This window comes from Mobula birostris, chromosome 5 (genome assembly GCF_030028105.1).
Source record: "Mobula birostris isolate sMobBir1 chromosome 5, sMobBir1.hap1, whole genome shotgun sequence".
In the NCBI taxonomy this organism is placed as follows: Eukaryota; Metazoa; Chordata; class Chondrichthyes; order Myliobatiformes; family Myliobatidae; genus Mobula; species Mobula birostris.
The window spans coordinates 165,316,549-165,388,637 of NC_092374.1; positions in this window are offsets into that span (position 1 = coordinate 165,316,549).

Below are 72,089 nucleotides of genomic sequence, written 5' to 3' on the forward strand. Positions count from 1 at the left end.
CACCCATTCGTTAAGGCAAATATCTAATCAGCCAAGCACATGGCAGCAACTCAATGCATAAAGATATACTGACATGGTCAAGAGGTTCAGTTGTCATTTAGGCCAAACATCAGGATGGTGAAGATATGTGATCTAAGCGACTATGACCGTGTAATGATTGTTGCTCCAGATGGGGTGGTTTGAATATTGCAGAAACTGCTGATCTCCTGGGATTTTCACACACAACAGTCTCTATGATTTACAGAGAATGGTGCAAGAAATAATAAAAGGTCAGTGGTAGTTCTGTAAACAAAAATGCCGTGATACTAAGAGAGGTCAGAGGCGAATAGCCAGACTGATTCAAGCAGACAGAAAGGTGGCAGTAGCTCAGATAACCACACATTACAACAGTAGTGTGCTGAGGAGCATCTCGGAATGCACAACACTTCAAACCTTGAAGTGGGTGGGCTTCAGCAGCAGAAGACTACAAACGGAGAGTCAGTGACTGCTTTATTAGGTACACAAGGTACTTACTTAATGGGCCACTGAGTATTTATAGCAGAATAAAGACCTGTATGGGATTTTCCTGCCCACTTACTTAAATAGGAAATATTGTAGGGTTTCTTACACAAACTTTCCTGTCACACTTTCCTCGGAGACAATAGATTCATGTTATAACTAGATAATATTCCTCATCCAAAGCAATTCAGAATGAAACATAAAAATATAAGTCTAAGTGCCAATAGGTATTTTATTGGAGTACATATCAACCTTTGAATGTTCACTTGCAGTGTTTTACACTTTTCCATTTAAAGAATAATCAGATCGAATTAATAAATAAGGTAAATGAATTTTAAATCATAATGGAGTTTATTCAACAAACTGCTGTTTGACAGACGATATAATTGAAAAACATGCTGATGTTTAAAACAAAGTCTTAATAATAATAGTCTTCAGACCCAGGAAGCACAAACTAAAGCCTTTAATTTTAACTAAATCTGTGTCTTATAACTTTATTTTCCAATCGTAACTTGTAATTACAATTACTTCTGGCATCTTTAACATATCAGAATAAAACTTGTTAAAGGTTACAATGAAAATTCCCCCTTGAAATCAAATGTGTTTTTGTGTAATCTGAAGTAGTCTTCTGTCTCTTTCCTGTGTTCCAAGGTCACCCTGCGCTTGGGTGGAGAGACTGCTTGTACCAGGGGAGTACACTCACTGATGAAGGTGACAGTGGCTTTATTGATTTACCACACTTCAACTGAATTGACTTTGACATGGCAAACCTGGTTTAAAAGCCCTGTGTTTATTCTGTGTACAAAGAACTTTAATTTAACCACAGCAGCAAACAAATTACTGCAAAACATTTTCCCCATTCATTGTATTTACTAATGTCAGAACACATCCAAAAAGTCTTGAGAAGAATAAGATGCCATTTGGCAGCTTTTTGAATTGCGGAGATGACACGAGGTTCTGCACAGAAAGCTCCGCGCCAGTTGAACCTTCCTTTTGCTATAGGTCAGGTAAATTCAGTTGGAGGTCACAGGTGAATCAGAGATGCAAACGTTGGAGTGATGAATGGCTCTGCTTGCTGTGAATGCTAAAGCACTGAGTAATCCACAAGCAGCTCGAGCAGACTTGACCACATTTACAAAATTACTTAATTGATTGGGATCTAAATCCACAGTATAATTTGACACATCCGAAGTGATGCTAGACCCAGACGTTATGAGAGCAGTCATTCAAACAAAAATATAATTGATTAATCCATCACAATCAACTAAAGTTCATTTAATGGGAAAATAATTATTATGTGAGGCTAGTGCTTCCATCAGCTGTATTGCACAGTGTCAAGCCTGTAGACTATTCTGTAGTTGAGTAACGTGTGGATCAGTCTGCGGCAATGAAATTGTACACACTTTCCTTCAGTCCGTCTGTCTCCACACTAAAGTGTGTCTTTCTGATAATGTTTCTCTAAAACAGTGGCTTGAAAATGATTTATCAGCAGTCAGTTTTATCTTTGCTTTCACTTATAAATGTTAGACAAAACAGAACGCATGGACATTAGTGATTGCCTTGACTTTTCACCTAGAGAGAGGAGAGAGTCTGAACCTGTCCACCACTTACCTCACTGCCCACCCCACCCTCCACACACACACACACACACACACACACACACACACACACACACACACACACACCACAGTCAGACAGACACTGGATAGGCACACATAGACACAGACGGTCACAAACATGTATGTACACACACATACACAACAATAAAATGTCTATTGTACAAAACACAGCAGACAGTGGGATTAAAACAGGTATTGTTGTAAATAGATGGTCTGGCAGTATCTGTGGTGAAAGAAAGGGAGTTAAAATTTCAAGTCAAATAACAAGAATTAGAATCATAGAGCCTTAGAACATAGAAACAGGGTCTTAGGTTCATTGAGTCCATGGTAGCTATCTAGAATCCACTTAGATTAATTCCATATTATATCCCATTTGCTTCTCCTCACATTCTCATCAGTAGAGCCAATTTAAAATGGCCAGGAAATCTACCAACCTATATGCCTTTGGGACATTGGAGAGAGCTGGTAGATACTCATGTGGTCAAAAGGAAAACGTGGAGCGTGCAAGGACCAGATTGAGCCTGGGTCACTGGAGCTATGTGGCAGTTGCACTACTGGCCACTCTACAACCCACAACTGAAAGGCTGTGCTGGTATTTAGCCGGGATCCCCCTGCAGCGATCCTGCCTGAATTGCTGGGCAATTCCAGTTACTGCCATCGTTTCACAAATAGCCACAGAGGCTGTGGATCCACTGGGAAACTGCAGTGTGAGACAAATCAATGAAGAGGTGAGAAGCATAACAGAACTGATATGTCTTGCTGGAGTTGAGGGAAAAGGTTAATTATAACCTGATTAAATAGGTAGCATGGTAGCATAGAGGTTAGCACAACGCTTTACTGTACAGGCAACCCAGGCTCAGTTCCTGCTGCTGTCTGCATGGAGTTTGTACGTTCTCCCCGGGTGCTCCGGTTCCATCCCACAGTCCATCAGTTGGTAAGTTAGCCATTGTAAATTGTTCTGTAATTATGCTAGTATTAAATGCGGGATTACTGAGCGGCATGGAAAGGTTGGAAGAGCCTCCTCTGCACTGAGTCACAAATAAAATAATATAAAGAAAGGACATAGAACACAGAACAATAAAGCACAGTAAAGGCCCTTTAGCCCACAATATTGTGCCAACTTACTAACCTACTGAAGATCAATCTACCACATAGCCCTCCATTTTTCCTTTATACTTTCACCTATCTAAGGGTCTCTTAAAATGTCCCTCATATATCTACCTCCACAACTAGCCTTGGCAACCACCACTCTCTGTGTAAAAAGAAAAAAAAACTATCTCTGACATCCTGCACATACTTTTTTCCCAATCACCTTAAAATTATTCCTTCAAGTAGACATTTCTGCTTTGTCTGCCGATGTCCCCTATTATCTTATATACCTCTGGCTCAAAGGGCTTCTTTGACTTGACGTTTGAAAGGTTGAAGAGAGAACTGCTGGAGTACAATGCTAGAAGTTAACTCAAAACGAATAGCACAAGTGGAATATACCAGGGTGATGCACTATCCCACTGCTGTTCTGCATGGGCTTGAACCCCCTCAGCAGATCATCTCAAAGAGTGGATATGGGTGCAGGTTCAAGAGTGGAGTGACCAGCAGGCACTTCCTCTACATGGACGATATCAAGCTGTATGCCAGAAATGAAAGAGACATCGACTCACTAATCAACCTGACAAGGGTGTGCTGCAGAACATTGGGATGTCATTTGAACTGGGAAAGTGCAGCCAGATGGTAGTAAAAAGAAGCAAACTACATCAAGACAGAAGGAGTCAAGTTACCTGAAATCCACATACCAGATGTACAGGATAGCTGCAAATACCTGGGGACCCTACAATCACATGGAAGCCATGATGAGGGCACAAGAAAGACTGCAATATTCAAGTACCTCCAAAGGGTGAGGCAGGTCCTAAAAAGCCAGTTGAATGGGAAGAACAAGACCAGAGCCATCAAGACGTTCACCTACCAGTCATCAGATACCTAGCCACAATAGTGTGCTGGCCAAGGAACAAACTGGAAGCTGCTGACAAGACCCAGAAACTATTAACAATACAAAGAGGATTCCATCCAAAGTCCAATGTTGAGTGACTGCGCTCCCACTGGAATAAAGGAGGATGAAGACTTGGAAATGTCAAGGCCACAGACCTGAAAGAAATGCGAAACATCTTTGAGTATATCAGGAAGATGATGCCTAAGGATGACTTGCTAGGATAATACCTCAGACAGCAGGCAGGGGACAAGGAAATGGAAGTGGGTGAAGCAGAGCCAGTGCATGAGAGGCCAAGGCAGGGCAAGCCACTGCATGAGATGTACCATTGCCAGATATCAGAGGTGACTGACATAAGAAAGTCCTACCAATGGGTGGAAATGGCAGGGCTGAGTGACAGCACAGAAGCGCTGCTCATGGCTGCACAAGAACGGGCGCTGAGCACAAGAGCAATAGAAGCAGGGGTCTATCACACCAGATAAGACCCAAGATGCAGAGTGTGCAAGGAATCTGCTGAAACCTTCCAGCACATAGTAGCAGGGTGCAAGACAGAATACACTGAACAGCACAACCAAGTTGCAGAAATTGTGTCAGGAACATCTGCACTGAGTACGGATTTGACATTCCCAAATTCAAATGGGAAACACCCGAGAAGGTAATGGAGAATGACAGAGCTAGGATTTTGTGGGTCTTCCAAATATAGACTGGTAAGCAGGTACTGGCCATCCAACCAGACATAGTAATACTGGACAAGGAAAGAAGAAAGCAATAGTAATAGATGTGGCAATCCCGAATGACGGTAACATCAGGAAGAAAGAAGATGAGAAGCTGGAGAAATAACAAGCCTTGAAAAAGCAGCTCAAGAGGACATGGAAGGTTAAAATCAGAGTAATCCTGGTGGTGATAGGAGCACTTGGACCTGTGACACCCGGACTGGGAGAATGGTTTAAACAAATCCCGGGAACAACAACTGAAGACTTTAGTCCAGAAGAGCGCACTACTAGGAACAGCAGGGATACTGTGCTGAACGTTCAAGTTCCCAAGCTTCTGGTGGTGGACCTGAGACTGAGGGAGTAATGCACATACATGCCACCCATAAGGGGTGAGAAAAAATAGTTGAATTAAATAAGAAGTGCAAAAACAGAAGTAAAAAAGTAGTGAGGCAGTGTTCATGGGTTCAATGTCCATTCAGAGGGGATGGCAGAGGGGTTAAGAAGCAGTTCCTGAATTGTTAAATGTGTGCCTTCATGCTTCTGTACCGCCTTCCTGATGGTAACAATGAGAAGAGGACATGTCCTGGGTGGTGGGGGTCCTTAATGATGGACGCCTCTATTCTGAGGCAATTAACACACCAACCTGCACAACTTTGGGATGTGGGAAGAAACTGGATGAAACCCAGACAGTCACACATTCAATATGCAAAGTCCACACACACAGCACTGAAGAGTTGGGATTGAACCCGAGTCTCTGCAGCTGTAAGGCTCCAATATGACCACTGTTGCACCAGCTCCCATTAACCATCAATTCATCGTTACTACTTATTTTAATTTACATCGCACAAGTTTTTTTAAGTCTTCAAATTTATAAAATAACTTTACCAAATGAGGAACATAAACATTTTATCATTAGTAATAATATTAGCTGCCAATTAGGCTTGATGTGCATATGTAAATTGGATTAATCAGATGGGATTTTCCAGAATTCAGAAATTTGCAAGCCTTATCTATTTGAGCATGAGGGATATAATTATTATCCTATTAGAGATAATTTCTCAATTAGTTATGCTAATTACCTTTCATTTCGAAGCACATTTTTTCTCCTGTTAGAAAACTTCTGTATTTAAAAAATATTAGTCCTGTTTCAGAAATTTTAAATTGATGCCTCCTCTAATACTTTTAAAGTTAATTATCTGAAGCCAAATACAAGCTGTTTTACTTATGAATTAGAAGTGAGTTAATTATAACATCTGCCTTCCTTATTTGTCCCATGTAAAGTGAAGGTAGAGATTTTTAGTTAACTGATATGTAAAATCACTGTACTACTAAAGGATGGGGACAATATTACCTACTGTGCCACATACACCTCATCTGTAGTACAGCACAATTCTGATCAAAATTATAATATAGAGCATACACATACTGGGACGAGCAAAGTCAAAAATTGGTGAAAAGGTTTTACCTCTCAAGTGTCCAGGAAGACACTGGTAAATATGTAATATACTAATGGCTGCCCAGACAGTGGTTCCATTGATTTCAACACTCAACCACCTCCTAGTACAGTAAGTTCCTTTTGCTCTGCGTCAATGCTCGAGAAAGAACTAATTACACTTGTGCTGCCCCAGGTTGTAATCCCACCATTAGAATTTGAATTGGCTGACCTTAATTCTTGTGCATTGCTTCTTATGGAGCTTCCCAGGGTAGAGGCACCAACGATACATCCCATAAGACCATAAGACGTAGGAGCAGAATTAGACCACTCAATCCATCAAGTCTGCGCCTTCATGGCTGATTTCAAAAGATTCAAGATTCAAGATTCAAAAAACTTTATTGTCATTCTAACATACATCAGCTCTGCAGGGCAGAATGAGACAGCGTTCCTCAGGGGCAGTGCAATCATAACATAACAAACACAACACTAAATAATAAACATAACAATAAATAGTAAAACACATATTATCCCTCTTAACCCCATTCTCCTCCCTTCTCCCTGTAAACTTTGACACCCTGACTAACCAAAAACCTATCAAACTCTGCTTTAAATATCCTGTGGCATTCTGGGGACGTGGTCAACAGCCCGTTCCCGCATTCCTCGTGCCAGCACTATTTATTGTTCTTATTATAAAATGTGTTTATGGAATTATAGTGGGATGTTCAAGTTCATTTATTGTTACACTTTAGCTTGGATTATACAGTTATTTGCATGTGTGTCTGTGCGTCATCCTGACTGCAACCGGGGTGTGTGATAATCACCTCCCCAGTCTGTATGTGACTCAGTGGGTTCTCTCCTTGGGTCATAGCGCCCAGTCTGTTTTTGTGCTTGTTGCAGTAAAGAAGATAGTTGAGATGAATGAGCTTTTCTCGTCTGTCATCATGGACCGAATGCTCGCCACATTGGCACCAGGAGTGGGATCGGAAATTGACGGCAAAATTGAAGAGCTATGCTGTTGGATGGAGTGCCTTAAGACCTGGGGAATAAGTTGAGGGACTGAGTGGTATGCCTCCCCTGCACCCTTGGGCTGGCCTCCTGAAGACGAGATGCTGACCCAGAGGAAGAAGCTGACAACCGAGCAATGTGCCTGCTGGGGAATCCCGATGGAGGCTCTGTACCCAGGCCCCCCAACTCGGGGGACACAGCAGAAAGCATCATCTGCCCCCCTTGTGGCTCATGCTGGGGAACCCAAGATGCCCTAGCCCTGGGAAGACAGGTAACATGCCAGGGACCACCAACACTGCCGGAGAAAGAGGAGGACCAATGGGTCCAAGCAATTAATGCCACAAGGTCCACCCTGAAGCTCCCCAGATACAATGGGACTGGCTGCCTGAAGCCTTACCTGCCGTAAGTCAGACTTGCTACATGGCACAATGAGTGGAGCCCCACTAAAACGGCAGTGCATCTTGCCCTGGCAGAAGGATGGGGGTGCCTTGCGGACCCTCCCTGACCTAACTCCAGCTGCACAGCATAACTGCAGGGCCCTTGTATTGATGATGGAAAAGCATTTTCAGCAGAGGTCATCAGAGGAAGCAATGAGGGAAGAACTGGGCAGCAGGCAGTGCCAAGTGGGAGAAACCCTTGGGGTGTTTGCAGCAGATCTCCACCACAGTGCTTGGCATGGCTACCCCCAGTTCCCTCCCATGGCCCTGTAAGAGCTTATCCTCCACACCTTTGTTACGATACTGATGCCCGAGTGCCTGCAACAGTATTTTTAGATTAGATTATGAGAACACTCTGTCCTCTTTTATTGTCATTTAGAAATTCATACATGCATTAAGAAATGATACAATGTTTCTCTGGAGTGATATCACAGAAAACAGGACAAACCAAAGGCTAACACTAACAGAACCACATAATTATAAGATATAGTTACAGCAGTACAAAGCAATACCATAATTTGATGAAGAACAAACTATGGGCACGGTAAAAAAATGACTCAAAAGTCCCCAAGTCGATCGACTCCCGAGTCCCCGATAGCAGGCGGCAAAAGGGAGAAACTCCCTGCCATAAACCTCCAGGCACCGTCAAGATGCCTTGGAAGCAGCCGACCACAGCCGAAAACTTCGAGCCTCCGACCAGCCCTCTGATACAGCCTCGCGAGCGCCATCCTGTGCCGAGCGCCTTTGACCTAGCCCCGGCCGCTGAGACAAGCAAAGCCGAGGATTTCGGGGCCTTCTGCTCCGGAGATTCCGGTTACCACACAGTTGCATTTTCGTCTGACATCACCATTATCTCTGGCTGAGGTGCTGGGCAGAGGCGGAGGGGGCTGAAGCAATTTTAGCCCCCCGAGGCATTCCAGTGTCACCCAAGACCTCTAGCAGTGTTGCCTCCCTGGGTGGGCCATTTGGATGAGGAGCAAGGCTTATACGTGGACTGCGCGGTGGAGAGCATCAGATGCTGTGCATTGGTGGACACAGGTACAATCATCACCATCATCTGTCCAGTGTCGTCCTAACACAGACCTGCCCTTCTCCATCTGGGTGGACAATGATGGGTGTGCAGCTGACTATAGTCACTGATGATGAGAGGGAAGAGGCGGCTGCGTTTTGTAGTGGGGAAGAACACAGCGGAGCACGAGGTATGGCTAGCTGACATCCAGGACTCCTGCATCATTGGTCAGGAACTGTTGTCCCGCTGGAGGACCTGAGTGGATCTGCCAGGGGCAACACTCTATCTCGGCACTGAAGCTGTGGCTCTCCGGCAGGGCAGATTCAGGAAGCGGACCAGGCGGGTGTAAGGACAACCACCACCGGTTACCCAAGTACAGCTCACCGTGCCTCTGTCATCAGCAACTGCATCGGTCAGCACCAAGACGTTGGCAGCACTACTGCGGCAATCTCCAGCGAGACTGTCCAGGCCGTGCAAGCAACGTGGCAGCAGAGCAGCGAGGGTTTGGAGCAGGTTCAGTGGCGGTGGCTGAAAGACCTCCTGGACCAGCATGGGGCTTGTTCAGCACCACATTAACACTAGGAATGCCCAGTCATTCCGCTTGCAGCCCCACCACCTGGCCCCTGCCAAACGCTAAGCAGTAGAGCAAAGGATCAAAGATATGGCAGCGGTTGGCATCGTCAAGCCTGACAGCCCATGGGTATCCCCGGCGGTGTTGGTCAGAAAGAAAGACAAGTAGTAACGGTTCTTCATCAGTATAACCGATAGCCACTTCGAATGAACATCCACAGCAATTTGAAACAAGAACTCCATGAATAGCCCAGCAATGGCATTAAATATTTACTCTTTGGCATGAAGGTGACGCTCATTCCCATGGCTTTAATGGGGATTATGGGTGTGCCTTTGAACTTTTTGGCATCCTGAACAGCTCTTGGACAAGTTTCAATCTGTTTATCTACTACCGGCTTTCACCCGTAGCTCCGGGCTTGACTGCACCCAGGTGTCCTTCATGCAGATTTTCTAACAATCAGGTACGCAGTTTAGAGGGAGCCACAACACGAGATCCACATGGCAGCATTTTTTGACATATTGACAGTTGTTCTCACCTTACTGAGAACTCTGGAAACATATGCTTACCATGAGCTGGCCATCCTTGCATGGTGATTTCAAGGACTTTTGTCAGATCAATCCTTGCTTCTCTTATTATTTCTAAATTTGCTACCGGCAACTGGTCCACCACTGCGCTATGCAACACTTCTGCTGGGTCACAGTATGAAGACTTTTCTTCTTCAGTTGCCAACAGTGGAAGACATGACAAGCCGTCAGTGTTGCTGTGTTGTTTGGTACCCTTGAGCTCTATCTCATAAGAGTGGGCTCCTAGGAATATTGCCCAACCTTGCGTCTGGGTAGCCATCATCACTGGAATTCCCTTCCTGGGATTGAGAATGGACACAAGGGGCTGGTGATCTGTCACCAGCATAAACTTTTGTCCATAGAGGTAGTGGTGGAACATCATTATTCCCCATTCTAGACTAAGGCCCTCTTAGTTGATCTGTGTGTAGTTAAGCTCTGCACTTGTCAGTGATCTTGAAGCAAACACAATCGGGCATTCAGATCCATCTTTCATAGTGTGTGACAAAATGGCTCCAATGCCAAAAAGGGATGAATCATATGCCTGTCTGATGGGTAGGGATGGTTCATAATGGTGACCAGTTCATCAGATGTTATTAGTCTATGTTTCCTTGAATGCTTTTACACATCTTTCTGACCATTCCCTCTTTGCTCCTGTCTGTAACAATGCATTCAATGGATGCAGCGCTGCAGTAATGTTTGGGAGAAACTGGCAGTGGTAGTTTACATGGCCCAAGTAAGACCTGAGTTGTGACACATTTTCTGGTTTGGATGCCTGTCGCATTTCTTCAATCTTTTCTTGTGGCTTATGTAAGCCATGCTTGGCAGTGGCATGTCCACAATATGAGATTTCATTCATGAAAATCTCACACTTCCTTCCCTTTGTGCACAAACCATACTCACTCAGCCTGGTAAGCACTTTACCAAAGTTCTGCAGGTTCTCTTCATCACTTTTTGCCATCATGATCATATCTTCAAGGTATCATTGTGTTCCTGGGATATCTAGGAGCACTTGGTCCATTGTTCTTTGCCAAATTGCTGGAGCTGATGCGATGCCAAAGTCGAGATGATTACGTTGAAACAGACCCTTGTGAAAGTTGATTCTGAGGAACTTCCTGCTTGATTCCTCAACCTCCATTTGCAGATAGCTTGTGACAAGGAAACCTTTGAAAACCTCTCCACACCCGCCAAAGTTACAAAAATGTCTTCCTCTCTCCATGGCAAGTGATACTGCACAGTATGCTGCACTGGGCTGGTGCTCACTTTCAAATCCCCACACATGTGAATGGTTATGGCCTTTCCTTTCCTGATCACTGAGACAATGGGCATGGCTCAATCACACCACTCAACCTTGGAGATAATTCCAGATGCCTCCAGTTTCTGAAGTTCAGCATCCACTTTAGGATGTAGTGTGTAATGCACTGGATGTGCTTTATAGAATCTTGGTGTTGCTGCTTCATTCAATTCCATTCTGGCCTTCACGCCTTTGAGTTTACCAATCCCCTTCTCAAACACCTTCTCATTAGCACTGGGCAGCTATGCCAGTCTCTGGTTAGCGCTACCACTTGGGCTACCATTGCCTATTGATGCCACATGGAGAGCTTTGATTGAGTGCCAGCCTAGTTGGATTTTTCTCAACCATTCACATCCAAAAATTGCTGGCCCTCCATTTTTCAACACATAAAGCTCTTACAGCTGTGTTTGGCCTCCATATGTCACCTTCTCTTTTAGGTTGCCTTTGGGGGAAACCTTTTCACTGTGTTGATGTTTAGCATCACTGAGGTCTTCTCTAACGGTATCTTAGACAACAGTCTGTTGTAGTCAGCCTCTGGAAATATAGACAAAGCTGACACTGTATCCAACTCCATTTTCAGTTTTACACCAGATACACCTTTTGTGATCCATATTACCAGACACATCTATTGTGATCCATATTATATTGTGAACTGTTTCAGTTGTACCATGCAGTTCTAGGCATTACTGTTCACCTTTGTCAGACTCTATGTTGTCTGATTCTGTTTTACATTCAGTAACTTTATGCATTTGCTTAGCTTTGTGCTTGGGACTTTTCACTCAATTGTGCTTTTTGTCTGCCTTGCACATTCTCTCTATGTGACCTTGTCTGTAACACTTTCTTCACACTTTTTCTTTGAACCAACAGTAATTTGCATCATGGGAAAATTTGCCACATCAATAACTTGTTGACATTTTGTACCATTCAAGGACATTTTGTGCACTTCACATTCTAACCTCCTTTACTGTAGTTCTGCTGCATTCTTTCCTGTAGTCTGTAATGACATTGCAATGGACAATGCCTGTTCTAAGAGACAGCACCCTCTTCTGAGTGCTTTGACTATGCATGCCACATACAAGTTTGTCCTTTACTGCGTAAGGAAGTCCATCTTTAAAGTTACAGTTCTGCAATGTATTCAGAAAAGTTTTCATCGTTTGACTGGTTCCTTTTGTAAAATCTAAATTGCTCAGGTATTACCGGCAGCTTAGGGCTCAAGTGATTTAGTAAAACCTTAAGAATTCAATCAAATGTCTTGCTTGCTGGCTTTGCAAGGGTTATTAAGTTGTGTAAGAGACTGAATGTTCTTGGGCCCATCAAGTCTAACGAGATGGTGGAACTGTATTGTAATGTGAACAACCGTCTCGTTATACGACTCCCAGCTAGTGATATCAAGTTCATCAACTTTCCCGAATGACGCCATCACGACATTATTTTCGCTTACAATTCAGAGCATAACTATGCACTGTACTCACGCGTTTGTTAGCGTCTGTGATGGACTTCTCATGCTGTTTAACTCTCCCTGTTTCATCCTGTAACTGTTGAAGTAGTTGGTGATATTCTCTGACATTCAGGTTCGTACTCATTGCCAATTTGTTGTGTCTGCGCACAGCTACATATCAATGAAATAAAAGCACGCATGCAGGAGATGGCTTTAACTGGTATACTTGCATTGCAACAAGAGAGTGAACAATGCGTATGCATAGACAACAGCATATGCACAGACAACAGATCAATACGTAGTGCTGAGGCGGGTGGAGGTAATTACTCTAAAAGCTGTAGATCCATACATTTCAGACATGAGTATGGGTCTACTGCCCCTCCTGAAAGAAGGGGCTATCCCCAAAGCTGGGAAGCCACTGGAAGGAGCAAGGAGAGATGGCCAACCGCATCTCCGATGTGGTATACCATGTGCAGTTACCTGAGCTGTAGAAGGCAGTTGTGCTGTATTGTGATTGGCCAGCACCGTATTGGCCCATGGCCACCACCAACCTCCCGAAGCTGAAGGAAGGAAGTGACAGTCTGGTTGCCTTGCCTCTTGCCTCAGCAAACAGTGCCTTCCCTGTGGGGGCTTCAGACTTCCCCCAGCACCCCAGAAGGCAGCATCAACCACTACCGGGACTCTTGGACTTTGTTGTGGACTCTGGGTTTGCTGGGGACAGCTGCACCCTCAGGTGGGTGTACTGTGACTCTCCAGGAGTGTGGTCCACAGCTTGTCCCAGCATTCCAAGTGGCCAGCACTATTTATGATTCTTCTTTTAAAATACGTTGTGGGATTATGGTGGGGTGTTCACGACCCTCTGGCTAAAGAAATTCTTCTTTATCTTTGTTCTAAATAGACGTCCCTCTGATCTGAGTCTGTGCTCTCTGGTCTGAGACTCAACCACTATAGGAAACATCCTCTCCTCATCCACTCTGTCTACACTTTTCAATATTCAATAGGTTTCAATGAGATCTCCCTCATTCTTCTAAACTCCTATGAGTGCAGGCCCAGACCCATTATATGCTGTTCATGTGTTAACTCTCATTCCCAGAAGCATTCACGTGAACCTCCTCTTGACCCTCTCCATTTCCATCTTTTCTTAGATAAAGGGCATAAAACTGCTCACAATACTCAAGTACGATCTGACCAATGGCTTATAAAGCATCAGCATCATATCCGTGCTCTTATATCCTGGATCTCTTGAAGCAAATGTTAAAATTGCATTTGTCTTCCTGACTACCTACTCAATATGCATATTAACCTTTAGGGAATCTTAAACAAGGACTTTCAAGTCCCTTTTCAAATCTGATTTTTAAATTTTCTCCCTGTTTAGAAAATAGTCTATGTCTTTATTTCATCTAACAAAGTACATGACCATACACTTCCTAACACTTTGTCCATAATACCAATTGCAAAATTCAAAGTAAAATTTATTATCACAGTATGTACATGTCACCATATACAACTATGAAATTCTTTAGCAAATCTACAGAACAGTAACTGTAAACTGTAAACATCAGGAATTGTAAACTGTAAACAAACTGTGCAATTGCAGATGTATATAAATAGCAACAAATAATGAGCATGAAATAACAATATAACAGAATCCTTAAATTAATATAGTTATCCCCTTTTGCTCAAGAGCCTGATGATTGAGGGGTAGCAACTGTTCTTGAACCTAGAGGTGTGAGTCCTGAGGCACTTGTACCTTGTACCTGATGGTAGCAGTGAGAAAAGAACATGGCCAGGGCAGTGAGAACCTTTGATGATAGAGGCTGCTTTCTATGGCAATGTTTCATGCAGATGTGCTCAATGGTTGGGAAGATTTTACCTGTGATTTACTGGGCCTTATCCATGACCTTCTATAGAATTTTCCATTCCAAGGTGTACTAACCCTGCTTCTAATTGTTGCAAATAAGGTCAGGGACCAATGTAGCAAGAAGCAGGCTCCCTTCAACCCAACTTATTCATGGCAACCAAGTTGCTGAACTGATCTAGTACCATCCCCCTGGTGTCTGTAAGGAGTTTGTACATTCTCCCCGTGTCCGTATGGGTTTCCTCTGGGGGCTCCAGTTTCCTCCCACGATCCAAAATATGTAACTTAATTGATCATTGTAAATTGTCTCATGATTAGTTCAGGCTAGGATTAAAGCAGGGGATTGCAGGGCAGTACAGCTCAAAGGGCTGAAAAGGCTATTCCAGGCTCTATCTCAATAAATAAATAGATGTCTGCATTTGTCCATATCCTTTTCAACCTTTCTTATTCATGTACCTGTCTAAATGCCTTTAAATATTTTAATTGCACTTTTATCTATCACTTGATATTCAACCATTCTCAGCTAACTCTTTAAGCACACTTTTTATTGTTATCACTGCAACATCTTATGACTGCTGTCAGCCGACAGTGTATACTGTTATGTATTTAATATTTCAGTAATATTGTAAATATATTGTTTAATTAGGCATTCTTTATTGTTTACACAATACATTGCAGGTTATCTGTAAAACTACATAAATGACAGATGTCATCACACCAACAAGTGATATGCACACGCCTCGCTTAAAATAACAAACAAACTAGACTCACATCTCTTGTTTTCCTTTCAGCAGTTACAATTACAAAATATAACAGTGGTAATGAGGAAGTTTTAAACAAACCCGACATGATTATCTACCTGCTGAAGCACAGTGAGATGTTCAAGTTTAAAAAAAGCACAGTAAAATGTTTGAGTGAAAAAAGCAGTGCAGCACATGCTTGTTTAGAAATTGAGGCGGGAACTGTTGAGTCAAGAAAGGCAGAAAATGGAAGAATTCACAGGTTCATAAATAATGAGCACAAGGTGATAATAATAACAAAAGGCAGAAATGGCTGTCTACATCAGGAAAAAATGGACTCTTTTAATTACACGACAAAATAACTGGAATATCTAAACTGGGCTAATTTAGCAATATTTTAAAGCAAATGGACTAGCCAATGCAGTACAAGTACCAGCTTTGCAGAGTGGATTGGGTGGAAAAGTTGGATTAGCCAACTAAACCAGCTGAAATGAACTTTGCTGATATCGTGAAAGTCACATTGGAACATTTAGAATCAAAGTCGTTGTTGATTGCAGAACGCTTTATATTCTGTGAGTGGAATCAAAAGGAAGAAAAGTCCATTTCTGCATACATGGCTGACTTCAAGAGATTGTTTAAGCATTGTTAGGTCAATGATGGGATCAATGACACACTGAAAGATTGTTTAGTTTGTGGAATCTTACAAGAAAATATTCAAAAATAGCTCCTAACTGAAGAATAACTTACATTTGAAAGAGTTGAAATAGCTTTATCAATGGAAACACAGATAGAGACTCAATGGAGTTGCAGACAGGACTGAAAGTGGGTGTGAACAAAATTACGATATCTAAACAGAAACCAGTCAGGTGAAACCAATTATGTTACCATCATGGCAGGGGCTCACATACGGCAGACAATTGAAGATTTAAAGGTGAAACTTATCGAAAATGCAAAAAAATGGGACACACAAGAGCATGATAGGCAGACAAAAATAAATGATCTTCACAGGGAAAAGGAAAAGTTTTAAAAAATCAAGTTGCAGTTTCAAAACGAGCATTAATCTACACACTGTTAATAAAAAATCTGATAATGATAATAGTGACATAGGACTTGAGGTTTACAATACAAAATCCAATGACAGACAAGCAGTATGGCTTACACCAGAAGTGAATGGCAAATTCGTTAAGATAGAATTGGACACAGATTTGGCTGTTTCAGTCATTCTACAAAATGAACATGAGCAGCATTCCAAAGATACTGAAATGAAGACTGCAAATATCTTAATGGCAAACTTATATTGAAAAAAAAGTAACTCCCGTGGGAATGAGATTTTTTTAACACTGAGATACAACAACCAACAAGCCACATTAGGCTTGTATGTAGTAAAAACAGGAGGGTCAGCATTGTGGGGATATGATTGGCTGAGCCAACTACAACTTAATTGGAGATCCATCCACCAACTGAATATCACATCCCCTACAAGTGAGTCAACTGAGGTGAATTAAGAAAGGTGTTGGTGTCACAGAAGTGGTCAAGGATGACTTTGGAAAAGTTCAAACACATCAAAGGTAAAATAGTGTTAAATGAAAAAGCCACATACAAGCTTTGCAAAACCTGTCAAGTTCCTTATACCATCCCTGATAATGTAGCCAGTGAACTAGATCCCATGGAGGTTGAAGGAATTCTTTTTAAGGTTGAATGGAGCCTATGGGCAACAATTGGGTTCCAAAACCCAAGAATAATGAGCTTGTCAGGCTCTGTGGTGATTTTAAGGTTACCATCAACCCAGTACTGAAAATAGATCAATACCCTCTTCCCAGGACATCTTTCAAACCTTTATGGATGAAAACACTTCAGCAAAGTGGACTTAGCTGAGGCTGACCTGCAGATAGAGATGGAAGAAGAGTCCAATGTGTTTCTCACCATAAACAATCACAAAAGGCTTTATCACTATAATAGGCTTATTTTTGGAGTAGCATCTCCACCTGCATTCTAAACTATGGACCATGTATTGCAAGGTGTCCAGACACTCACTGTTACTTGGATGACATCAAAGAATGACAAGGAAATTCTCCAAAATCTCTAACCAGTGAAAAAGATTAGAAGATTATGGGCTCAGAGAATGATATAACAAGTCTGAATTCTTGAAACCAAACATCACTTCTTGTAGTCACATCACCAAAGCACAAGGGTTATACAAGTGTGCTGAGAAAGTTCAGGCAGTGTTGGATGCCCCAAGGCCAAAGGATATGTCACACTGTACCTCTTCCTAGAGTTGCTGCCTGGCCTGCTGCGTTCACCAGCAACTTTGATGTGTGTTGCTTGAATTTCCAGCATCTGCAGAATTCCTGTTGTTTGCATTGTCACAGTTGGGGTCCTTTTTAGGACTGGTCAATTACTATGACAGGTTCCTGCCAAAGCTGACCACTGTGCTCCACCCCTTAAACTTATTACTACAGATCAGGAAGAAATGACAATGGACAAAGCAGTGTGAGGTGGCTTAACAAAAGGTAAAGAAAATGGTGACGCTAGACACTCTACTCACACATTATAATTCACATCATTCAGTGAAGTTTGCCATGCATTGTTCGGGATGCCAACACATCCCGAAGAAAGGTATCCAGAGTCAACTCCAGAGCTGTTAGTACCGTTAGAGTGAGTTTTTTGGGTAGACGATTTGTTTACACTTAAATGATTTTGGCCACAGTACTTTGACAAAGTACTGTGGATTGAGTCCACAACAATGCGTTTCCTAAAAAGGGGTGAATACCATAAGAGACCATACGAAAAAGCAGCAGGAGTTGGCTGTTCGGCCCATCGAATCTGCTCCACCATTTTATCATGAGCTGATCCATTCTCCCATTCAGTCCCACTCCCCTGCCACCATAACCTTTGATGCCCTGGCTACTCAGATACCTATCAATCTCTGCCTTAAATACACCGAATGACTTGGTCTCCACTGCTGCCCATGGCAACAAATTCCATAGATTCACCACCCTCCGGCTAAAAAAATTTTTTCGCCTTTCTGTTCTGAATGGGTGCCCTTCAATCCTTAAGTCATGCCCTCTCGTACTAGACTCCCCCATCATGGGAAACAACTGTGCCACATCCACTCTGTCCATGCCTTTCAACATTCAAAATGTTTCTATAAGGTCTCCCCTCATTCTTCTAAACTCCAAGGAATACAGTCCAAGAGCAGACAAACATTCCTCATATGTTAACCTTCTCATTCCCGGAATCATTATAGTGAATCTTCTCTGTACCCTCTCCAACGTCAGCACATCCTTTCTTAAATAAGGAGACCAAAACTGCCCACAGTACTCCAAGTGAGGTCTCACCAGCGCCTTATAGAGCCTCAACATCACATACTCTATTCCTCTAGAAATGAATGCCAACATTGCATTTGCTGTCTTCACTACCGACTCAACCTGAAGGTTAACCTTAAGGGTATCCTGTATGAGGACTCCCAAGTCCCGTTGCATCTCAGAACTTTGAATTCTTTCCCCATTTAAATAATAGTCTGCCCGTTTATTACTTCTGCCAAATATGCTTCTGGCGCCGTAGTTTGACCAGATGCTATAGTTTCGAAGATAGTATTATCTATACTTTATGAATATTAATTGTCTTCTATGTTAGTACTTAAAATGCCAAATAAATGTATTGTGGATTTAACTTGCATTCCAGACATGTTGGCGTTGGAAGGAAAAGGATGAATTCAGAAGGTGTGATGTTTGTAGGTAGCTTCAAAAGGAAACATTGTCTATAACTTTTTAAGTAGCGATTGCCTTTGTGTTTAGCATATAAATATCGAGCCCACATTGGACTAGCAGACCTTTCTACTGAAAGCGTCTCCGTCCGTAGATGCCTTCTGTACCTTGTTGTGTCGAATAAAGAAGAGGCTTTGTAGCTACCAGTGACTCTGTCTCTCCAGTGATTTCATCCACACTACAACAGTACCACTTCCTGCAGTCTCAGAGTTAACACCTACAATGGAGGAGATTATTTCACAGCCACAAATCTCACCTGCCATGCAGAGTGAACCCCCTTACCAGGAAAGCTGTTGTTCCACAGAGTAAGAAAGCCTCCACAGTGATTGAATCTTAAGGCCTGAATAGGACAATTTAAAAGTTACCATGCTGTGGATGTCTGTATGGCAGTTGTAGCATATAGTATAGTATACTCTACATATAAGCATATGTATAGTAGTTGAAATGTATTCTATATTGAGTTGGAACTAAGCAGGGAGGAGTGATGTGTATTTAATATTTCAGTATATTTTGAGCAACATTGTGAATATATTGTTTGATTAAGCATTCTTTATTGTTTACATAATGCTTTGCAGGTTAGATGTAAAAGTATGTAAATTGCATTCACCACGTGATACACGTGCACCTTGCTTAAAGTAAAAACGAACTGAGACTTGCATCTATTGGTTTCCTTGTTTTCTTTTCAATTAGTTCTAATGTATTGAAGTTAGAAAAAAACATAGATCCTGTTGTTGGGTGCTGTATGTATTAAATTTGCACGTTCCCCTTGTGACTGCATGGCTCGCCCCTGGTAGCTTTAGTTTCCTCCCACATCCAAAGATGTGTGGGTTGGGAGGTCAATTGTCCAATGTAAATGACTTCTAGTGTGTAGGTTAGCAGCAGAATTGTGAGAAGTTAATGGGAAATGTGGGAAGAACAACAAATATTTCAGTACTAAAAGACTTTATGACTCTGTGACTCATGTCTTTGAGTGGCTGCAGTGCCAGAAACCCAGCATTGGGCTTTCTTTCCTTGAAAAGAATGACATAATTATATAATATTTTCCACAACCTCAGGAACCCACTTTGCTTTGCAGCCATCAGTTATGTCTTGGAGGAACAAAAGAATGCATTCCATGTGTTTGCAAGATCCCATTAAAAAAACAAAGGTGAAAATAACCAAATTAGCCATTTCAGTGATGCTTAAAGAGTTAATGTTGCTCCAAACTCTGGGAATATGGTCAAATGTAAAGGAAGATGTTCAGTAAATTCGCAAATAACCTCAAACACATTTTGAAGTGTGCTGTTGTTTTAACTTGAATCATTTTTTTCAAGAATTAATTTATTCAATGTCACTGTTGCCAGCAAGAACAGCATTAATAGTAGGTGGTGGTGAGCCACTTCTTAAATCACTATAGTTTCTTTTTAAGATTAGCTTTATTTGTCACATACACATTGAAATATTCAGTGAAATGTGTTGCTTGTGTCAATGACCAACACAGTCTGAGATGTGCTGGAGGCAGCTCCCAAATGTCAGCATGCTTCCAGTGCCAACATATCATTCCCACAACGTACTAAGTCTAACCTACACTCAGTGGCCACATTATTAGGTACCTCCTGTACCTAATAAAGTGGCCACTCAGTACACGTTTGTGGTCTTCTGCTGCTGTTTGTGTTTTGCATTCAAAGATGCTTTTTCATTCAGTGTTACTGTAGCCTCCATTCCAACTTTAACCAGCCTGGCCATTCTCCTCTGACCTCTCTTATTAACAAGGCGTTTTCACCCAAAAGCTACCACTCACTGGATTTTTTTTTTTGTCTTTCGCACCATTCTCTATAAATTCTAAGGACTAATGTGTATGAAAATCCCGGAGATCAGCAGTTTCTGAGATACTCAAACTACCTTGTCTGGCATCAACAATTATTCCATGGTCAAAGTCACTTAGCTCACATTTCTTCACCATTCTGATGTTTGTTCTGAACTACATCTGAACCTCTTGACCATGTCTATATGCTTTTATGTGTCTTTGCAATGTTGGAGGAAACCCAGGTGTTCACAGGGAGAACATAGCGAGTTCTTGCAGACAGCGATGGGAATTGAGTCCTAATTGTTGGTGCTGTAAAACTTTATGCTAACCTCTATACTATCATGCCGTCCAGATCTCCGGTTGGTTAGAATTCCAACTGCTACATTCAACTTTGCCCACAAAATGCTGGAGAAACTCAGCAGGTCAGGCAGCATCTATGGAGTGAAGTAATCAGTCAACATTTCAGGCCAAAACTCTTCATCTGGAGGTCGTAGCTCAAAATTTCGACAGTTTATTACCATTCATTTCCAGCATCTACATGATCTCTTGAGTCTTACATGTTGTGCATGCAGATTTTTAAATCTAATGCCAGTTCTTGATCATTATGGCAGCAATTGATTAAATTGGTAATCAGTTAATGATTGTTAAATATAGCAAGATATAGTGAAAAACCTTGTTTTGCATGCCATTCATACAGGTCATTTCAAAATGTTAAGTACATTGAGGTAGTACAAGGGAAAAGCAATATCAGAGTGCAGAATATATTGTTAAACAGGAAGTTCAGGGAGACAGCAGGTGCAAAGCAGTTTGTGAGGACTCCAGGAGGTCAGAAGATTGTCAGACCTCTAATGATATTTAAAGAAACATTGTTAATAATTCTCAGCATCTTAGAGTTTAGATTTTGAAAAGTAGAACAAATATAATAGATGTAATGAATAGCCCTGCAGCTTGTGTCAACATGCTCCAGTGTCATCAATTTGTATTTTAAAGACATTTCTATCACATTCTTTTGCCATGACAACTGGTAGAACCCATCAATCTTACTTACTTTTTCCCAATTGAAGAAGCATGTGACCCAAAGCTCCAAACACCGCAGCCAGGGAAAACATCTCTCTGTTTGCTCTGGTAAAAAAGTTTTACTGCACTAGTAATAAATTAAATTATTTCATATAACTTTGCAACAGCTGTTTTAATCAAACACCTAACTTATCTGAACACCAGCAATGTTATCACTCCCAAATAGGATCTTTTATGGATATTATATGTTATAATAATAAAATGAAAGAATGTGCAAAGCTTCATTAATTCAGGACTTCCCAGAGCACTTTATTGCAAATTAAACACTATGGAATAAGTCATCAAACTGCGTATTGCAATCTCACACAAAGAGTAAGATGATAATGCTTGTTTAATTTTTTAACTGTCTATCATGGGAAGAGGTTTGACTAGGGCCAGGGACCCTGCTCTTCAAAGAGTTTGATGGTTTACATCCATGTGGGAGAGGTTATGGTGTTATAACTGGAGACATGTAGGAGTGGGGAAGGAGAGTGACATGTATACAATCACTTCCACCAGTGCAGGACTCCATCTGTGCAGCAGCGGAAGTGAATTGTGGTCTGGATTTTGGATTCAAGTTAACGGAATCATAGTCACATCGAACCTGTGTGAGGATGCTCACATAAAGGACAGTGACGTCAACCCTGAAGTTGAATTTATTGTTATATTTATTATTTATTGAGATACAGTGTGGAGTAGGCCTCTCCTGTCCTTCAAGCCGTGCTGGCCAGCAATCTGCTATTTAATCCTAGCCTAATCTTGGGACCATTTACAATGACCAAATAACCTACTAACCAGTACATCATTGGACTGTCGGTGGAAACCAGAGGAAGCCCACGATGTCATGGGGAGAATGTACAAAATCCTTACAGGCAGCAACGGGAGTTGAACTCAGGTCACCTGCACTGTAAAGCATGTGCTAACCATTTATGCTTACACGTACTCGCAAGCATAAATGTGATGAAAAGCTTAAAGCAGCATCATGAGCATTACATAGACAACATTCAGAAGGAAAACATAAAACTAATATAAATTACACACAATTTTTACAAAAAAAACACAATTTAAATGATAAAAAAAGTCCTTTGTACTGCAAAGTATGCTTTGTCTTACCATGCTCAGGTAGTGATTTACGGTTGTACAGGTTGGTTTAAGAGCTGAACCATTTGAAGGTAATTGGAATGAGAATCAGGTTTATCATTACTGAATTACATGACATGAAATTTGTTGTATTCTAGCAGCAGTACAGTGGAAGACATAAAATTACCATAAATTACAAAATAAATAAATACTGCCAAAGAAAGGAATAATGGGATACATTGTACATTGGACCATTTCGAAATCTAAAGGCAGAGGGGAAGGAACTGTTTCTGAATCATTGAATTCCAGCTTCTGTACCTCCTCCCCAATGTTATCAACAAGAAGAGGGCACGTTCCGAATGTCTTAGCGATGGATGCTGTCTTCCTGAGGCATTGCCTCTTGAAGAAGTCCTCGATGGTTGGGTGGGTTGTGTCTATGATGGAGCTGGCTGAGTTCACAGCCTCTTGTGATCCTGTGAATTGGACCTTCAATACAAATTGGTGACGGAAACAGTCTGAATGTTCTCTACTGTACACCTGTGCAAATTTGCAGGTGTCTTTTGTGACATACAAAATATCCTGCAACTGCTTACAAAGTAAAGCCACTTGCTTGCCTTCTTGATGATTGCATCAATGTGTTGGGCCCAGCAGCGATCCCCTGATATATTAATGCCTAGGAACTTGAAGCCGCTCATCTTTTCCACCCACCACCCTTTAATGAGGACTGGCGAGTGTGTTCTCCTGACTTCGATTTCCTGAAATCCACAGTTAATTCCTAGGTCTTGCTGAAGTTGAGTGCTTGGTCGTAGCTCACCGGAAGACAAAAGAGGGCTAAGTAAAGTTCTATGAGAACAGTAAGATCAGCCCCCCCATTGTACTGATGAAGCTTTGTACCTTTACTTTAATACATCTTCTCTGCTCTTTAATTAGCTCCCAGCTGCCAGATATATCTCAGATTGATTTTTCTTTTATTTTATGGATTGCACACACAGATTGTAAAATGACTGCAGCAAATGCAATTTATCTCCTGATTACCCTGAACTATAATTTATCATTTAATATTCTCTAGTACTGAAGCCAGTTGGCAGTTTTCTTCCTAAACACACATCAAGGTGAAATTTGACCACATTCAGAGAAGTATGCCAGCCAGATTTACAAAGAAAAAAAAATACTGAATTATTAATAATTCTCTTTCTCAACCTCATGGTTCCTAGTTCTGATCTCTCTGCTGTAATCAGAATCATCTTCACAGTTATCTTCCCCTTTGAAATCTTCATCAAGGTAGAAATATGCCTCATGCCATCACTTAATGGTCTCAAAGATTTCTAGCTTACTCTTACTTCCCAGCTTGGTGTAACGTCTTGTTTTTAGTGTGTTTTTTCTAAATCTCCAATATAGCATCTTGCAATGTTCTTTATCTGTTTTACTAATGGGGAGTCCAAAAGTGTGCACATTGATCCAAATGTGACTTAATCATGCCTGAAACAGACTTGGCATAAAAGACATTTTTTTATTTATTTTAATTAATTTATTATCTGCATCATTATTACCTGCATCATTGCATCCAATGGCTCTGATCTCCTCAATTCTTTACATCAACAGGACATGTAGTTCCATTTACTGAAGTATTTTGGAGCTGGCAACTGCTGAGCAGTGAGTGGAATCAAGAAGGACAGGTTTTTAATCCTCTATTTCCTAAGAGTGAGCAATTTATTCTTTCAAATCACATACATAGTACATGAAAGTAGTTTAAAAGGAGAAAAACACACAAAATGCAGAATATATTGTTGCAGTTGCAGAGAAAGTGCAGAACTGGTAGACAAATAAAGCGTAAAGTCAAGTGAAGATACAAACCACTATATTAAACAGTATTTATTTACCATATGGGAATTCTACAAGTGAAAAAGGATCTAATCTAGTGCTTTCACAGTGTATATAAAGAATAAACTCTTCTCAGGCTTCCAGGCAAGTATAGGTATCGACTGTAACCAATGTTTTGATGACAAACTTTGCCATCCTCCTCAGGGGTGATGCCCTGGCATGTCTAGTCCAGTAGTATTTACATCCCTATAGTCTGTCCCTCCTGATTGGTTAGTTCTTATCCAATCAGGTTTCCACTCTCGCACCTTGTTTATAATTGAATTCCAGTTCTACCTTGAGTGAGATCTTTGTCTTTGTTAAAATTCTTTTCCTGTAGTTTTATTTCAATGGCTTCCTTTTCCAGGCAGTTCCCAAAGCATTCTACAAGTATTTATTTATGAGTACCACATTTCCAGTTTAGTGACAACCACAAAATTGTACTTCTATTTTCTGTAGCAAATCAGCAATGATCAAGAATGTTGGAAAATCAGGACTCCAAACTCACCGCAAGTCTTATAGTCTAGCAGGCAGTAAGGACAGCTGTCCTCCCAAATGCTACTGAGTCATGGATTACCAACAACAGGCAACTCCAAACACTAGCGGCTGTTTTCTTGTAGATCTTGAACTTTCATGGTTGGTCCAGTTGAATTGCTGGTAGATAACGGAGGACTGTGTTATCTACATTTTGGCCTATGGTTGATTTGGCTATGATGAGGTCAAAGTGATTGGTCCTAGTGAAGCTCCAGTGGTGTGGCCTAGTTTTCCATGGGCTCTTCATAAAAATAGAAATATCCATCATGCCATCACTTAGCTATCTTAAAGATTTCTAGCTTACTCTTACTTCCCAGCTTTGGTGTAATAGCTTGGTTTCAGTGTTGTTTTCAGTTCCTGTGCCAAATTTGAATTGGTGAAGGGTATAAGTTACCCGTACTGAGTGCATCCCAAGGATTAACAAGCAATGAGTGTGGCTTATTAATTATTTTCTTTCAGTTTAATCATTTTAATTATTTCCATATATGTTAATAAATTTTTAAAAAGTTCTACTTTACCTATTTGCTCAGAAGGCTAAGGATATCTGGTATATCCCCAATGACTCCCACCAAGTTTTTACCGATGCACCATAGAAGGCATTCTGCCCAAATGCATCACAGGTTTACATGGCCACTGATCTGTCCAGGATCACAGGCTAATGTAAGGAGTGCAGACACAGCCAAACCATCACATAAACTAGCTTCCCCCTCCATTGACTCCATCAACTCTACCTCCTGCCTGGGGGAAGCAACCAATACAGTCAATGACATCTCCCAACCCCGATCATTTTCTCTTCTCTCCTTTCTCATTTGGCATAAAATACAAAAGCTTCTGAAAAATACTATTAGACTTATGGACATCCTCTATCTCACTGCTATAATATACTTGAATGGACCTCTTATATGTAAAGGTGAACTCTAGATTGCTCAGCAACTTCACCATGTCCCTTAGACTTTATTTGTTCACATGCACTGCACTTTCCCTGTGTCTTTACAATTATGCTCTACAGTCAGTTTTTGTTTTCTTTTCCCCAATTTGTACTACTTTGATGGAATGATCTGTCTGAATGGCATGATAAACAAGACTTTTACTGCATGAGACAATAATAAATCTATTACTAATATTGAGCGACATATGGTTTTCTTCATTATGACAGAGAATTAACAACTTTTGATTGCTCAACTGCTCCAGTTTAGCCTTTTGTCTGAGACAGAAGGTGTATTTCAAAACCACTCATGTCTGCTGATGTATGGAACTTGGCACCAAACTTGAGAGCGTGGTGGAACAATAAAACTCAAGCTCCACATCCAAAACATATGAATATGGGAAGATGGAACACAAATGCCACGCAGAAGGCCAAACCCTAAAACAAAAGAGATTCTGCAGATGTTGGAAATCCAGAGCAACACACGCACACATTGCAGGAAGAACTCAGCAGGCCAGGTAGATTCCATGGAGGAAAATAAGCAGTCGACATTTCAGACCGAGAGGCCAAACCCAACCCATTACCAGAGAATCCTCAGAAGATGAAGCAGTGATGAAAAAAAAAGAAATAATGGTCAGGGAAAATCAGAAACCTGCAGATGCTGCAAAACAGAAATGAAACTGAAAATGCTTGAAATACTCTGCAGTTCAGGCTGTGGAAAGCGAAAATAAGTTAAGACTTCAGAACTTCAGAAAAACCTTGTTCTCAAGTCTTAACTTACTTTCTCTTTCCACAGCCTGAAGGGGAAGGGGAAATAACTTAATGTTTAGGTCAAAATCTTAATGGAGGGTCTTTGTTCTTAAGCAACAGCCTAATTTTATTAACATGGATGCTGCCTGACATACAGAGTGATTCATAGTTACTGCTTCACGTGGTTGACCTATCATCAGGAAAGGAAGATGTCAGAGATGTAATCGTTTTTATAAGCACAGAGTAGAACAAGGAAAGAGGAGCAAAGACTAAAAGAAGTCTATAGGGGTAGAGGGGTTGGGGACTTAGATTCAATGATTAGCACAAGGAATTTTTAGAATAAGTATGGAAGCGTAAGGTTGAGCTGGGGTGGGGATGTGATTGGGAAGTATAAGCAGCTACAAATAAATCACTGCTAGTATCTAACCTTTAAAGACTCCTCTATATTTTATGGTAGATTGCAAGTTGCCACAACTCACTCAGCTTCTACGAGACCAGCCTAAACAACATCCTGAAGTCAATGCAACTCAAACGTAGGAGCAAAGAGGTTTACAAACATGTTGGCTTCTAGTAAAATTGTATTAACATGCTAATTTTTTCTCACCTTCATTTATCAAGTTCTTGCTTGCAAGTGAATCAGAAAAAAAGAGTATTGATCGTGTGGTACGTTATTTATAGTTGCACTGTATTGGCTTAAAGATAATAAGTGAACTCTGAACTCTTGCAATGAAAAATTGTTTAAGCTAAAATGTCCATACAAAGCAGTTCTGCTTACTGAATGTCATTTTTCATTGTCCTGCATGTTAGTTATTGGCTATCTATGTCAACAAGTGGAACCTAATTCTGTTCCATGAATTCCCATTCATTCTCCATTAGTAGGAGCTCGCACCTAATAATACTCGTGTTTAAAATCCAAATTTAAAAACCTGTAAACTTATGCAAATTCATTGATTATGTGGAGGATGTGTGACAATGAAATCATATATATGTTTTTCAATTAGGGTAATAAGATTCTTGGAGCAAAATATTTAATTATATATATTTATGCTTATTAAGGTAAAGGTTGTCAGTAGTAGAGAAGAACATATTTTTGCCTGTCCTTGATAGTTGAAGGCAGAAGTTAAGAGCTTCAAGAACAGCTATTTCTCCTTCAACCATTTGGTTTTTGAACCAACTAGCTAAACCCTAATCATAGCAGGTTCACAAGATTATGATCACTTTGATCGCTTCACACTGAAATGAACTTATTTTTTATTCTAATTGTCTTCTTTCCTCTAAAATGTGTATAATTTATGTTTAGTTTTGTTCTTGTGCATGCTGCTTATCTGATGCTATGTTACCGTGACACTAATACAAGTAAGGTTTGTGGTGCACCTGCACATTGTATTTGTGCATAATGACTTCAGGAGAAATGTGTCTCCTCTCCACCCACTCATAATCAACATCTCTATAGCTAGCACCGTTTCAACTTTCAGGTTCCTGGGCGTTGTTATTTTGCCAAACCTCATGTGGGAGAATGATATCTCCTTCATTAACAAAAGGCTCAGCAGTGGATGTACTTTAGAATAAGAGTCAGATTCAGATTTAATGTCACTGGCATATGTAGTGAAATCTGTTGTCTTGATGCAGCAATGCTGGGTGCAAGGTTGTTTTTCTGACACCCCTCAACCAGCTGATCTATCTCACTTCTGTATGTGTCCTTGTCACCATCTGAAATTCTGCAAACAATAGGCATCCCGCCGTCGATTGCTGGCGAAGAGGAGAATTTATTTCCAATCCGCACAGACTGTGGTATCTCCATGAGGAAGTCAAGAATCCAGTTGTAAAAGGGAGGTACAGAGGCGCAGGTTCTGGAGGTTGTTAGTTAAAACTAGGGGTATGATTGTGTTGAATGCTGAACTGTCATTAATAACCAGCTGCTTGACATGGTGTGATAAACCATATATATGTTGTAACTGGGTTACCTGTCTGGACACGCCCCTCTGCTGACTGCCCCTGTCGCTCCTCCCACAGACCCCTGACTAAAGGTGATTTCGCCTTGCTCCTCCTCCTCAGTCCAGGGGCAGGCACTCAGCATGCTGTTAGTCACATTTTATTGCAAATAAAAACCTTTCAGTATTTACCCTACTTCCAGTCTTTTGGGGTAATTGAAGGTGCATCAATTTTATTCGCAGTAATTTTAAAGCATGGAACGTGCTTTGAGACCCGACAAGTTAGACCTCAACCTGCAAACACCTGAAGCTGGAAACGCTTTCGAACTCTGGCTGGCTTGCTTCGAATCATACCTAGAGGAGATTAAAGCGACTGACCCCACAGCGAAGCACTGAGTTCTACTCTCCAGGGTCAGTCCACGGGTCTACTCAATGATCAGAGACCAGCTGAGCTACGACGGCGTGAAGAGTGCACTCAAAGGACAATACCTGTGGCCAGTGAACACCATCTATGCGCGGCACCGATTAGCGACACAGCACCAGCAGTCTGGGGAATCGAATGCCGAGTTTGTCCGGACACTATAGACGCTTGTGCGGGCCTGCGATTGCCAGGGGCTGACGGCAGGACAGCATGCAGAGCTCCTAGTGACAGACACCTTTGTCACGGGGACCAGGTCAGTGTATGTGCACCAGCGGCTGTTGGAAAAAGCCGATCTTACCTTAAGTTCGGTGATCGAGCTGGCCGACATGCTGGAGGCCGCTCTGCACAACTCTGAGGCTCTCCAGGCACGCGATCCCCCGATGGCCTCGTGGGCACCGCAGACCCCGCAACCCGCCGGCGAATCGACCACAGATGCTGCCAGTCGCGAGTCCGCGAAGTGCTACTTCTGCGGACTAGAGGAGCACCCCCGGAAATGCTGCCCAGCCCGAGAAGCTACCTGCTCCGGCTGCGGAAAGAAGGGCCACTTCGTCAAGGTCTATAAGTTCAAACCATGAGCAGGATTGAGCAGCGCCACGTGGGAGACATGGGGGGTCACCATCTTGCCTGCCACCATCTTCCCTGCACGCCACCACCACGTGCGAGACATGGGGGTCGCCATCTTGCCTGCCACCATCTTCCCGGCACGCCGCAACCACGTGCGAGACATGGGGGTGGCTATCTCGGTCGGCGCCACCTCCCACCGCTTACGACCGACGGGTGCTCACGGGGCACCCCACCGCGCCGGACCAAGACAGCGACCCCACCCTGGCTTCCGTGACCCTCGACCAAAGCACTCCCCACCAGCTCGCAAGGTCAATGATGGACATCCTGGTGGAGGGGCGCAGGACAAGCTGCCTGTTTGGCACAGGCATCACGGAGAGTTTTATCCACCCGGCCACGGTGCAGCATTGTGGACTCATGATACGGCCGATAAGTCAGAGGGTCACCATGGCCTCCGGGTCGCATACAACAGACATCGGGGGGGTTGTGTAGCGACGCTAGTGGTGCAGGGCACAGGATATCGAGACTTTACATTACTGGTCTTGCCTCAACTGTGTGCCCCTGTGCTGTTGGGGTTGGACTTCCAGAGCCACCTGAAAAGCGTGACAATGAAGTATGATGGGCCCCTCCCGCCAACTACTGTCGTAAATCCCCAGTTTTGTAGGAATACATCACATACCCCGCTACTGACCACACACACACATAGACCCGCACATCCCACCCTACACCATGCCAACTGCCACACTACCGACACCATTTATCCACCCTCAAGATCCCTCCCCCACCACTGTTCGCCAACCTGACCCCCGAATGTAAACCTGTGGCAACTAAAAGCAGGAGGTACAGCGCGGGGGACAGAGCTTCCATTAAGTCGGAGGTGCAGCGGCTGCTCAGGGAGGGGTTCATTGAGGCAAGCACAAGTCCTTGGAGGGCGCAGGTGGTCATTGTTCAGAATGGGGAGAAAAATAGGATGGTCGTGGACTATAGCCAATAGGTTCACACAGCTCGACGCGTACCTTTTACCCCGCATCACGGATATGGACAATCAGATAGCACAGTACAAGGTGTACTCGACCATAGACCTAAAATCCACTTACCATCAGCCCCCCACCCGCCGGGAGGACCGCCCTTACACCGTCTTCGAGGCGGACGGCAGGCTTTATCACTTCCTGCGCGTCCCCTTCGGTGTCACGAATGATGTATCTGTCTTCCAGAGGGCAAGGGACCGGATGGTGGACCAGTGCCAACTGAAGGCCACGTTCCCATATCTGGATAACATCACCATCAGGATCACGAAAACAACCTCCAAAGATTTCTCCAAGTGGCCAAAGCTTTCAATCTCACCTATAACAAGGACAAGTGTGTATTTGGGACCACCCGACTTGCTATCCTAGGGTGTGTCGTGGAGAATGGAGTCATTGGCCCTGACCGCGACCATATGTGCCCCCTGTTGGAACTCCCTCTTCCCAACAACCTCAGAGCCCTCAAAAGGTGCCTGGGCTTCTTTTCATATTACGCCCAATGGGTCTCTAACTATGCAGACAAGGCCCGCCCCCGGTCAAGTCCACCACATTCCCCCTCTCAGCCGAGGCCTCCCGCGGCCTTCAGCCGCATAAAAGGGGACATTGCCAAAGCAGCAATACGTGCGGTGGATGAGACCATTCCTTCCAAGTAGAGAGTGAAGCCTCCGACTTTGCACTGGCTGCTACCCTCAACCAGGCGGGAAGACCAGTGGCTTTCTTCAAGGTCCTGAAATTCGGCACTCTGTGGTGGAGAAAGAGGCCCAGGCCATAGTGGAAGCTATTAGGCACTGGACACACTATCTCGCCGGCAAAACGTTCACCCTGCTAACTGACCGGTGCTCAGTCGCATTCACGTTTAGTAACCAACAGCGGGGCAAAATCAAAAATGATAAAATTTTGAGGTGGAGAATCGAACTCTCCACCTACAACTATGACATCATGTACAGGCCTGGGAAGCTCAACGAGCCCTCCGATGCCCTATCCCGGTGAACATGCACTAGTGCGCAAATCGACTGGCTATACACCCTACCTGTAGATCTTTGCCACCCGGTGGTCACCCGGCTTTTCCACTTCATGAAATCCTGGAACCTGCCTTACTCCCTTGAGGAGATCAGGACGATGACCAGGGACTGCCAAGTCTGCGCAGAGTGCAAACCGCACTTCTACTGACCCGAAAAGGCACAACTAATCAAGGCCAGCCGCCCCTTTGAGCGACTGAGTGTTGACTTTAAGGGCCCCCTTCCCTCCACCGACCGCAATGCGTACTTTCTTAACGTTATCGACAAGTACTTGCGGTTCCCATTTGCCATCCCCTGCCCCGACACCACTACCACGTCACTTATAAAAGCCCTGCGCAAGCTCTTCACTCTGTTCAGATACCCATGCTATATCCACAGTGGCAGAGGGTCCTCGTTTATGAGTGACAAACTGCGCCAATATCTACTGGCTAGGGGAATTGCAACCAGTAGGACCATGAGCTATAATCCCCGGGGGATTGGACAGGTAGAGAAGGAGAATGGCACAGTGTGGAAAGCCACACTCTTAGCCCTCAGGTCAAAGGGACTGCCGGTCTCCCGCTGGCAGGAAGTCCTTCCCGAGGAACTCCACTCCATCCACTCCCTGTTATGCACAGCCACCAACACCACCCCTCATGAGCGGCTCTTTTCTTTTCCCAGAAAGTCGACCACTGGGACCACCCTACCATCTTGGCTGACATCCCCGGGGCCAGTGCTGCTCCGGAAACATGCGAGGAGCAATAAATACTCCCCGATGGTCGAGAGGGTTCACTTACTTCATGCGAACCCCCAATATGCCTATGTGGTTTTACCTGATGGGCGGGAGGACACAGTCTCCATCCGCGACCTGGCACCCGCAGGAGCACCGGGCCCCTACCCTGAACACTCTGTGGTGACTATTGACCCCGTACCCACAGATATATATACCCACCTGATACCACACACTCCAAGTCCTACTCAGACGCCACACGACACTCCCATACCGGGCGCGACGCACACGCATGAGGGATTACCGACACCTAACGTGCTGGCACCTCAAGTCAGGCCGGAGCCAGCACAATCGCCATCGCCGATGCAACTATCGTAACTGGGTTACCTGTCTGGACACGCCCCTCTGCCGAATACCCCTGTGGCTCCTCCCACAGACCCCTAAATAAAGGTGATTTCACCTTGCTCTTCCTCCTCACCAGGGGCAGACATTCAGCATGCCGGAAGTCACATTTTACTGTGAATAAAAGCCTTTCAGTATTTACCCTACTTCAGTCTTTTGCAGTAATTGAAGGTGCATCATACGGGTATTGCTATTGTCCAGGTAACCCAAGGCCGAGAGGCGAGCCAGTGAGGTTGCATCCGCTGAAGATCGACTGTGGCGATAGGCAAATAATAGTGGGTCAATGTGCCGGTATAGGCAAGAGTTGATTCTAGCCATGACCAACCTCTAAAAGCACTTCATCACCGTAGATGTGAATGCAACTGGGTGACAGTTGCTGAGGCAGCTCCCCCTGCTCTTCTAGGGTACTGGTATGATTGTCACCTGTTTTGAAGCAGGCGGGAACCTCACACTGCAGCAGTGGAGATTGGAGATGCCGACTGCCTCATCCTCAGCCCTATCCCATTCCCACCCGAGTTAGTTTAAACCCTCCCCAACAGCTCTGGGTAACCTGCCCACAAGGATATTTGTTCCCTTGGGTTCAGTTGTAACCTGTCCCTTTTGTACATGTCATACCTTTGCCAGAAGAGATCACAATGATCCAAAAATTTGAAAACCTGACCCTCGCACCAATTTCTTAGCCATGCATTCATCTGCCAAATCATTCTATTGTTATCCTCACCAATACTTGGCACAGGCAGCAATCCAGAGACTACTACCCTGGAGGTCCTGCTTTTCAGCTTTCTGCCTAACTTCCTGTATTCTCTCATCAGGACTATCTCTCTTTTCCTTTGTACCATTATGCACCTAAACATCCGGCTGTTCACTCTTCCCCTTTAGAATACTCTGGATCCGATCCGAAAAATCCCTGAACCTGGTGCCTGGGAGGCAACGTACCATCCTGATGTCTCTTTCTCATCTATAGAATCTACTGTCTGCTCCTCTAATTATGGAATTCCCTATCACGATCGTACTCCTCTTCTACGTCCTTCCCTTCTGAGCCACAGAAGCAGATTCAATGCCAGAATCCTGGGCACGGCTGCGTCCCCCCTCAGCAATACTTAAAATTGTATACTTATTATTGAGGGGAATGGCCATAGGGTTACTGCGCACTAGCTATCTATTCCTTTTCTCTCTCCTGACAGTTACCCAGGTACCCTCCACCTGTAACTTAGGGGTGACTACCTCCTTCTGTCTTCTGTTTATTAGCTCTTCATTTTCCTGTATGAGCCAAGGGTCATCCAGCTGCAGCCTGACACATTTCATGCAGATGTAGTCATCAGGGAAACTGAAGGATTCCCATATTTCCTACATCTTACACGAGGGACATATCACTACCTCCTGATCCATTCTCAGTGCACTAGTTATGTAGTAAGAGAAAAGAAAAACTTAACGAGAAATGACCTGACTTACTTACTTAGAACCTCTGCTGGTGCCTGTCCAAGCCTGTTCTCACCTAAGCCTGTTGAGCCAAAGCTGGACCATTCTAACAATGCCCCACTCCAACAATGGCTGCTCTGCTTACACCTTCATCCCTTTTATTGGCCCCAAGCTAATTTCAGCCCATTAACAAGAAGTTCAAAGCTCCTCAGCACTTTTTAAACCTCACACTGTGTCAGCAATGAATGACCTCAAGCACTGATTCAGCCCGCTGACAAGTTGAAAGTCCTGAGCATTTTTTAAAACCATACACTACATCACCAATTACGAACTCTCGCACTGATTTCAGCCTGTTGACGAGATATCATTTTTACATAAATGTTTATTCTTAATGATTATTGAACATTGTTGCTTTTTGTTGCATTTTGCTTTTTGATTAACAGACCACAGCACATTCCTAATACACGTAAATGTATATAGTGAATGAAGCCTATCCTTAATCATTTGACTTTGAAGTACTGATAGATTCATTCATTCAGTCCTCTCCACCTCCCAGTTTTGTGCAGTAGTGGGGCAGTTCAAGCCTAGCAAAGGTTAATTAAGGGGATTCCTGTCATAGATGTAGGGAAGACCATACAACTTTACCAAGCTGGGCTCCATGTGGAATCAGAATATATTCACAAAAATCTCTGCAATCTGTTGTCTGGCAATTGCAAGACTTTTGCATATAAACAGAAATGTTAAAATTCCTGTCAGTTACACAGGTAAGTGCTAATACTTTCAGACAAGAATTAGGGCAATTGTCTCCTTATGAAGGCTGAAAATGGTATTGCCTTGATGTGGTTCTCTGAGAATACAAATCTCACAAAGCACGTCTAATGCAGTTGTAACCCTCAGGCTTGCCCAGCTCGTGTTCGTCTAGGGGAAACAGCCTTCGGCCCAGCCAAACTGGGTAATCGTGTTTGTGTGGATGCTGTGTAATGTACCCCCAGTCACAAACCCATAATGCAAAATATCAGACCATATGCAATTAAATGATTGAACTTTATGAATCTTAATCGAAATATAGGGTTAGTAATGAAAATAAAAAAGGGCCCAACTCAAGTCAAAGTCACGTTGGAGCTCACTCAGTAGTCACACTTCCACCATCGGTCTCCTTTGTGTGTCGCCAACCTTTGGACCCTCAGATTCCAGTCCACTCTGTCCGATGGCCTACCAACTCTCACCACACGCATCTTCCCTCTTCCTCTCTCTTCAAAAAAAGACCGTAAAAACAACATCCTTCCAAATACACAAGACAAAACAACAATCTCCGATTGAATATAGAACATAGAACATAGAATAGTACAGCACAGTACAGGCCCTTGAGCCCACAATGTTGTGCCGACCCTCAAACCCTGCCTCCCATAGAAGCTCCCACCTTAGATTCCTCCATATACCTGTCTAGTAGTCTCTTAAACTTCACTAGTGTATCTGCCTCCACCACTGACTCAGGTAGTCCATTCCACGCACCAACCACTCTCTGAGTGAAAAACCTTCCTCTAATATCCCCCTTGAACTTCCCACCCCTTACCTTAAAGCCATGTCCTTTTGTATTGAGCAGTGGTGCCCTGGGGAAGAGGCGCTGGCTATCCACTCTATCTATTCCTCTTATTATCTTGTACACCTCTATCATGTCTCCTCTCATCCTCCTTCTCTCCAAAGAGAGAAGCCCTAGCTCCCTTAATCTCTGATCATAATGCATACTTTCTAAACCAGGCAGCATCCTGGTAAATCTCCTCTGTACCCTTTCTAATGCTTCCACATCCTTCATATAGTGAGGTGACCAGAACTGGACACAATACTCCAAGTGTGGCCTAACCAGAGTTTTATAGAGCTGCATCATTACATCGCGACTCTTAAACTCTATCCCTCGACTTATGAAAGCTAACACCCTATAAGCTTTCTTAACTACCCTATCCACCTGTGAGGCAACTTTCAGGGAACTGTGGACATGTACCCCGAGATCCTTCTTGGCTAACATGCATACTCTTCTTCTTTCTTCTTTGGTTGTCCATCAAAATCTGATCATGATGTCCACTCCTTTAATGGTGAGATCTTTGATGACTATACAGTCCTATCCTGGACCCACAATCTCTATTGCGGGTGGGGCATGTATATGTAGTACTGGTGGCAACCATGGCTGCATTTCTCCTGGCTCTCTTCTGCTGTTTTCTGGTTGTTCTTTCCACCTCCAGAATACAAACCATGTCCCTCCACAGCTGTCGCCAAGTGGTACGGTCAGCAGCAACCTCCTCCAGGTCCTCGGGTCTGATCTTGCACTTCCTTAAAGCATTCTTCATCTGGTCCTTTTAGCGCTTCTTCGGCTTTCAAGCTAAGCGTCGACCATGATGTAGCTGGCCGTATAACAATCTGCGGGGCAGCCGACATGGGGGCATACTACGCTATCTCCAGCCATAACCCAAACATTGCTGCTACAGAGAAACTGTTACCACAGCAGTGAACATTACAAAGAAGCTATTACATTAGCCTTAGCAGTGAAACATTACAAAGAAGCCATTACATTCTCCCCCCACTAAATTTAGTCATGTCGTCATGATGTTCAGATAATTCGCCAACCCGTCCTGCAAAACACAAAGCCCGATCCAGGTGCAAAAGGCAGTGACATAGCTCCACAAAACCGTAGAGATCACGCCCTGTTCCCCAGACGCTACATAGGCCAACCTATCTGGTGGTCTCCTAATTCTCTGAGACCTCCGTACCTCCTCAACTAATTCTTCAGGCTCAGACACTACTGGGGATACTTTGGGTCTACTTGGCGCGTCCTCCCTCGATCTATCACTCATGCCCCCCTGCAACTCGGAGTCCTCTGTCCCGTGTCCAGGCCCCGCTTCCTCTCCTTCAGGGTCCCACTGTAACTCAGGCTGCCCACAGATAGCACCGCAACCCCGCCCCCCCCCGACTTCACCTGACTGTGTGGGAGAAGGGCCAGGAGTCTCGTCCTCAATCAACGCGGAGTTAGCGAAAGGCAGCATGAACCACACATCCAGATCATCATCCTCCGAATCAGTATCCCTCTCATGGGTGGGGCCTGGCCCAACCTCTCCCGCTGTGGACCCTGCAGTCGCCCAGCATTTTCACAGAATCCTCTTAGTAGGTGTAGGCTCCAAGTCAGGTTCTGCAACTCTTGTCCCAGGGGCAACAGGTAGTTCCGATGGAGAATCTTGACAGGCTCATTCCCCTCTTCTGGTTTACCCGGAAAACTAGTAGGTTTGGCATCTGACTCTCTACCATATAGGAAGTGGCTGCCAGCAGCCAGTCAACTTGTGCTTTCCAGGTAGCCCCAAATTCCTTCTGAGGACTCCAGCGAAAGAGTGGAGCTTTGAGGCTTTGGCTCGAGAGGCTTCGGCGTGCAGAGGCTGAGGACGAGCTTGCTCCCAGTGAGGTAAAGCTGGGTAAGTTCCTTTAATTAATTTAATTAACTTAGGAGTTAGTAATGGAAGCAGTAGGTAGGGCAGTTCAGTGTTCCGATTGTAAGATGTGGGAAGTCAGGGACAGCACAGTTGTCTCTGATGACTACACCTGCAGCTCCTGTTAAACCAAGTTAGGGAACTGGAGCTGGAACTGGATGAACTTCAGATCATTTGGGAGGCAGAGGCAGTAATAGATCGGAGTTTCAGGGAGACAGTCACCCCTAAAAGTCAGGAGATAGGTAACTGGGTGACTGTCAGGAGAGGGAAGGGGAATAGACAAGAAGATCATGGCACCCCTGTGGCTGTTTCCATCAACAATAAGTTTACTGCTTTGGATACTGTTGGTTGGGACGACCTACCAAGGACAAGTTGTAGTTGTCGCGACTCTGGCACCAAGACTGGACACTCAGCTCAGAAAGGAAGGAGGGAATGGAGGAGAACAGTAGTGATAGGGGATTCGATAGTTAGGGGGACAGATAAGAGGTTCTGTGGGAGAGATCGAGAATCCCGAATGGTCTGTTGCCTCCTTGGTGCCAGGATCCGCAATATCGCGGATCGAGCTCCCGGTATTCTCAGGATTAGATTATTAGATTAGATTATGAGGACACGCAGTCCTCTTTTATTGTCATTTAGTAATGCATGCATTAAGAAATGATACAATGTTTTTCCAGAATGATATCACAGAAACACATGACAAACCGACTGAAAAACTGACAAAAACCACATAATTATAACATATAGTTACAACAGTGCAAAGCAATACCGTAATTTGATAAGAACAGACCATGGGCACGGTAAAAAAATCTCAAAGTCTCTCGAAGGTCCCATCACCTCACGCAGACGGTGAACCTCCAGCGCTGGAAACTTGCCGATACAACAACCTGGAAGCATCCGACCACGGTCCGACTCCGAGTCCGTCCGAAAACTCCGAGCTTCCAGCCAGCTCTCCAACACGGAGCACAGAGCACCATCTCTGCCGAGCGCTTCAACCCCAGCCCCAGCAACAGGCAATAGGCAAAGCTGAGGATTTGGGGCCTTCCACTCCGGAGATTCTTGATCGCACAGTAGCAGCGGCAGCGAAGCGGGCATTTCAGAAGTTTCTCCAGGTGTTCCTCTGTGCTTATCATGGCTGTCTCCATCAAATCAGGATTGTGCATGGCCCCATGTTAACATATATGATATCACTAGGAACAGCTGCGCGCGCTGTGTTGCGCCGCCATCTTCTCCTCCTGCCTCCAAGAGGGTGAGCAGCCAGATGTTGTGGTCCACATAGATAGGAGTAGGGATGAGGTCCTGAAGAAGGGATATAGGAAAGAAGTTAAAAAGCAGGACCTCGAGGGTGTTAATCACAGGATTGATGCCTGTGCCACGAGATAGGGGTAGGAACTGGAAGTTATGGCAGATGAATGTGTGGCTGAAGAGTGGGGGCAGGGGTTCAGATTTCTGGATCATTGGGATCTCTTCTGGGGAAGATCTGACCTGGACAAAGAGGACGGTCTGCACCTGAACTGGAAAGGGACCAATATCCTGGCGGGCAGGTTTGCTAGAGCTGTTGGGGAGGGTTTAAACTAGTTTGGCAGGGGGGTGGGAATCAGAATGTGAGAGCAGAGATTAGGGTGGAAGGACAAGGGCATGATGCTATGTGTTCTGAGTTGGTGACGAAGGACAGGCAGGGGACAAAACATAAATGTAGCCAGTTAGAGGGGTTGAAATGTGTCTATTTCAACGCTAGGAGTATTAGGAATAAAGGGGATGGACTTAGAGCATGGATCACTACATGGAATTACAAAGTTCTGGCCATTACTGAAACTTGGCTGGAGGAAGGGCAGGATTGGCTGATGCAGGTACTGGAGTTTAGGTGTTTTAAAAGGAATGAGATGGGAGGTAGAAAAGGCGGGGAGAGTAGCATTACTGGTCAGGGATAGTATCACGGCTGTAGAAAAGGAGGACGCTGCAGAGGGACTGTCCACTGAGTCGGTGTGGGTGGAAATCAGAAATAGGAAGGGATCAGTCACTGTGCTGGGGGTAGCCTATAGGCCCCCAAGTAGCCCTTGGGACACCAAGGAGCAGATAAGCAGGCAGATTTTTAGTATGGTGCAGGAAATACAGGGTTGTTGTTATAGGTGATTTCAACTTCCCTCATTATTGACTGGCACCTCCTGACTGCAAGGGGGATAGATGGGGCTGAATTTGTCAGGTGTGTTCAAGAAGGATTCCTGACACAGTATGTGGACTGGCCGACGAGAAGAGAGGCCATACTGGATCTAGTTCTGGGTAATGAACCTGGTCAGGTGGCAGACCTCTTGGTGGGGAGCATTTTGGTGAGAGTGACCACAACTCCCTTAGCTTCAGCATAGCTATGGAAAAGGATAAAAGCAAACAAAATGGGGAAGTGCTTAACTGGGGAAGGGCTAACTATGAAGGGATGAGGCAGGAACTAGCGAGAGTAAATTGGAAACAGATGTTCAAGGGTGAAAGCACAGCAGTAATGTGGAGGAAGCTTAGGGACCACTTGTGCTGGGTTCAGGAGAGGTTGGTTCCACTGAGACAAGGAAAAAATGGTAGGAAAAGGGAACCGTGGCTGACGAAACACGAGGCAACTCATCAAGAGGAAGAAGGAAGCATATGTTAGATATAAGAAGCAGGAAGCAGGAGAGGCTCATGAGAAATATAGGGTTGCCAGGATGGAGCTTAAGAAAGGACTTAGGAGAGCTCAAAGGGGGCATGAGAAGGTCTTGGCATGTAGGATTAAGGAGAACCCCAAGGTGTTCTATGCGTATGTGAAGAACAGAAGGATGACAAGAATGAAGGTGGGGCCGCTAAAGGATAAAGAAGGCAATATGTGCCTAGAGGCGGAGGAGGTTGGGGAGGTCCTAAAAGAATACTTTGCTTCAGTATTCACAAGCGAAAAGGACCTTGATCAGGGTGAGGTCGAAATAGAACAGGCCTGTGTGCTGAATAATGTGGAGATTAAGGAAGAAGTGTTGGATCTTCTTAAAAACATCAAGATTGATAAGTCCCCCGGGCCTGACGTGATATACCCCAGGGTGCTGTGGGAAGTGAGAGAAGAGATCGCTGAAGCAGTAGCTATGAACTTTGAATCCTGTTTGGCTGCAGGGGAGGTGCCGGAGGATTGGAGAATGGCAAATGTAGTTCCCTTATTTAAAAAAGGTAATAGGGAGAATCCTGGGAACTATAGACTGGTGAGTCTTACGTCGGTGGTCTGCAAACTATTAGAAAGGATTCTTAAGGATAGGATCTACAAGCATTTGGAGAGGTACAGTCTACTCAAGGATAGTCAACATGGCTTTGTGAAGGGAAGGTCATGCCTCACGAGCCTAATTGAGTTTTCTGAAGAGGTAACAAAAGAAATTGATGAGGGTAGGGCAGTAGATGTGGTCTACATGGATTTTAGCAAGGCATTTGACAAGGTCCCCCACGGAGAGACTCATCCAGAAAGTCATGAGGCATGGGGTCAGTGGAACCTTGGCTGTTTGGATAAAAAGGAAGAAAGCAGAGGGTAGTAGTGGAAGGAAAGTATTCTGCCTGGAGGTCGGTGATTAGTGGAGTGCCACAAGGATCTGTCCTGGGACCCCTGCTCTTTGTGATTTTTATAAATGACCTGAATGAAGAGGCAGAAGGATGGGTGAGTAAGCTTGTGGATGACACGAAGATTGGAGGAGTTGTGGATGGAGCTGTAGGTTGTCGAAGGTTACAAGAGGATATAGACAGGATGCAGAGTTGGGTAGAAAAGTGGCAGATGGAGTTCAATCCGGATAAGTGTGAGGTGATGCATTTTGGAAGGACAAACCAGAAGGCTGAGTACAGGGTTAATGGTCAGTTACTTAAGAGTGTGGATGAATAGAGGGATCTTGGGGTTCAAATCCATACATCCCTCAAGGTTGCAACACAGGTTGATAGGATAGTTAAGAAGGCCTATGGGATGCTAAGCTTCATTAATAGGGGGATTGAGTTCAAGAGTAGAGAGGCCATGTTGCAACTCTACAAATTTCTGGTAAGAACACACGTAGAGTATTGTGTTCAGTTCTGGTCACCTCATTATAGGAAGGATGTGGTAGCTATGGAGAGATTGCAGAGGAGATATACCAGGATGTTGCCTGGATTGGGAAATAAGTCTTATGAGGCAAGGTTAGCAGAGCTGGGACCTTTCTCTTTGGAGCGTAGAAGGATGAGAGGGGACTTGATAGAAGTCTACAAGATTATGAGAGGCATAGATAGGGTGGATAGCCAGTACCTGTTTCCCAGGACATGAATAGCAAACACCAGAGGGCATATGTACAAAGTTAAGGGAGGGAAGTTTAGGGAAGACATCAGGGTTTTTTTACACAGAGGGTTATGGGTGCCTGGAACGTCTTGCCAGGGATGGTGGTGGAGCATAAAACATTAGGTGTATTTAAGAGCCTCTTGGAAAGGCACATGGATGAAAGAAAAATAGAGGGTCACGGGGTAGTGTGGGTTTAGTATGTTTTTTTAAGGAATATATGGGTCAGCATAACATTGAGGGCTGAAGGGCCTGCACTGTGCTGTAGTATCCTGGTGTCTAGTGACTCGGTCTCCCAGCAGGAGTTCGGAGAACCTCACTTTCTGATCATACCTCCTCTTATTTCCTTGATTCTGCTTGGCGGCCGCGATCCCAGCCAATTCGTAAGCCCTTTTCAGCTCTTTCTTCATATTAGATGCATACTTCAGATAAGGCTTTGGTGGTAAGTCACCCTCGTCAGTCCCAAAACAAAGGTCAATTGGCAACCTAGCCTCGCGCCCAAACAGCAGATAATATGGTGAGTATCCAGTAGCTTCATTTCGTGTACAACTGCAACAGTGAACCAGATGCCAAATATGTTGATTCCAGCTGCTTTTCTTGCTGATTTTCAGGGTCCTGAGCATGTCTAGCAAGGTCCGATTAAACCTCTCAGGCTGAGCACCGCCCTGCAGGTGATTAGGGTGTGGTCCTCGACTTCTCAACCCCAAGCATGCCCAGTTATTCATAGATGAACCTGCTCTCGAAGACCTGTCTCTGGTCACTCTGTATCTGCCTGGGAAGGCCATAATAAACAAAATACTTCTCCCATAACACTTTTGTCACCGTAGTCACCCTCTGGTCCTTGGTACAAAAAGCCAGAGCATATCTGGTGTAGTGGTCAGTGATGACTAAGATATTTGCCGTGTTGCTGGCATCAGGTTCTATGGACAGGAAATCCATACACACCAGGTCCAGGGGCCCTGCACTCTGCAAGTGGGACAAAGGAGCTGCCCACGTAGGCAGTGTCCTCTGCCGTATGCAGCGAATGCACGACTTGCAGTATTCTTCAACCTCCGACTTCATTCGGGGCCAGCAAAACCTGTCTTTGAGCAATCCATAGGTCTTTTCCATCCCCAAATGTCCAGAATTATCATGAAGTGACTTCAACACAATCCTCCTATACTTCTCGGGCAGAACCAGCTGGCAATGCCAAGGTCGGTCCGGGGGTGACGTGACCTGGTATAAGATCTGGTTCTTCAACTCCAACCAAGGCCATTCTTTCTGTAATGGAGGCACCGAAGTGTGTTTCATCTTCTCCGCCTGAGCCATGTCTCCCTTTTCGACCGCGGACCAAATAGTGCCAGTGCCAGGATCATCTCGCTGAGCAGCTGCCACTTCCCCAGAACTCAATTCCGACAGCTGGTTTGTCTTCAGAGCAGTCAGGTTACAGTAAATTTGTGTTATGGCATCATCAGAAGCTCCCAATTGATCCACCACTCGATCCTGCCTCTCCTTTTCCTCTGCCTTCACGGTGATGGCAAACTGACACATGACCTTCACCCCAGGGGCAGGAACACTCACCCACTGCTCGTCCATGTCCAGTCCCTCATGCACCCATCGGGTCCAAGCATCCGCATCAATGTTCCGGTTCCCCGGCCGGTACTTCAGGCTGAAATCATAGGCAGACAACGCTGCCAACCACCGATGGCCTGTGGCATCCAGTTTCGCCGAGGTCAGGATATAAGTTAGGGGGTTGTTGTTCATCCTCACCTCAAACTTGGCCCGTAGAGATAGCCACTCAGCTTATCCACCACCACTCATTTCAATGCCAGGAATTCCAACTTGTGCGTGGGATAGATTCTCTCGGAGGGCAACAAACTCCAGCTGACAAACACCACAGGCCTCAACCCGGTGCCCTGATCCTGATACAGGACGCCCCCAGACCCTCTCGGCTGGCATATGTGCAGTACATACATCAATCGGGGGGTCCGCAAAATCCAGCACCGGCGCCTGGGTCAGCAGCTCCTTCAGCAACTGAAAAGCCTCCTCACATTTTACATCCCACCTCTGTGCAAAAGGCTCCGATGGGTTTAAACATTCTCTACACTCCTGTCCTTTTTTCCCCCTCCCTTTATTCCCCAAGGGAGGGTAAACACACAGAAGCTGATTCAAGGGGTGACTAGCTTTGGCGTAGCCCTTCACGAATTTCCAATAATAACCACAGAACCCAAGGAACGAGCGCAGAGCACTCACAGTTTGGGGCCTTGGCCAAGTGGTCACCATTTCTAACTTAGGCGGGTCAGTAGCTACTCCATACCATCAGATTATGTGTCCGACACAGCTAATAGATGTTTTGCAAAGCTGGCGCTTGTCCAGAGAGAGAAAGTTTTAACCCTTCAGCTTTCTGGTGGCCGAGCATCTTCAATATCCTTGCTTCATGTTCTTCCAAGGTGGATCCAAATACTATGAGGTCATCCAAATACATCAACACCTCAGGCAAATTCATATTCCCTACCATCTTCTCCATGACCCGCTGGAAGTTTGCAGGAGCTCCCGAAATGCCCTGGGGTGTCCTTTTGGACTGGTAGAATCCCAGGGGACATATAAATGCCGTCTTCTCTTTGTCGGCCTCACTCATAGGGATCTGGTAGTATCCACTCCTCAAGTTCAGCACACTGAACCACTTTGCACCACTCAGACAGGCCAGCGCATCTTCGACCTTTTAGCTGTCTCTCTAGCCGAGAAACGTACGCGGAAAGCTTCTCCCCCTTCTCCTGATGCATGTTTTGACCCCCCCCCCCCCATGAGCTCCAGTGGGCTCACTGTCGTACCAAAAGCGCTCTCTAATGCATCTAGATACTCAGCAAGGGGAGCAAAGGGTTGGTTAACTGTCATGCCTTTTACTACATCAGCCGCCAACCCCTTCAAACTTTCAACCAATCTCTGTTGTTTGGCACCGCCACTCATCTAACAACTGAGAGGTCTTCTCCACCCACATCTTATACTCCTCCTCCCCCTCGGGGGTGGGCGTTATTCCTGAGAAAATTTTTAGCTTCCGGCGGGGACTTGCTGCCTGTGCACTAGGCCACTTATTCACTAGGGAGGTAAGAGCTGATGCCAACTCAACCCTCACTCTTCACAGCTGGACGGTGACCAATTAAACTTCCTAAATCTGATCACTCTTTCCCCTCACTGCTCAGAAACGATAGAACCCTGTCTCTGAAATCTCCACACGCAACTGCAGGTAACTCAGCTTGTGACCCAGCCCGCTGGGCTCCCTTCTCCTCCTCCCTGACAGTATGGACAGGCCATGGCCCTGCCTCACCTGGGGCACCGATAGATGTTGGCAGTCCCACCGCCGTTACGTCAGCGCTAGTCTGAACTAAGACAAGATCTGAACCCGCCATTTTATCAAACCTTCACACTACAATTTCAACTGTGAAAACAACTTTAACCATACTCAAAAATTGAATTAACAATTCATCCGAGGTATGAATATCCACCCCACTCAACATGCACACATTAATTACCAGCAATCCCACAGAGGCACACCACCGCTCTACCCCAGCAGAATCCATACCAGCACAGATTTAATCAGGGTGATCACACAGCATCCAACGGAATCAATCCAGGACATAGCCCTCACAATCGTAACCCTCAGGCTCACCCAACTCGTGTTCGTCTCGGGGAAACAGCCTCCGGCTCCTTCAAACTGGGCTAATCACATTTGTGTGGATGCTGTGTAATGCACCCCAGTCACAAAGTCACAACGCAAAATGTCAGACAGTATACCATAATGATAATTAAATGATTGAACTTTATGAATCTTAATCTGAATATAGGGTTAGTAATGAAAATAAGAAAGGGCCCAAGACAAGTCAAAGTCACGTTGGAGCTCACTCAGTAGTCATTCTTCCACCATCGGTCTCCTCCGAACGTTGCCGACCTTCGGACCCTCAGATCCCAGTCCACTCCGTCCGGTGGTCTACCATCTCTCTCCACATGCGTCCTCCCTCTTCATCTCTCCTTGACAAAAGACTGCAAAAACAACATCCTTCCAGATACACAAGAGAAAACAACAATCTCTGATTGGCTAACATGCATAACTACAATCCTGTTATCTCCAGCCATAACCCAAACATTGCTGCTACAGAGAAACTGTTACCTCAGCGGTGAACATTACAGAGAAGCCATTACATTAGCCTGAGCAGTGAAACATTACAAAGAAGCCATTACACAGTCATTATGCTGAGGGAACAGCATGTACACTGTGACAAAAGACCAAGTTATCAGAAGATTGATGCTAATGAGAGAGATAAGTGAGACAATGGAGCAGCATTCAGAAATGTTAATGAGAGACGAGAGAGAATAACGAAAAGAGACACAGTTCCGAGTATTGTCAGACCGGTTGCTTTGAACCTGAACTGTTTGAAGTTTGATGGACAGGCGATACCCCAGCAGGGGGATAAAAGGAACAGGTTCGCTAAGGCAAGACAGACACACCACGAGATCACGAGATAACGAGACCCTGGAAGTGCGGTGTGGCCCCACAAGTTGGTGGGAGTTTTGGAGGTCTGAATGCAGGACCGACCATAGACGCACAGGGTGAAAAGTTACGATCGGCGGGAACCTGGTGTGTGTGTCCGCCCTTGCCTGGGTGCCGGGTTCACCGCGGAAGGACGATCGTATCCGGAACGGAGAGGTCACAGTCGGTGACCTCAGAAGACATTAAAAAAGGGCTCGCCCAAAAGCTAACTGCAGAGAACATCAAGGTCTGTCTGAATTTGATTTGCATATCATCCTTCTCTTTCTCTCTCCCCCCAACGACACAACAGCGATTGCTGCGAACTGTACTCAGCTGAACTGAACTCTGAATCACTAGAGACTGATCATTTTACCCCTAGACTGTGATAGAGCTGGATTGATTCCTATTATCCTAGTTCTGTGTACATGTGTGTTTTATCATCGCTAACCTGTTGTATTTATATCCTTGCGATTAGAGTACTGTGTTACTTATTTCTTTAATAAAACTTTCTTAGTTCCAGTAATCCAGACTCCAACTAGGTGGTCCACTTCTGCTAGCTTGGCAACCCAGTTACGGGGTCTGTAACAACACATAAACCAGGACCTAGTTCTTCGAATTTTCAAACTCTATTTAAAGAAAATGCAACAAGGATTGGCTGTACACTAGGAAAAAGCAGACCCAGATATTGTGGCAGCTTTCTAAACATGTCATGCATTTTGTAACTGTATGGTCCAATAATGGTGCAACTTGCTGAGATACTTCCTGTGCATCAGAGAGATATCTGTTTTCACATTCTGCAACAATTTAGGACCGTGTATGAGGACCTGGGGGAAGAACAGGAATTAAAATTGACCTTAAAATAAGTTCTATTTTATTTAATTCTTTTGTTTGATTTTATGTTTGTAATTATTTAAATGTTTTAATTTGATTTTAGTTTAATTTAAATTTTTAATTATATTTTTAACATTTTTACTCTTAATAGTTTCGAAATGCTTCTGAGTTTCAAGGACTTTCAGAAACACAGAAAATTTTAATATCTTTGACAGATGGCAAAAATGAGAGTTTGACTTTCCTGTCTATTAAATGCTGCTTGTGCAACCAGGGTGTTGTTCTTGGACATCCACAATATATTGATTTATGCTCAGTGGTCAACTTATTAGGAACAATTGTACACCTGCTTGTTAAGGAAAATATCTAATCAGCTAATCATGTTGCATCAATAGAATACATAAAAGCATGTATACATGGTCAAGGGGTTCAGTTGTGGTTCAGACCAAACATCAGAGTGGGGCAGAAATGTGATCTGAATGACTTTGACCATGAAATGATTGTTGGTGCCAGGCAGGGTGGATGGCAGTTCAGTGAAACATGTTTTCACTGTCACCCATTTGAAGTTTAAGGCAAATAGCCTATTTTACCATTGTAATGCATGAGCTGGTTGTTGATTAATGTCATTAGCTGCAGCAAAGTTTATTTCTACCTTTTCATTGCAAGTATGAACTTGAGAATATGATGTGTGACATTTATTTTTAGGCCCTTCAGGGATAATTGCTTTCCAATTTGAAGATTCAGATTTTTATAATGTGCAGTACAGAGTAATTTGACTGGTTGCATCTTAGCCTGGTATGGAGTCTCCAGTTTACCGGATTGCAAGAGGCTGTAGAGGGCTGTAGACCGAAAAATCTGTTGGAATTCTTTGAGGAAGTAATAGGCGGGATAGACAAAGGAGAGTCAGTGGATCTTGTCAGTTTGGATGTTCAGAAGGTCTCTGACAAGGTGTTGCACATGAGGGTGCTAAACAAGGTAAGAGCCCATGGTATTACAGGAAAGAAACTAGCATGGGTAGAAGATTGGATGACTGACAGGAGGCTAAGTGTAGGAGTAAACGGGACCTTTTCTGGTTGGCTGCCAGTGACTAGTGGTGTTGCACGGGGTTCAGTATTGGGACCATGTTTTTCAGGTTATATGACAATGATTTGAATGATAGAATTAATGGCTTTGTGGCCAAGTTTGTGGATGATACAAAGGAGGGGCAGGTAGTGTTGAGGAAGCAGGGAGTCTGCAGATGGATTTAGACAGATTCGGAGAATGGGCAAAGAAGTGGCCAAAGGAATACAGAGTCGGGAAGTGTATGGTCATTTTCTAAATGGAGAGAAAATTCAAAAACCTGAAGTGCAAAGGCACTTGGGAGTCCTCACGCAGGATTCCCTAAAAGTTAATTTGTAGGTGGAGTCAGTGGTAAGGAAGGCAAATTTGATGCTAACATTCATTTTGAGAGGACTATTGTGAGCAGTTTTGGACCTCTTATCTACAAAATGCTGTGCTGGCATTAGAGAGAGTCCAGAAGAGGCTCACAGGAATGAAAGGGTTGATGTATGAGGAGCATTTGATGGCTCTGGGTCTGTACTCACTGGAGTATAAAAGAATGAATGGGAATCTCGTTGAACCTTATTGATAGGCTAGATGGAATGGGCCTAGAAACAATATTCCTTATAGTTCGGGTGTCGTGGACCAGAGGGCACAGCCTCAGAAGACAAGGCCATCCCTTTAATACAGAGATGGGGAGGAATTTCTTTACAAGAAGGTGGTGAAACTTTGGAATTCATTGCCATGGATGTCTGTGGAGGCCAAGTCATTGGGTATATTTAAACCAGAGGTTGATGGGTTCTTGATTAGTAAGGGCAGCAAAGGTTACGGAGAGAAGGCAGGAGAATGAAGCTGAGAGGGATAAATTAGTCCTGATAGAATGGCAGAATAGACTCAGTGGGCTAAGTGTCCTTATTCTGCTCCCACATTTTATGATCTTATGGTATTTATTTCCTTCCTTATTCCACATTCAAAATGTAGTGTTCATCCTGACTGGACATTGTTTGGAGCAGTGAGTTTCATGGTGCTAAATGGTGCTTCAGGATCAATCGTTGTTCAAATTGAAGTAAAGTTCAATAAAACTTTTCTAATTTGAGTTTAATATGCCAAGTAAGGTTCAATTTGAGATAGAGTGAGTTTATCAAATGAGGATATTGGTGGATTGAATCTGATACATCTGGCAACCTACTGGATTCAATTCCCTCCTCAATCAGTTATGTGAGCATGTAATTCTAAGTTCAGACTATGTGGTTGACATGTAACATTCTCTCAAAGTCTCATAGTTCAACAAGTAATGTACATTATCCTATTCCAAGGCCTGTTGAGGAAAAGATGTGACGTTTTCAATCATTCACTGGAATAAAAAAAATCATATAATTACTTATGTATATTTGAGTCCTGAAGAATGGTCTCAGCCTGAAATGTTGACTGTTTACTCTTTTCCATAAATGCTGCCTGACCTGCTGAGTTCCTCCAGCACTTTGTGTGTGTTATTTTGGATTTTCAGTATCTGCAGACGTTCTCATGTTCATATAATTATAGTTATTTTGGAATTCGAAGGATGCACAAGACATAAGACCATTCACAAAAGAACCAAAGGTGACATTAGGGAAACATACAGTTGTGATGTGAAATTAGCCATTTTAAAGATTCCTATGGGTTCTTTCATGACTTTCAAAAAGGAATTGGATAAATCCACAAAAGGAATAAATTTTCAGAACTATAAGTGTGGGCCAGAGAATGGAACAAATGGGAACAATTTTAGAAAATACCTTGTTGACTCAGTAGGTAGAATAGACTTTTGTATATAATAGCTCTATTTCACATTGCTCAGCTGATAATGGAACATCCTGCAGTTAGTTCTGCACCACGGAATTATAATACGCTGATTCAGTAGTAGCTATGAAGGTATTACTGAACTTAGCATGGTGCCATTATTGCAAAGAAGTGGAGTATAAAAGTCAGAAAATCTTGGCATAACTGTGTATGGTGCTTTTGAGCTTACACGTGAAGTACTGCCTATGGCTTTCTTCTCATTACTTATGGAGGGAAACATTTACGGTGGGAATAATTCAGAATAATTCCATTAGTCTGATTCCTGGATTGTCCCATGAGGAAACGTTATTGTTTAGAATTCTGAGAGGCAATATTATTAAAAAAATAAGTGATTCTGAAGGGACATCAGAAGGAATGCACTGTCCTGCACCCAGCACATAAGTGCAATGGTGAAGAGAGCACGACAGTGCCTTTACTTCCTTAGGAGTCTGTGGAGATTCAGCATGACATCACAAAATTTGGCACACTTTGATAGATGTGCAATGGAGAGCCCACTGACTAGGTGCATCACAGCCTGGTATGGAAACACCAATGCCTTTGTATGGAACATCCCACAAAAGGTAGTGGAGCTGGCCTAGTGTATCATGGGTAAAGCACTCCCAATCACTGAGCACATCTACTTGAAATGTTGTAGTAGGAAAGCAGTATTCATCATCAGAGATCCCCACCATGCAGGACATGCTGTCTCTTTGATGTTACCATCAGGTAGAAGGTACAAGAGTCTCAGGACTTGCACCACCAGGTTCTAGAACAGCTACTACCCCTCAATCATCAGACCCTTGAAAAAAAGGGGATAACTACATTCAACTTCACTTGCCCCATCATGACCAATGATCTCACTTTCAGGGAGTCATTATCACACGTTCTCATTATTTATTACTATTTATTTATACTTACATTTTGCAGAGTTTGTTGCCTTCTGCACTCTGGTTGATCTTTCATTGATCCTGTAATAGTTACTATTCTATAGATTTGCTGATTATGCCCACAGGAAAGTGAACCTCAGGGTTGTATGTGGTGACATATACAGTGGCATGCAAAAGTTTGGGCACCCCTGGTCAAAATTTCTGTTACTGTGAATAGTTAAGTGAGTAGAAGATGAACTGATCTCCAAAAGTCATAACATTAAAGGTGAAACATTCTTTTCAACATATTAAGCAAGATTAGTGTATTATTTTTCTTTTGTACAATTTTAGAGTGAAAAAAAGGAAAAGAACACCACGCAAAGGTTTGGGCACCCCAAGATATTTAAGCTCTCAGATAACTGTTACCAAAGTCTCAGACCTTAATTATCTTGTTAGGGCTATTACTTGTTTACAATCATCATTAGGAGAGGCCAGGTTATGCAAATTTTGAAGCTTTATAAACGCCTGACTCCTTGTCCCAACAATCAACAGCCATGGGCTCCTCAAAGCAGCTGCCTAACACTCTGAAAATTAAAATAATTGATGCCTACAAAGCAGGAGAAGGCTATAAGAAGATAAAAAAGCATTTTCAGGTAGCCTTTTCCTTAGTTCGTAATGTAATTAAGAAATGGCAGTTAACAGGAACAGTGGAGGTCAAGTTGAGGTCTGAAAGACCAAGAAAACTTTCTGAGAGAACTGCTCATAGGATTGCTAGAAAGGCAAATCAAAACTGCAAAAGACCTTCAGGAAAATTTAGCAGACTCTGGAGTGGTGGTGCACTGTTCTACTGTGCAGCGACACCTGCACAAATATGACCTTTATGGAAGAGTCATCAAGAAAAAAACCTTTCCTGCGTCCTTACCCAAAATTTCAGCATCAGAAATTTGCAAAGGAACATCTAAACAAGTCTGATGCATTTTGGAAACAAGTCCTGTGGACTGATGAGGTTAAGATAGAACTTTTTGGCCACAATGAGCAAAGGTATGATTGGAGAAAAAAGGGTGCAGAATTTCATGAAAAGAATGGCTCTCCAACTGTTAAGCACGGGGGTGGATCAATCATGCTTTGGGCTTGTGTTGCAGCCAGTGGCACAGGGAACATTTCACTGGAAGAGGGAAGAATGAATTCAATTAAATACCAGCAGATTATGGAAGCAAGCTTTACACCATCTGTAAAAAAGCTGAAGATGAAAAGCTTCTACAACAGGATAATGATCCTAAAAGGAAAGGAAAAGTATGTCGTATCTGGAGTTTCTCCGGTTAGCGGACGATTTCCCTCCACGCCTCTCTGACATAGTGAGGAACTGTGTACGAGGCAAGTTATAGCAGTGGTTTGCCATTGCATTCTGCCGGGTGAGTTTCCAAAGAGATCACCAGCTCGTAACCTAGCATGGATGGAAAGCGTGCAGGGGAGACGAACACACCTCAAGAGGCGCAAGTTGAAGGCTTTGCCATGGCCCTCACAGTCCCCCGACCTAAACATCATCGAAAATCAGAGGATAGATATCAAAAGAGTAGTGCATGCAAGACGGCCCAAGAATCTCACAGAACTAGAAGCCTTTTGCAAGGAAGAATCCCCCAAACAAGAATTGAAAGACTTTTAGCTGGCTACAGAAAGCATTTACAAGCTGTGATACTTGCCAAAAGGGGTTTTACTAAGTACTGACCATTCAGGGTCCCCAACCTTTTGCTTCGGGCCCTTTTCCTTTCTTGTTATTTTGAAACTGTAAAAGATGGAAATAAAAAAGTAATCTTGCTTAAAATATTAAAGAAATGTGTCATCTTTAACTTTATTCCTTTTGGAAATTGGTTCACCTTTTACTGGTTTAGCTATTCATAGTAACAGAAATTTTGACCAGGGGTGCCCAAACTTTTGCATGCCACTGTATGTACTTTGATAATAAAATTTACTTTGAACTTTGAATCTAGGTTTCATAAGTTCTTTGGTAGGAAAGATGCACGGTGTTACGGGCCCAATGCAGGCAAATACAACTAGAGTAGATAGGCATCATTATTAGCATCCACAAGGTACGCTGAAAGGTCTGGTTTCTGTTCCGGAAATGCATAGTAGGTCAGGCAGCATCCAGGAGAATGACCTCTCTTGAGAAGCTATGGTATTCCTTTTGTGCTGTGTGTGGCTTTCCAGCATATAAGCTGAAGAACGTTTTCTCTGTAAATTGAGTAGTCTGTTCTCAAAATAATTTGATTTTGATATTCTGAAGGGCTCTTCAGCTTCCATCCTCTCGTGGGTCTTGCCTTGTACATTTTGATTCCACTCCCTTTATCATCAAATCATGTCTCAATCCAAACAGTTGGAGGAGAGGACTTGTCCTTCAGCTCCAAGGGACCCACTCTCCTTCTTGTCCTTGTCTTCTGAATTTTTGTGTTGCTTCTTTCAGCTCCCACACGGTCTGCAAGAAGACAGCTTCATTTTCTCAATCTTATGGAAATTAAACCAGCAAGATATGCAGCTTTGTGTCAACTCTTTTGTGAGCACAGGATATCCTAGCGTTTTACGGTTCATGAAGGCTTTGATATGAGGGTATTGTCATGTTAAAGGCCTTGAACTTGTGCCACTTAAGGATGACGAACAAAATAAATCCCTCGTGAATTAGGTTATTTGCCCCTCTACATGAAAAGCAATGAGTCAGAGGCAAAAAAAATCTGATCATTGGAAGTTTTCATATGTTCTGTAGCTGTTTTTAAGAAGCAAATTTAATAAACAGTTGGCTCAACACTTTTTGTTGTTTTCTTCTGATTTTCATTAAGGCTCATTAATAAACACTAAATAAATAGTTATATATGGAGAAGATACATCATAATTTTGCCCAGCTTTCCTGGTTATGTTGTATATTTGATTTTTGTGTAAGTTTAGTTTTGCTTCCTGGGGAAGTAGAAAGATAAAACTTTATTGGGATTCGCTGCTGTATAGCTGTATTAAACAATCAAAGCTAGACACTGCGTCGATAGAAAATGGGCCATCTGTCAGACTGAGTCTTGATTGCAAAATCAGTAATGGCACCTGTACATTTCTCCTCATCAAAAATTAACTCACACTGCCAAAAAAGCAAATATCTTTATCTCTACAGGATCCCCCATGAGAGAGAAATAAAGAATCTAATGTGCTTGACACCTTCTGGTGTTCATTTGAATCATAATCCAAACTTCGTTTTGTAATTAATCTTCCTTTTTCATGTACTACTGCTTCTTTTTCAGAAGTCACCGTGTTTCCACAGTTAAATCCTTAAAAGATTAAACATCCAACTGCTTTATTAGCAACATTCTTTTTGCACATTTTAACCATGTTCAAAGCTAACCCATATCAATTATAGATCTTTGAAAGTTACCGTTCAGTAGGAAGTTATGAAGATTCCATCTTCCCCTGCTTCATTGAAATGAGCAAGTCCATACAAGTCAGTCACATATCTTTCCTCTTCTCTATTGCTTTTATATCATTACCTCAGCATTCATCAGTAAACTCATGAAAAGCCAGCAGAGTAAAGTCACTAAAGACACTGACAACTTGCTAAACAATCATTGTTGTTGTTTCTTTTTGTGCCCTGTGGTGCATCAGGCAGCATTGTTGTTGCTTCTGCAGCAATTGAGTCCTTTTTACAAGGCTGAGTTGCTAAGTTGATGCTCAACCTATCACAGATGGAAAGCGTGCATGAAGCCAGCAGGATTCGAACTCATGCCCATTCACCTCAAAGTCCAGTGCTGATGCCACCACACCACCGACACACATAATCATCATTGAATAGTAAATTAAACATAGAACATAAAACAGTGCAGCACAGGAACAGGGCTTTGGCGTACAATGTTCTGAACTAATTAAACTAGCATTTCAGGGCCTAACTAAGCTAATTGCTTCCTCCTACACAAAATCCATATCCCTCCATTCTCTAAATATCTATTTGCCTATCTAAGAGCCTCTTAGAAGCCTCTTTTGTACTTGCCTCCACTACTGCTCCTGGCTGTGCATTCCAGGCACCCACCACTTGCCTCACACACCTCCCTGAACATACCCTCTCCCAATTTAGAGAGATACAGAACGGAAACAAGCCTTTGGTACATTGAGTCCACACCAATCATCAACCACCTGTTTACACCAATCCTACAATAATCCCAGTTTTTAAATTCGCCCCACATTCCCTTCAGTTCCCTCAGATCCGATCATTCTTTTGTGTGTTAGTAACAGTTTATAGTGGGCACTTACTCTGCCAACCTGCATGTCTTCAGGATGTCTGAGGAAGCTGGAGCACCCAGAGGAGCCTAAATGGTCAAAGGGAGAACATGCAGATTCCCCACAAACAAGAACCGAAGTTGAGATTGAAGCTGAGTTCTTGGTGGTGTGAAGCAGTGACTCGGCTCGCCGTGCTATTGTGTGACTCTTATAGAAGGAATGTATTGCCCTTGTCTTTGAAGAAAGGCTTACTGCAGGCTACCCTTTTTTTTTCTGCGTCCATTCCAACAATTGCTATTGGAAAATCATTTGAAATTTCACCCCATCATTTACCTTCATCCTTTGATAGTAATAGCTCTGCTTTACCTTCTGAAATCATTCCTTGTCACGTTTCTATGAATCAGTTTTTAGCAATGAGAAAAAAAGAGAGATGACTTTTTGGGACATCTAGGAAATTTAGGCTCCACATTCAGGAGAAATGATCCTCTTTCGTTACTATGATCAGGAAGGAGGTACGGGAGCTTGAAGACCACAATCAATATTTTAGGAAGAGTTCTTCCCATCCACCATCAGATTTCAGAATGGTCTATGAACCCACGATCATACCCTCACTTTTGCTCCTTTCTGCGATATTTGTTGATTTACTTTTATATTTCTTATTGTAACATATAGGAATTTTCCATGTATTGCACTTACTGCTGCCACAAAACAACAAATTTCATGGTGTATGTCAGTGATAAAAAATTTGATTCTGATTTGAGTATAAAATTCTAGTTGGTGCAGGTTTTGGAGAGGTGCAAAAGTAGTTCACCAGAGGCTTGCCCAAAGTAAGGGATATGAGGCGCAAGGAGAGCTTGGACAATCTTGTGTTTCTGTACCATCGGCGGCTGAGAGGAGAACTGATAGAAGGTTATAAGATCATGAAAATCATAGATAGGTTAGACAGTAAGAACTATTTTCTAGGGTAGATATGTCAAGTACTAGATGATATACATTTAATGAGAGAGGGGGTAATTTAAAGGAGGTGTGCTGTTTTTACACAAAGAGCAGTAGGAGCCAGAGTGCAGGGTGGAAACAGATATGATAGTGGCACTTAAGGAGCTGCTAGATTGTTACAAGCCCTGCATGTCTCTGTGGTGTGCTGTTCAGCATTAGGCTTCTAAGTTTCTCGAGCACCTGTATTTACTAATTGTCTTAACCCGTGTCGTTAAGCCCTGGTGCTTTCTGTTTAATCTTGTCAAGTCATTCCAATCAGCAGCAGGAGCAGCGCAGTGCAAAATAAATAAAATTATAGAAGGGACAAGTGGAGTGGCCCTTGGTGGGAGTGTGAGTGTCACACTGTAGCTCAAAAGAAGTATTGGCTCTGGGTAAGTTTCTGGTAAATTTCCTGTTTTTCTTATTGCATCAGGGGGTACTTAGTGTAGTCTGAATGGCCATTGTGTTTCTTCATGCTGGAAGCTGGAGTCCTGGGAGACCCAGAGTCTCCCAGGAAACTATGTCTGCATAGTGCAAACAGCTGCAACTCATTGAAGACCATGTTAAGGATCTGGAGCTGCAGCTGGATTACCTTTGGCTTGTATGAGAGAGTGAGGAAATCATCGATTGGAGATACAGGGAAGTAGTCACTTCTAAGTTGCAGGAAGCGGATAGCTGGGTGACTGTCAGGAGAAGGAATAGGAAGGTGCATAGGCAGTTAGCACAGAGCACCCCTGTGGATATTCCCCTCAATAATAAGTGTACTGGTTTGGATACTATTGTGGGGAATGACCTCGCAGGGGAAATGCCACAGAGACTAGGTTACTGGCACTGTTGTGCAGAAGGGAAAGGGGGAGAAGAAGGGAGAGGTAGTGATAGGAGACGCAATAGTCAGAGGAGATTCTGTGGATGTGAATGGGACACCCGGATGGTATGTTGCCTTCCAGATGACTGGATCAGGGACGTATTGGATCACGTCACAGCATTTTTGAGGGGGAGGGAGAGCAGCCAGATGTCTTGGTGCATACTGGCACTTACGACATTGGAAGTAAAAGCAAAGTGGTCCTGAAGAGAAAATACAAAGAACGAGGCAGAAAGCTGAGAAACAGGACCTCCAGGGTAATTTCTGGATTGCTACCTGTGTTATGTGCCAGTGAGGGTAGAAACAGGATGATTTGGCAGATGAATGCGTGGCTGAGAAGCTAGTGCAGGGGGCAAGGCTTCAGGTTCCTGGATCATTGGGATCTCTCCTGGGCGGGTGGGGAAGTACATAAGGGCTGAGTTGCACCTGAACCAGAGGGGGACCAATATTCTCAAGGGCAGGTTGTTAGAGCTGTTGAGAAGGCAGATGGGAACCAAAGTGAAGGGGCTCAAGTTAGGATGGATGGTAAAAACGCAAAGATAGTGTGCAGTCAGACTGTTGGGAAGGGCAGGACAGAATTGCAGCCAGCAGGGTGAGTATCAGTGCATTAGGGATGCAGAATCAAAAAGGCTGGCAAATACAGTGCTCAAAGTGTTATACTGTATCTCAATGTAAGGAATATAAGAAATAAGGTTGATGATCTTGTTGTACTTTTACAGATTGTCAGGTATGATGTTGCGGCCTTTACTGAATCATGTCTGAAGGATGGTTGTAGCTGGGAGCTGAATGTAAAAAGTTATATAATGTATTGGAGGGATAGGAAGGTCAACAGAGGGGGTGGCATGCCTCTGCTGGTAAAGAATGGCATAAAATTAGTAGAAAGATGTGACATAGGATCGGAAGATGTTGAATCCTTGTGGGCTGAGTTAAGAAACTGCAAGGGAAACAGGACCCTGATGGCAGTTATTTGCAGGCCTCCAAACAGTAGCTGGGATGTGGACTATAGATTACAGTGGGAAATAGAAAATGTATGTCAAAAGGCAATGTTATGCTAGTCATGGGAGATTTTAACATGCATGTAAATTGGGAAAGTTAGGTTGGTAATGCATTACCAGGGACTGAATTTGTTGAACGACTATGAGATGGCTTTTTAGAGCAGTTTGTCTTGAGAACAGGGAATTCTAGTATTCTAGATACTAGATTGGGTGTTATGTAGTGAATCAGAGGCAATTAGGGAGCTTAATGAAAAGGAACCACTAGGAAGCAGTGATCACAATATGATTGAATTCAACTTGAAATTTGAAAGGGAGATAGTAAAGTCTGGCGTATCAGTATTTCAGTGGAGTAAAGGAAATTGCAGTAGGATGAAACAGGAGCTGGCCAAAGTAAATTGAAAGGAAATGTGGCAAGGATGACAGCAGATCAGCAATGGCTTGATTCTCTGAGAAAAAATGAAGCAAGTCCAGGATAGATGTATTCCAAAAACAAAGAAATACTCAAATGGCAAAATAGTACAACCATGGCTGACAAGGGAAGCCAAAACTAATGTAAAAGCAAAAGAGAGGGCATACAACAAAGCAAAAATTAATGGGAGATAGAGGAACACACATCAAAGTTGCTGGTGAATGCAGCAGGCCAGGCAGCATCTCTAGGAAGAGGTACAGTCGACGTTTCAGGCCGAGACCCTTCGTCAGGATTAGGAAGCTTTCAAAAACCTACAGAAAGCACTATGAGAATCATTAGGAGGGAAAAGTTGAAATGAAAGCAATCTAACAAGCTATATCAAAGTGTATAGAAAAAACTTTTTCAATTATATAAAAAAATAATAGATGAGAATGGCTGTAGGATCACTAGAAAATAAGGCTGAAGAAATAATAACAAGGGCCAAGGGGATGGAAAATTAACTAAATGAGTATTTTGCATCAGTCTTCCCTATGGAAAATTTTGCTGAGTTTGTAGATGGTATGAAGTTTGGTGGAGGGGCAGGTTGAGGAGAAAGAAAGGCTGCCGAAGGGCTTAGACGGATTAAGAAAATAAGCAAGAAAGTGGCAGATGAAAGACAATGTTGGAAAATGCACGGTCATGCACTTTAGTAGTAGAAATTAATGTGCAATCTATTTTCTAAATGGGGGGAAAATCCAAAAATCTAAGATGCAAAAGGATTATGGAGTCTTTGTGCAGAACACCCTAAAGGTTAGCTACACACATTAAAGTTGCTGGTGAACGCAGCAGGCCAGGCAGCATCTCTAGGAAGAGGTGCAGTCGACGTTTCGGGCCGGAACCCTTTGTCAGGACTGAACAAAGAAGGAGGGGGAAGGATCTGAAGAATGCTTGTAGGTTCAGTTGAAAGACCAGTATTGAGTGTTGCTTTGATCCCAGCATCTGCAGATTATTTTGTGTTTAAAATTAATTGAATTGTTTCTACTAATGAACAATGTGCTAGGTTGTGCTGACAGTTAAGTGTAGCTAGAAAGCCATTGACCAGCTGCAGTGTAGACGTCAGCATTTTCCATATTTTGGTGCCTGCGCACTGCAGTGTGGAAGTATGCTGGAGATCAGATGCTCTCATTGTGGTCCTGGATACACCACTGCCTTTAGAATGCTCCATAACTCACTGAACTAAGAAGCCAAATACATACTGTACCTTGAAATGCTAGTCTTATGCAACTAGCACAGCCCCATTTTTGAAAAACTGAAATTGCCACCCTTTATTGTGTTCAGTTCTGGTCACCTCATTATAGAAAGGATGCTGGTTTTGGAGAGGGTGCAGGCATTTACTAGGATGCTGTCTGGATGAGAGAGCATGTTTTATGAGGAAAAATTGAGCGAGCTAACACTTTCCTCTTTAGAGCAAAGGAGGATGAGAGGTGACTTGATAGAAGTCTATAATATGATAAGAGGCATAGATAGAATGGACAGCCGATGCCTTTTCCCATGGTGAAATGACTAATACAAGAAGGCATAATTTTAAGGTGATTGGTGGAAAGTAGAGCTTGGTTGTCAGAACAAACAGGAAACTAAAGGTTAGCTCACAGGTTTTGTTGGTGTGAGGAAGGCAAATGCAATATTCACATTCATATCAAGAGGTCGAGAATATAAGAGCAGGGATGTGATGCTGAGGCTTTATGGCTTTATAAGGCACTGGTGAGGCTTCACCTTGGGTACAGTGAACAGTTTTGGGCCCCTTATGTAAGAAAAGATGTGCTGGCATTGGAGAGAGTTCAGAGGGTCAGAAGGAGGATTCTGGGAATGAAAGCATAATCATATGAGGAATATTTGATAGGTCTGGGTCTGCTGTCACTGGAACTTAGGACGATGAGGGGGGATCTCATTGAAATGTTTTGAATGTTGAAAGACCTAGACAGAGTAGATGTGGAAAAGATGTTTCCCATGGTGAAGGAGTTTAGGACAAGAGGGCACAACCTCAGGATAGAGAGGTGTCCATTTAAAAGAGATGCAAAGAAATTTCTTGAGACAAAGATGGAGAATTTGTGGAAGTTGTTACCACAAGCAGCTGTGGAGGTCAGGTCATTGGGTATATTTAAGGTGGAGATTGATAGTTTCTTGATTGGCCACAGCATCAAAGGGGAAGAAGGCCAGTGAGGGGGGCTGAGGAGGGGGGAAAAAAGGATCAACAATGATGGAATGGTGGAGCAGAATCGATGGGCCAAATGGCCTAATCCTGCTCCTATGTCTTATAGTCTCTAAGTTAATTGTGACGGGCATGGAATTTCTGCATTCTGTTTAAAGTGGACTCTCGTTTAGTGCTGTTGGCAGAGTCCTTGTGTTGAGAATGTTTTGTCTCGTGGTGTCACTCTTTCATGCCACTGATGCCCTGTTGGTATTCCTTTGTATAACCTCTTGATTGCATCTCTACATGGGAGTCTGCCGTTCCTCCGCACCCGGGTTGCGTCATTGCTAGTGCTAATGGTGACAGGGTCTGCCATTCCACTGCACCTGGGCTGAGTTGTTGCCAGTGCTATCTGTGACAGAGTTTGTTGTTCCACTGCACCTGGGCTGAGTTGTTGCCAGTGTTTACTATAACAGAGATGGATGGAACAGCAGGGAATGAGGGATACGGATCTTGTGTGGGCAGAGAGACTTCATTTAATTCAGTACAGATCCTATTCCTGTACTGTGCTGTTCCATGCTCTATGAATGTTCTGCTCCATCTCAATGGTAAGTTCTTCCTTATACACAGCTTGGAACAGAGTATCCATTTTGAGAGCGTACTGTCAGGCATGCCAATGATGTAGTCAGCCCAATAGAGCTAATTACATGTAACCAGTGTCTTATTACTGGAAGAGACCTCTGACATTTCTTTGCTTATCCTTGCAGTGGGTTTGAAGGGTTTTGTGTTATCTCTCCAGTGTTATCACTCCAGTGCCTCAAGGTTCCTGCTATGGATAATCAAAGTCTTAAAAAGATGCCTAAGGGCAGGGATCACAGTTGCCTGTTCAATTTTGAGTTTGGTGCTGGGTTTGATATCATGACCTTGAAACACCCTTTTTCTCAGCTGACCAAAGACAGTGCTGGTTCTCTGAAAGCAGTCATGAACTTCATCATCAACTTGTGGTGAGAAAATAATCCTGTCGAGGCTTTTCCATTGGAAATTGCTTGAACATTGAGCAACTCAGTTCAGCTGGTATACCTTTCATAAGCCCCTATGGTCTGGCAGAAAACCTTTGTTATGTTTTGTAACTTTAACACTTTAAATTAAGTCAACTGAAACACAGGAGTCCATGAATACAGGTTTAACTTTGTCTTTACTTTAAGTGAGGTATGCTCATATCACGCGGTAGCATGTTGACATATGCAATTAATATATATATACTTATAACCCATAATTACTTATTTAAGTAAGTAATTATGGGTTATAAGTAAATTAAGTAAGGTGGGGAGGGGAAGATGGCGGCGCCACACAGCGCGTGCAGCCGCTCCGAAATGATATCATATTTGTTAAATAGGTACCGTGCACAATCCTGATTTGATGGAGACAGACGTGAGAAGCACAGAGGAACATCTGGAGAAACTTCTGAAATGCCTGCTTCGTTGCCATTGCTGCTGTGCAATTGAGAATCTCCAGAGGGGAAGGCCCCAAATCCTCAGCTTTGCCTATTGCCTGTTACCGGGGCCAGGGTCGAAGCGCTCAGCAGAGATGGTGCTTGGTGTCAGAGGGCTGGTCGGAGGCTCGAAGTTTTTGGACGGACTCAAGAGTCGGCTGTGGTCGGGTGCTTCCAGGGTGCTGCATTGGCAAGTTTGCGGCACTGGAGGTTCATGGCAGGAAGAGAGTTTCTCTTCCTTCTACCGTCTGCATGAGATGATGGGACTTACAAGAGACTTTGAGACTTTTTTTTACCGTGCCCATGGTCTGTTCTTTATCAAATTATGGTATTGCTTTGCACTGTTGTAACTATATGTTATAATTATGTGTTTTTTCTCAGTTTTTTAAGTCTCTGTTTGTCTTGTGTTTCTGTGATATCATTCTGGAGGAACATTGTATCATTTCTTAATGCATGCATTATTAAATGACAATAAAAGAGGACTGTCCTCATAATCTAATCTAATAATCTAAATGTTCAAGAAAGCTTAATCCAACTTTCACAGATATATACGCACATACATATGTATATACATACACAATAACACAAAATTATTCAAATATTAGTGCAATATTAAATACACAACACTCCTCTCTGCTTAGCTATAAATTCCAACTTAGTATAGAATGCATCTGAACTATATACACAGTATACTATATAATACAACTACTATACAGACATCCACAGCATAGTAAATTTTAAATCATCACATTCAAACTGACAGATTTCATTGCTGTGTATGCTTTCTTACTCTTGTGGGATAACGTTCTTCCTGACAAGGTGAATGAATCTGCTCCACAAGTTAGACTTGTGGCTGTGAAAACAATCTCAGGTTCTGAGGCCTCCTCTGAGGTGATTGTAGGAGTTGACTCTGAGACTGCAGGAAGTGGGTCCAACAGCTCGGGACTCCTTTCTTCTCCTTTTTAAATCTTTGGATCTACTTCAATTTCTTTCTTTTTTTTTCTCACATTCCTTCTCTCCATCTTTTTCTTCTTCTCATTTGTGCATCTTGATCTTAGGTAGGTGGTTTAGTTCACTGGATTATTCTCTTATCAATCCTTCTATTGCCCCCTTTACGATCTGATCTCTCCTTTGGTCTCTGCACCCATAGCATCATCTGACAAATCCTCTGTTTTCATATCTCCACTGACTCTTTACTTTTTGCCCTTCCATTCATTCAGCTGGTCTTTAGTTTTTGCATCTACTTTCACAAGCAGTTTTTTGTCTTGCACTTGAAGGTTATAACACATAGAGTAGATTCTAGTCCTTTCTACTCAACAAAAGCCAAAAATGCTTGTAAATTTCCTAAAGCTCCTTGAGCTCTCTTTCAGCTTAAAACATTGGCACATGTACAATCAACTGCCTGATTAATGTATCAGAAGCTTTCTCAGATACGTTGCCTACAAGAACTGTTGTAGTCGGACCACTGCTTTCATCACTTTCCCAATCCTCTGAGCAGCATGCTCCATCCTGGGTCCAATATGCTTTCCAGCTAAAGGCACAAAGGTTGGCAGCATTTCCTGTTTGTTTTCAGTTGGGCAATGGTTCATGGTGTTCAGCATGTGGGCAGTTGTGACATCATCTACTACCTTTCTTAATTCATTTTCTGCTAAATCTATTGTCGGGAATGTGGCATGCAAATGGTGGATGGATCCTCAATCAAGTTATAGATGTCTCAGCCAGTCATGCCTCCACAATGCTGGTCCTTCTGTTGTCACCACATGCAAGCTCAATGTGGTCTGTTGGTCGTTGTATTTCACACTTACAAATGTCATTCCCACAGGAGTAATCTTTTCTCCAGTACACGTTCTTAATTGGATATCTGCAGGCTTCAGCTTGGTACCTTTGAAATACTATTCAAACTCATTTTGTGGAATGACTGAAACAGTTGAAATAGTGTCTAATTCCAATTCTATTTTAATTAATTTGCCTTTCACTTCTGGTGTGAGCCATATTGCTTGTCAATTGTTAGTTTTCACAATGTAAATCTCAAGGCTACTCAGTCCTAGTCACTCTCATCATTATCAGATTTTTCATCAATAGCACGTAGACAAGTGATCTTTTTGAAACTACAACTTGACTTTTTAGCTTCTCTTCCCTACACAGTCCATTTATTTTCGTCTGCCCAACATGTTCTCTGTGTATTTCAATAGGCTTCAATCGGTACATTTACTGTCAGAAAAATGTATACAATATACATCCTGAAATTCTTTGTCTTCGTAAACATCCACAGAAACAGAGGAGTGCCCCAAATAATGAATGACAGTTAAACGTTAGAACCCCAAAGCACCCCAGCTCCCCCCTCCCACGCACAAGCAGAAGGAAGGCAACGACCTCACCCCCCCACCCCCCAACCCCACCAGCAAAACAGCATCAGCGCCCTCCACCGAGCACTCAAGCATACAGCAAAGCGTCACAGACTTTCAGTACCCCAAAGACTACTCATTTGCCTGGTATTTGACATACCACAGGCTCACACTCTCCCTAATAAGGGGAAAAAGAGGTGCCCTGTTTCACAGTGAGAGGGGAGACATAACAAACAACTCACTGATTTACGATGTTAAAAGTCTGTTGCATCGTGTTTTCCGTGTCCTGCACCCAGAGAGTTGGTCCCAGAAAGGTGCAGCTCTCTGGAGACGCAATCCCCCGGCAGCTAACACGCTGCTCCCGATGTTCCGTGTTCTCCCGCGACGCCTCAGTCAGAAGCTCCGGCCTAGAATCAGCACGTCTCCAGATCCACGAAAATTCAGACCCTGAAGGCACGCTAGTCTTCCAGGCCGCATCCTTGGGAGATCCAAAAGCAGCCGGTCGTGAGGCCCTGAGCACGGGCCCTATTCCTGCAAAGAACCGAAGTGTAACTCCAGGTCAGGGTCTTCAAAAGAACCTTGAAAAGGGAAAAAAAAGATATCAAAGATAGAAATAGAGCTGTTTCCGAAGATGCAAACAAAGGACTCGCTGTTTGATGCCTTCTTGACTTTCCTCCCTTGTCCTACTTTGTTTCATTTTCTGCAAGTCTTGCTTTTAAATCTGCATTTGTTTGGTGTATGTGAGCCCCTACCGCAATGGTAACACAATTTGTTTGGCCAGGCCAGTTTTTATCACTGAGTTATTGAAGCTGCTTCAGTGTAGATTTATCTCTAGGCATTGTAGGGATAGGAGGGGGTGGGAATGCAACATTTGGCACCATGGAGATATGGTTCATCAGAAGTGGACGTTCACAGACTGCTTCATCCTGCAGGACAGAAGAAAATTGGTAACGATTACATGGACTGAGATAGTGAAATGGTTTCGCTTATGTGCTATCCAGACAGATAAGGACATTAAGGTAGTAAAAGGAAAAAGAAAAAGAGAATGCAGTATATAATGTTACAATTACAGAGTAAGTGCAGTGCAGATAGACAGGTAAAGTGCATAGGCCATGATAAGGTGCATTAATAGATCAAGTGTTCTTTTTTTAGCATATGAGAGGCTTTTTCAAGAGTCTGATAACAATGGCAGAAAAGCTGCCTTTGTGCCAAGTGATATCTGTTTTTAAGCTTTTGTATATTTTGCATTACAGGAGCGGAGAGAAGAGAGAAGTAACGAGGTGGGAGAGGCACTTGATTAGGCTGGTTGATTTCCTGAGACACTGGGAAGTGCCAACAGAGTCTTTGGAGGGGTGGCTGGTTTTTGAGAAACCTGCTTCTGCAGTCAAATGCCAAATTAGCTATGTGTTTTGGAAACGGGCGGGGGTGGGGGTAATGTGTGGCACTCAGACTGATGTCGTCCACCATACTCGGCCGGTAAGGGTGCTGGATGACTGGAAGACTATATTCTATCACACTTCTGTCTGAAGGTGCCAGATTTCTGAAAGTTTGCATAGATGTTGCTGGGACTTCAGGACCTGAGCTATAGGGAAATGTGGAATAGGTTAGGACATTGTTCCCTGGGGAACAAGAAAATGAAGAGAAATCTTACCGGGATATTGATAGGATGTATGCAAATAGGCGCTTTCCTCTCAAATTGGACGGGATCGGAACTAGACTTCATAGTGAAGGGTGAAATATTTAAGGGGAGTTGGGAAAAACTTGTTCAGAGGGTGGTGTGAGAGTGGGATGAGCTGCCATTGGAAATAGTAGATCCATGTTGAACTGTAACATTTAAAAGGCTTGGATTGATACATGGATGTGAGGGATGTTGAAGGCTATGGGCAGGGTGCAGGTAAATTCCATCAGCGTGTGGACTTTGCAATGAGAGGGGCGAACACATTGGGGCTTATTTACACAAACATCCCCAATGTTTACTGGGCGGAGCCCCCTCCCACCTCGGTTACTCAGACCATATCTCTGTTATGCTAATCCCAGTATACAGACCACTCGTCAGGCGCTCCAGACCAGTTCAGAAGCAGGTGAAAACCCGGCCAGCAGGAGCCATCTCTGCTCAAGACTGCTTTGAGCACATTAACTGGCACATGTTCGGGGAGGTTGCAACCGATGGCGACTCCACCAACTTAGAGGAGTACACAGCATCAGTGATTAGCACCTGATTGGAAAGCTGAAGCAGCTGGGCCTGAACACCTCTCTCTATAACTGGATCCTAGACTTCCTGACTGGGAGACCTCAGTCAGTCCGGAACGGGAGCCCCATCTCCAACACCATCACACTGAGCACGGGGTCACCCCAGGGCTGTGTGCTCAGTCCACTGCTGTTCACTCTGCTGACCCACGACTGCGCTGCAACACACAGCTCGAACCACATCATCAAGTTCGCCGATAACACGACCGTGGTGGGTCTCATTGGCAAGAACGATGAGTCAGCATACAGACAAGAGGTGCAGCGGCTAACGGACTGGTGCAGAGCCAACAACCTGTCTCTGAATGTGAACAAAACAAAAGAGATTGTTGTTGACTTCAGGAGGACACAGAACAACCACCCTCCGCTGAACATCGACGACTCCTCTGTAGAGATCATTAAGAGCACCAAATTTCTTGGTATTCATCTGGTGGAGAATCTCACCTGGTCCCTCAACGCCAACTCCATAGCCAAGAAAGCCCAGCAGCATCTCTACTTTCTGCGAAGGCTGAGAAAAGTCCATCTCCCACCCCCCATCCTCACCACATTTTACAGAGGTTGTATTGACAGCATCCTGAGCAGCTGCACCACTGCCTGGTTCAGGAATTGCACCATCTTGGATCACAAGACCCTGCAGTGGATAGTGAGGTCAGCTGAAAAGATCATCGGGCTCTCTCTTCCCACCATTACAGACATTTACACCACACGCTGCACCTGTAAAGCCAACAGCATTATGAAGAACCCCATGCACCCCTCATACAAACTCTTCTCCCTCCTGCCATCTGGCAAAAGGTACTGATGCTTTTGGGCTCTCACGACCAGAATGTGCAACAGTTTCTTCCCCCAAGCCATCAGACTTCTTAATACCCAGAGTCTAGACTGACACCTATATCATTTATTATATTGTAATTTGTCCTCTACTGTGCCTATTGTCTTGTTTATTATTTATTGTACTGCGCTGCACTGTTTTGTGGACCTTATGTGGTTCTGTGTAGGTCGGTAGTCTAGTGTAATTTTTGTGCTGTTTTACGTAGACTAGTGTAGCCTTGTGTTGTCTCACTGAGTTTAGTGTAGTTTTGTGTTGTTTCATGTAGCACCATGGTCCTGGAGGAACATTGTTTCATTTTACTATGTACTGTACCAGCAGTTTATGGTCGAAATCAAGGGGGAGCTAGATCCTTGCAGGTAGGGTTGCTAGCATGGTTCGGGAGGGTTGAAACTAATTTGCGAGGGGGATGGGACCCAGAGCGATAGAGCAGTGAAAGGAGTGCATGGAGTAAAGCCAGATCTAAAATATAGAGAGGCTTTGAGGAAACAGAAGCAGAATAAACAGTGTAAAGACAGTAAGGTAGAAGGGCTGAAGTGTGTGTACCTCAATGCAAGAAGCATCAGGAACAAAGGTGATGAACTGAGAGCTTGGATACATACATGGAATTATGATGTAGTGGCCATTACAGAGAATTGGCTGGCACCAGGGCAGGAATGGATTCTCAATATCCCTGGATTTCAGTGCTTTAGAAGGGATAAAGAGGGGGGAAAGGGGAGGAGGGGTGGCATTACTGGTCAAGGATACTATTACAGCTACAGAAAGGGTGTGTAATGTAACAGGATCTTCTTTTGAGTCAGTATGGGTGGAAGTCAGGAACAGGAAGGGAGCAGTTACTCTTCTGGGGGTATTCTATAGGACCCTGGTAGCAACAGAGATACAGAGGAGCAGATTGGGAGGCAGATTTTGGAAAGGTGCAAAAATAATAGGGCTGTTATTATGGGTGACTTTAACTTCCCTAATATTGATTGGCACCTGATTAGTTCCAAGGGTTTAGATGGGGCAGAGTTTGTTAAGTATGTCCAGGATGGATTCCTGTCACAGTATGTGGACAGGCGGACTAGGGGGAATGCCATACTAGATCTAGTACTAGGTAATAAAGCGGGTCAGGTCACAGATCTCTCAGTGGGTGAGCATCTGGGGGACAGTGGCCACCATTCCCTGGCCTTTAGCATTATCATGAAAAAGGATAGAATCAGAGAGGACAGGAAAATTTTTAATTGGGGAAGGGCAAGTTATGATGCTGTAAGGCTAGAGCTTGTGGGTGTAAATTGGGATGGTGCAGGGAAATGTACTATGGACATGAGGACGATGTTTAGAGATGTCTTGCAGGATGTTAGGGATATATTTGTCCCGGTGAGGAAGATAAAGAATGGTAGGGTGAAGGAACCATGGGTGACAATTGAGGTGGAAAATCTAGTCAGGTGGAAGAAGGCAGCATACATGAGGTTTAGGAAGCAAGGATCAGATGGGTCTATTGAGGAATATAGGGAAGCAAGAAAGGAGTTTAAGAAGGGACTGAGAAGAGCAAGAAGGGGGCATGAGAAGGCCTTGGCGAGTAGGGTAAAGGAAAACCCCAAGGCATTCTTCAATTATGTGAAGAAAAAAAGGATGACAGGAGTGAAGGTAGGACCGATTAGAGATAAAGGTGGGAAGATGTGCCTGGAGGCTGTGGAAGTGAGCGAGGTCCTCAATGAATACTTCTCTTCGGTGTTCACCAATGAAAGGGAACTTGATGATGGTGAAGACAATATGAGTGAAATTGATGTTTTGGAGCATGTTGATATTAAGGGAGAGGATGTGTTGGAGCTGTTAAAATACTTTAGGACAGATAAGTGCCAGGGGCCTGATGGAATATTCCCCAGGCTGCTCCACGAGGTGAGGGAAGAGATTGCTGAGCCTCTGGCTAGGATCTTTATGTCCACGTTGTCCACGGGAATGGTACCAGAGGATTGGAGGGAGGCAAATGTTGTCCCCTTGTTCAAAGAAGGTAGTAGGGATAGTCCGGGTAATTATAGACCAGTGAGCCTTACGTCTGTGGTGGGAAAGCTGTTGGAAAAGATTCTTAGAGATTGGATCTATGGGCATTTAGAGAATCATGGTCTGTTCAGGGACAGTCAGCATGGCTTTGTGAAGGGCAGACCGTGTCTAACAAGCCTGATAGAGTTCTTGAGGAGGTGACCGGGCATATAGATGAGGGTAGTGCAGTGGATGTGATCTATATGTATTTTAGAAAGGCATTTGACAAGATTCCACACTGTAGGCTTATTCAGAAAGTTAGAAGGCATGGGATCCTGGGAAGTTTGGCCAGGTGGATTCAGAATTGGCTTGCCTGGAGAAGGCAGAGGGTCGTGGCGGAGGGAGTACATTCAGATTGGAGGATTGTGACTAGTGGTGTCACACAAGGATCTGTCCTGGGACCTCTACTTTTCATGATTTTTATTAATGACCTGGGTGTGGGGGTAGAAGGGTGGGTTGGCAAGTTTACAGACGACACAAAGTTTGGTGGTGTTGTAGATAGTGTAGAGGATTGTTGAAGATTGCAGAGAGACATTGATAGGATGCAGAAGTGGGCTGAGAAGTGGCAGATGGAGTTCAACCTGGAGAAGTGTGAGGTGGTACACTTTGGAAGGACAAACTCCAAGACAGTACAAAGTAAATGACAGGATACTTGGTAGTGTGGAGGAGCAGAGGGATCTGGGGGTACATGTCCACAGATCCCTGAAAATTGCCTCACAGGTAGATCGTGTAGTTAAGAAAGCTTATGGGGTGTTAGCTTTCATAAGTTGAGGGATAGAGTTTAAGAGTCGCGATGTAATGATGCAGCTCTATAAAACTCTGGTTAGGCCACACTTGGAATACTGTGTCCAGTTCTGGTCGCCTCACTATAGGAAGGATGTGGAAGCATTGGAAAAGGTACAGAGGAGACTTACCAGGATGCTTCCTGGTTTAGAGAGTATGCATTATGATCAGAAATTAAGGGAGCTCGGGCTTTACTCTTTAGAGAGGAGGAGAATGAGAGGAGATATGATAGAGGTGTACAAGATAATAAGAGGAATAGGTAGAGTGGATAGCCAGCACCTCTTCCCTCTATGTATTCCAACTGGTCCTATGTATTCCCTCTATGTATTCCAACTGGTCCTACTCCCCTACCCTCTTTCTGATGATCCTACAGATTATTTCCTTTCATTTACTCATCCAGATCCATTAAATCTGTCTCTACTACTCCAGGCAATGGATTCTGGACCCTGACATCTTGCTGTGCAATAAAGGTTTACATCAAGTCACTTTTTGGTCTTTTGTCAATCATCTACATTTTATATTTCTTGGTTTTTGACGCTTCCTCTAGTCAAATCATGTTTACTTATCATTGAAACCATACATACATACAGCTGAACGAGACAGTATTCGTCTGGGGCCATGGTGCAAAACATTTAAAATAACAAGCAAACATTCAAAAACAGCAAATAGCATAATTCAAAATAACGAGCAAATAAGCATCTTCACTTGAGAAAAACAAAACTTATATATAGCCCAAGACCCTGAGCAACAATGTCCGGCAATTGATGGTCCAGTCTCCTGGCAGTATGTAGGCACACTCAATCCAGACTGTCATTCCACTGCTCAAACACGGGAGGGCAGCATGAATGGGAGAGGCCAGGCCCCAGCCGAGCTTGGACACCACTGAGTAAATGCTTCCACATCTCTCACCTGTACTGCAGCAACCTGAGCCTTGAGTTCTTGCTACAATGAGGCTATACAGCCCCCGTGTTTCCTGTCCCTTCACCAAGAAAGGTAACGGGCATGCAGCGACTTACAATATTATTGTCCAACAGTGTATTACGATGCCAAATGAGATGTCCCAGACAATCTCCCATGATAACACTGCACCAACTTCGATGCTTCCGCGTAGTGGGCAGCAACATTGTCTGCAGCTAGGTAAGTTCCTCTGCACCCAAACCGACTTCTCAGACACACCAGCAGACGTCTCTGATATCTCACCAGCTCCATTGACACCTCAGCCAAATCCTTATCTATCATCCTGGCCTCAGATGGCCCCTTCGATACCTTGGCTGGCTTCTTCTCCAACATCACAACCGGCCTTCTGCTCTTCGACATCTCTGCTGGCTCCACCGCCATCACCAGTCTGGCTACTCTGATCAACGGGCAGCTCACTGATGGAATAGTTCTGCAGTACCCAATGTTCTTGGAGTAGAATTGTCTTTGGATCATAAAAAACAAACTTTACAGAGAAGAAAACACCTTTGCTTGGCCCCCAAGAGGCTGCCGTGTTTGTATGTGCCACCATCTTTCTGGAAGTTGTGAAACAGT